The sequence below is a fragment of the Mytilus galloprovincialis genome, chromosome 11 (genome assembly GCF_965363235.1).
Source record: "Mytilus galloprovincialis chromosome 11, xbMytGall1.hap1.1, whole genome shotgun sequence".
NCBI lineage: Eukaryota > Metazoa > Mollusca > Bivalvia > Mytilida > Mytilidae > Mytilus > Mytilus galloprovincialis.
Genome location: NC_134848.1, coordinates 68546671 through 68607618, shown reverse-complemented (window position 1 = coordinate 68607618; position 60948 = coordinate 68546671). Strand labels below are relative to the sequence as shown.

Sequence of the window (60948 nt, the reverse complement as noted above, 5' to 3'; positions counted from 1 at the left end):
TTTGCAATGCTTGAGCAAAAATGACTGTAGTCTATGTATATATTGTACAAGGCTGATTTAAAATTACCTCATACCAGGTTTCACCAGTCCAATGGCAATAGACCTGACCAGGTCAAGAAAGGTACGATTAAAGGAATCAGCTAGGAATTAAACGATCATCATTGGTATAGGTGAGTTTTTTAATAGTTGTTGCATGGCAGCACTCCTTTTGCGCCAATTACTGTTTTTCAGGGGTATCATTTGCGCCAAAACAAAAATTTCAAATGTATCAATTGCGCCAGTTTTCGGAACTCATTTGCGCCAATTTACCTGAACACATATTGATCGTACATATTAAAGATTAATATATATTTAGTATGATTTTTGTGTTATAAATTATTAGTTTTTGGACAATATAGTAAAATTTCACGCTACAACTTACATTAATTTGAGAAGTACAAATGCATCAGCATTTAGAACTAGGCATGTGTCAGAAAAGGAAAGTTTCGCCGTTGAAAAGTATGAGAAATATGCAGAAGGAGAACTTAGCCGCATAGACTTTGTATGTGTAATAAGTTATAAATTCTAGCCTTTAACTTCTTAAACAGATAGAATGAAATTCAAAACAGTGTGGCTGTGGCCATTGATTGACACATTAAATTCATCCATTGACTGGGGACAATTTAGGTGAATGTTTTTATGTAACGACCACTGCTCACTATGTACTTTTGAAAGACACTTATTTTTTCGAATTATTTTATAATTAAAGGCGTTAAGAAACCTTTGGTGACCCTACAGTTTAAATGTCTATCGTAGGTACGTCGTGAACAGTGGTCGTTACAGATAAACGTTCACGTAAATTGTCCCCAGTCAATGGATGAATTTAATTTATTATACTTCATGTAAAAATGCCAGATTTTGATTGGCTTAAACGAGTGTGTCATTTTACTCTATCACATAGCTGAGCGGGTGACAATTTTTTTGAATGTTACCCTCTCGTGCAGAGCCTCAACTGGTTTCTTCAATTGGTTACCAGATTGTATAACTGTCACATGTACGCTTGAAAGTAACGAAGATAAGCAAAGACATGTAAGATCCTAAATGACACCGATTTTAATCAAAAACAACAGGCGACATGTTTGCTGAAGTTTCAGAGGATGATATAACCGATTTACTTGAATTAAAAGACTCAAAGTCAACAAAAAGATGCATTACACATAGTCTTAAGAGTTTCCGTGGTTTCCTAGGAGAAGACAATGAATTTGAAACGTTTGATAAACCAAAATTGAATGAAAAACTGAGACTGTTTTTTGCTTCGTTACGAAAAACTGACGGGAATCACTTAAAAAAGTCTACCCTCACTAATTATAGGTATGGCTTAACAAAATATTTGAAAGAACATTGTTCCATAGACATTACAAAGGATGCTCAATTCGCAGGTTCAAAGGATGTATTCAAGGCTGTCGTTGTAAACTTAAAGAAAAAAGGGTATGCCTCTACTGAACACAAACCCCCTATTTCTAAAGAGGACTTACAAAAGCTTTATAACACTAATAGTATTGCAATCAATACGACAACACCTTATGGATTACAAAAGAAGGTATGGTTTGACATAATGTTCTATTTGTGCAGGAGAGGCCAAGAAAACTTGAGATCCATGACAAAAAACACATAATTTGCTATTAATGATAATGGAGAGTTATGAGGAAAGAATTACATCACTCGAAAAAACAGTTGAAAATAAATGCGATGAGGACAAAGTCAAGCAGATTGTTTGTGAGGAAATTAAGAGCTGCAATGAAGAGATGGTAAAAATAATGGTAAAAGAGGAAGTGAGCAAAATAGAGGCACCAATCACAGAAGAAGGTTGTGACGAGGATAAAGTGAAAGCCATAATAACAGAAGAAATAAGTAAGATACAAAAGCCAGATAATAAAGGAGATAGTGACTCCACTAACAACGAGATAGATAAAGCAGCAAAAAATATAACAAGGAAGGAGACTGTTACAAATGTCCTCGAAGAAATTAATGAGAGAAAGTCCAGAGAAAATAACTTGATCATCTTTGGGATTCCGGAAATAGATGAAGAGAGCAAAGAAGTAAGAGAAAACACTGACAAAGAAAGACTAAACGAGCTATTTAAAGACTGCAAAATACAATTGGATAAGGAAAACTTGAAGACAATTAAAAGACTTGGGAAATTTAACAGAGAAAAACTAAATAGACCAATCCTAGTAAAATTACCAAGTGCAGAGCCTAAGATCACCTTATTCAGAAATATACACTACATAAAAACAAATCCCAAATATGCAAAAGTGGGAGTTAGTAACGACCTAACCCAAGCAGAAAGAGAGCAAGAAAAAAGACTATGGGACCAAGCCAAAAAACAAACGGAGGATGAGATTTCGGGGGACTACCACTTCAGAGTAAGGGGCCCACCTTGGGCAAGGAAGGTTGTCAGATTAAAGAAGCTAGACTCCTAAAAGGAAAAAGAGGAAAAGAGGATGTAAATAATTTTAATGGTAAAAAGGTTTTTAAAAATGCAGAAACAGATAATTTTACAGTTTTACCCAAATTGAGCTGTATATACACAAATGCAGACCAGTTATTTAACAAGCTGCCTGAACTAACAGTACGAACACGAGATGACAAACCAAAAATAATTGGTATCACAGAGGTTAAACCAAAAAATAATCGTTATAAACCAGGAATCTCAGAATATTCTTTAGCCGAGGTATCTGACTACAACATGTTTGGTAAAAACCTAGACGTCGACACAGGCAGAGGTCTTTTATTGTACATAGATAAACAACTGGACGCATCACAGGTCCATATGAATACAGAATTCCAAGAAAACTTATTTATTAAGATTAATTTAAATCAGTCAGACCAGCTATTATTAGGCTTGATATACAGGTCACCATCAAATAGATCACAAGAGTACACTAAACAATTAAATTTACTTACTACTGAAGCGTGTAATAAAGGCTACTCACATATCTTAATAATGGGAGATTATAATTATCCAGAAATAAACTGGGATAGTTGGAATTCACCAGGTGATAGTACAGAAAGTAATGAATACAGATTTTTAGAAAATCTACAAGAAAATTTCTTATTCCAACACGTTACAAGACCAACAAGATGGAGAGGCACCAATACACCGCATACCCTGGACCTGATTTTAACCAATGAGGAGAATATGGTCTCAAATTTAGAATACCAAAGTCCACTAGGGAAAAGTGATCACTGTACCATGAAATTTGACTTCAATTGCTACACAAATATTAAAAGCAAACCTAAATTAATTAAATTATTCAGTAAAGGAAACTACATAAAAATTAAAGAAGAATTAAATAAAATTAAATGGCCAGAATTACTACAGAAAGAAAATGATATAAATGAAAACTGGAAATCAGTTTTAAGTATAATTCAAGATATGGACAAAAAGTATATACCAACAAAAGAAAGAAAACAAATCGGTAGAGGGAAAAATAATTTCCCAATGGACAAAAACACCATAGATAAAATTAAAAGAAAAAACATCCTGTCAAAAAAGATTACCCATAATAACGACCCAGAAGTGAGGAAGGAATACAATAAGATAAGGAATCAAGTAAAAAGTAGGGTAAATAAGTTGAAGAGGGAATATGAGAAAAATCTATCAGAAAAAGCTAAAGAAAACCCTAAAGCTATCTGGAGCTATATCAAGTCAAAAACAAAAACCAAAGAAGGAATTGGGGACTTACATTTGGATCCAGAAGACACAAAATCAGATAAAACGGAAGATAACAGCAAAAAGGCCAAATTACTAGTAGAATACTTTTCCAGTGTCTTTACAAAGGAACCTGACGGCAAGGTACCATCACCAACGCCTGTATTAGTAACTAATGATATGCCATATCAAAAAATTAAGGAAGAAGTAGTGCTGAGACATTTAAATGCATTAAAAATAGACAAATCTCCAGGGATGGATAAACTACACCCCAGACTGTTAAAAGAGATCGCTGAATCATTGGCAAAACCTTTATGTATCATTTATAATCAATCACTTGAAAGTAAGACTGTACCTAACGATTGGAAGAATGCTATGATAAGTGCAATATTTAAAAAGGGTAATAAGTCACTAGCCAAAAACTATAGACCAGTCAGTTTGACATCAGTAGTATGTAAAATAATGGAGAAAATATTACGTGAATTTATAATAGAGCATATGAAAAAGAACAACCTATTCTCTAAAAAGCAATATGGATTTATTGCAGGAAGGTCAACTGGTCTCCAATTATTAGAAGTGATTGATAAATGGACAGAGGCACTAGATCAAGGATTAGACATAGACTGCATTTATACAGACTTTATGAAGGCCTTTGATAAGGTACCACATAAAAGATTAATAGCCAAAATCAAAAATCTAGGTGTCCACGAGGATATAGTAGGGTGGATAACGAGCTTTTTAGAAGATAGGAAACAAAAGGTCGTAGTGAATGGTGAAGAGTCAGACTGGGCTAACGTTACATCTGGGATACCCCAAGGATCAGTATTAGGACCACTACTATTTGTTTTATATATAAATGATCTCCCAGACCAAGTAGATTCTGATGCATACCTATTTGCAGATGACACTAAGATCTTCAGAATAATTAAAACACAAAATGACAGACAAATTTTACAAGAAGATCTTAATAAGATGGAATCCTGGAGTGACAAATGGCTACTAAAATTTCACCCAGAAAAGTGTAAATATATGAAAATAAGTAAGAAATCTAATAGCACTGACCCTCCACCAATCTATAACCTATTAAATCATCCTATAGCACAAGTTAAAGAGGAAAAAGATATTGGAGTCCTCATTGATGCAGAACTCACATTCGAAAACCACATTAGTGAAAAAGTGAACAAAGCAAACTCCATATTCGCAGTTCTTAGAAGAACATTTAAATACCTGGGAATAGAAACATTCATGCCACTATACAAAACCATGGTTAGAACACACCTAGATTATGCCAGCTCAGTCTGGTCCCCATATAAAAAGAAAGATATAGACAAAATAGAAGGTGTTCAAAGAAGGGTAACAAAACAACTACCACGGCTAATAGACATGAGCTACCCAGAGAGACTAAAAAAACTAGGCTTACCTACATTATCCTATAGGAGAATAAGAGGAGACATGATCGAAACCTTCAAAACAATGAATGGATACTACGACAAAGAAGTTAGCTCATTTTTAAGAAAAGCAGAAGATTCTCAACAAAGATGTAGTAGTAGGACCAACAGCAATAAAGTAGTTCATCAAAGATTCCAATCTAATATCCGTAAACACTCTTTCTCTGTTAGAATTGCTAAAACCTGGAACAAACTACCAGATAAAATAACAAAGTCACCATCGATAAATTCATTCAAAAATCGACTAGACAAATATTGGTCAGACGAAGAATTATACTATAATGACTATAGAGCAGAAATATCCGGAAGTCACGGTCAAAATAGTATAAGAAATACATTAAATTACGAGTCTGGTGAAGAGGAACCTTGAGGGATCCTGTACTGGAAATCAACTATAAGTAACTATAAGTAAGTAAGTATTAAAACAGATTCAAGTGGAAGAGAGTATGTGCATCAACAAATAGATGAATACGATAAAAATCATCGTGATGAAGCTTCCCCTGATGATACCGTCGGTGAAGCAAGGATGTACGCAAGAGAAGGTGATCCTCTGTGTCCAGTATTATCATTTAAATTGTATCTGGAAAAACTTCACCCAGCTCTCAATGATTTTTGGCAGCGCACAAAGGATTCCTTTGATATAACTGACACAACATGGTATTGTAAAGCTCCCATGGGGAAAAACAGTTTATCAGTAATGATGCCAGAAATTTCTGAAAAGGCTAAACTTTCTAGAAGGTACACGAACCACTCTATACGCGCAACTTCCATTACTGCAATGGATGAATCCGGCATAGAAGCTAGGCACATAATGCGAGCCAGTGGACATCGAAGTGAAGCCTCTATCCGTAGCTATTCTAAGAGACTAAGCGAAAACAAGCAACGTGAGATGTCTGACAGTTTAAATAGTATTCTTCAAACTAATCAAAGTGACAATATTAATCATGAACTTCAGTCTGAAAATGCTAAAGGTGATCACAATATAACTGTAACTACACCTGAAGCACAGCCATTACTTGGGCTCAGTGCAGCTGAAATTGAAGCGTTATTTTCATATGAAACCACATTGGAAGAGATCCCTGTCACGCCTATGGATATTACGGTTGCGCCGCAAAATGTTTGTGTATCTGATAACCAAAACAAAGAAAACTCACCACATCCAGCTGTTTCTTCAAATGTTCAACTGTCGATGAACAATGTGCAGCCATGGTGGAACACACACACAATGAATTTATGTCCTAATATTACTAACAGTGTGGTCAATTTCAACATTTACAAATGATTTTCCAAATTTAATTGTTTCACCAACAAAACAGTCATTTTCAGTAACTGTTAAATTTGATCCGACAGACAGTTAAATTTATTTATTGTTGAATTGTTTCATATATAGTTATATACAAAATGTTTATAACATTTGTTTTTTTCTCTTGTTAAAGAATTGATGAAAATATTTCTGTTTTCTTGTTTTATTTTCTCCATTATGTGACATAAAAAAAAAATGGGGTAGATGCGCACATGAGACAATATCTTTATTTCTATTATCTTATACACAAATGCCAATACAACATGATTTAAAGTTGCAATATTTTTTCAGATAAAAATAACAGAACATTCAGTATAATAAATTAAATAACACATAGCTGAGAGGGTGATAGACAGATTGTAACCCCTTGAAAAACATTGTCAACCTCGGCTTCGCCTCAGTTGACAATGTTTTCTCGGGGTTACAATCTGCTCTATCACCCTCTCAGCTATGTGTTATTTATATAGTGTCAATCAATGGCCACAGCCACACTGTTTTGAATTTCATTCTATATTATTATGATGTCCGACTGTACATAGTTTTATAATTAAAAAAGTTAATCATTAAATGACTTAAAATTACTTTAACTCTGCCAGTGAAAACTGCAAGTCCCAAGCCTGGATAAAGGAGGAGAGAATGTAATTTTTCTTTAAATTGGCGCAATCGTATATTTTATTTTTGGCGCAAATGATACCATGTAATTTTGAAACAGGTGGCGCAAACGTAGCATCGGAGAAAAAAAGTTGTGGCGCAAAAGGACGCATTTTTGGCGCAAACGGATCTCTCCCTGTTGCATTGGGATAAATGCATGTTTTGGATTAATTCATAATCAGGAATAGCTGGGAAGGAAAGAAACGTGTTGCTACGTGAACCCGGAAAGGCCGGGACGAATTTAAAAAAAAAATCTAGAGACGATCGTTCTGAGTGTGCCACCTACACATTCAAACGTGTACACAAGCACAGTATTCTCTATCTATGTTATGTGTTTTCATAATTATGTGATATAGAGCAAAAAAAGGTAGCAGCTTTTTGTGTCGTGTTGTTAAGCATTTCCAGGGGAGATAATGTTATTTTTCACAGTGTGTTTGATAGGTTTGTTACATTGTAACATTATATAATACACACTCATAAAGTGGATTAAAAAATAGCCTCTCACACTCAATTAACTGAATTTCAATTATTCTATTTACCGTAGTGCTATTATATAAGACTTCGGAGGTTCATATCACTAATATTCAACGTTTTTATATCGGATTTTTTTTTACTCTTGTTATTGAACGGTTCATAGTAAAAATTTAAAAAAAAAATCCGATAAAAACAGAATGAGAGAGATATTCCGTATTGTAAAACTAATTTTTCTCACATGTTTGTTAGATATGTTGAAATACAGACAAATGTTTAGTACGTATACCCATCCCCTCTTTTTCAATTCATTAGTTCAAGATACAGCTCTGAAGAATATGCAATAACCTAACATTGATAATTTAGCTAACAATAAATTCAGTACATTTTTCTAACAAGTGAAGACCAATGAAAACATTGATATGATTTGAAAACATGTAGACCAATTAAGTAGGATCTTGTGGTTTCGTAGACAAAAATGATAATTCAACATTTTCGATTCATATTCTAGTATATTTAATAACATGTTTATATTTTGTGACGCATCTGATGTATAAATCCAGTGCCAGATCCGGGAAAGAGCTCTTAGTTCCGATCCGTTTGTTTGGGGAACATGTGGTTGCAACCCCCTCTTTAACTGCCTGTTCGATTTTTTGTTTGCAGTGTCGAAAAGGGAGAAAGACAGTTTTATCAAGAAGTTATGTGAAAGTTCTGCTATACATCCAACAGTCAGGAATTATTCTGAAGTACACATGTCGACCAGAGGCATGGAACTGAGAGGAGAGGGTACCAGATGCTTATCTGAGATTCCAATTTGAACTAAAGAAATCAATATATAAAGATATGTTGGAGAAATAATCTATATGAATAAAGTTATGCCACAAAAGGAACTTCTTTTTTTTATATACAGAATTTGTCAAACGTATCCATAACAGAAGAGATGTGAATGCATCCTTCATAGCCTTGTAATACTGATGGTAATAAGTTATATAATTTCTGAGATGATATAGCAGTGCCATTGGTTTCCCATTTCTCCTTCTTCAAAGAACTTGATCATTTGAACTCTTTTTTTTAATTGGAACCCTGTTCAAGAACAGTTAAAAGAGCATATGCTTAATTTTCGTTATTTTTTAGAATCATCATTTTTTTTAAATGAAACAGGTTGTACATTCCACATAAAATATGCCAGTCAACCGTAAATGTTAACACCCCAAAAAGGTATTTAGTATATTCATTTGTCAACTTACAGAATATGTCAAAGGTTTAAGCATCCCAACCATTACCATGTGACTTGAGTTTTTGATTTGTCAATATCAAGCAAACTCGATATTTTCCATAACATCATAATAGCCCCTGCTCTGTAAGCACGTCTTAGGAACGGCTTGGTTGATTGTAAGTGTTTGGTGCATAGACTGAAGACTTGAGACCATAGCATGGAGGTAAGTATGTATAAGAACAACGTTTTCAAGAATATAGGCGGATTCGAGCGGGGGGAGGGGGAGCTTTAGTCGGAAAAATTTGTTTGATTAAACATAGGGAATCACTGAAGCATGACTGGAGCGAGCTCTCCTAAGCTCAGTAAGTGCCCCCCACCCCCACCCGAAAGTAAAATTTTGGATCCGCCACTGAATATTGGTTTGAACAGTGAGATGGAAGTCTTCAAATGTATATAAAAAAATGATGAAAGTCTTTGTGCTGGTATGAGAAAAATAGAGTGAGCTACCGTATATACGGTAAAAATTAATATAGGGGGACTTTGATATCCTTGAATCTGTTTCTGAGTTGTGAAGAACTAACAAAACTGAAAAGAACTAACAGTGGGATGGTTATTTAAGTAAACTACTATAATACAATCGAGTCTTTATGTGATAAACTATAATAAAATTGAGTCTAATGTAAAACTAAGACTCTTAATGTCTTGCAAATTTTTGACTGAAGGTAAACTATTAAGAAAAGAAAAATATATAAATAGTAAATTCAAATCGCATGAATCGTATGAATAATATTGGCGAACAAAAAAAGTATCACATTATGTCGTCTGACAATTGTAAGATGATATAAGATGATAGACTAAATATGTATCGAAAATATCGCACAAAAGAAATCATGAAATAACTCAGTGCAATCCCAATTTAAGATGCAAACACATGAAAAGAAAAACAAAATCACACCATATAAATGTATCCACATGACACAAAACAAAAACCAAACTGCATTATTAATTCAACAAGACGCAAAGAGTCACAAGAAATTAAAAAAAATCCATTCGCGGGCAACTACCGACTTATTATACTGTTTGATCGAACACAAACATAGCCAAAATATGACACTCAAGAAATAAGACCCAAACTAAATTACAAGTAATTGCAAGATCAATAAATGATGTATAAAAAATAATTCCGAACCACAATTGGTTAACACAAACAAAAGGAATACAACGATATAAATCTATGCTACCCCAAAAACTCAACTTCACAATGGTCCACAAATCCGGGTTACTGTATAACTAAGGTGTAACAAAAAGTGTAACAAAACTTTTTGAAATAATACAGAAATTATGACTGTCGGTGTAATTGTAATTGTTTAAGGAAAAAACATGTCAAACATGCAAATATTATTTAAAAAAAATAGTTTTAATCACTAAAAAGTCATGTGATGTTACATATATACATGTAGGACGGTTGTGTTCGATGCGTAAATTAATTAACAAAACCCCGTCATATAACATCCAACTTTGAAGTTGCGTCTTAATGTCAAATTTAGGTGTGCCACTTTGGGAATGGTCTTAAACGATTGACAATTCATTTCTCATTTTTTGTAATTTTCCCCGGATTTTTTCTATGTCGAGCAAAAAAAAGTAGCAGTTTATAAGGAGACCCCCTAAATGACGTAACAGCTTGACTTATGGTCGTTTTAAAAACGATTGTTTGCAAGTTGCATTGTGAACAATTGTACAATATGAAAATTAATCAACGTGAATGCAAATATCTTAATTGACTTTACGGAAAGTAACTTTTGTGACATCTTGACAACCGTATACAAAGTTCATTACACTTTTCTACCTTCTAAACACAAGAGGTCGAATTATTTTGTTCTATTTAAACCGCATATCGGACTGTTAATGTTTTGCATGATTCCTGATTTTCTGAATACCGTAAATAGTGCTTATTTAAACAAAAAACATTTGGGTGATGGCGTTGAAAAGAAATAGTTAATATACTCAAAAAAGAACATACCACCCCCTTTATGAAGCAAAATATTCGGTCAATAAATGTTTTCTTCAATAAATGGACATGAATAGTATAATGGACAATGCTGAAAGTAAAGAAATGATGACACTGACGTTTATATTTCATTCAACTTATGTCATCAATTTTTGGCGGTAGGCTGCGATTGGATCATAATGTAACACGTGTTTAATCCCGATCAACACTTGCAGATCTAGAGACGAGCACGAATTTAAAAAATTAAAGTATATGCCTGAGTTTATAAATTATAGCATATTAAGACAAAATCCATTTTTTCATAAACATTTCATTCACTAATGAAGTAGGAAATTCATTCTTTTGATACATTTATATTGTTCTCGAATTTATATCAAGGTCCATATCCAGGACAAAACAGGGTGGACAACTTTATGTCCCCATTTAAATGCATTGATCATAAAAAAAAAAGGGTTGTTCCAACCACCGGGACCCATCACCACTGAATATTATATTCATGTATTTGGCAACAAACGCGCGATTTTTACGATTTTTTTAAGGGGGGTGGGGGATGGAATGGCACATCCTGCATTTTTTTCTTCAAAAATAAAGATCACAGCCTGTTTATTTTAAAATGAATTAGCCCTTCCCGCTTTCCGATTCATCCATAAAAATCAAACGTTATCCTACTTACCACTAAAATATTTCTTTAATATATTACTTTTTTACGAAGCTGCATTCTAAAAAGTCTTAAATTAAATGTGTTCAACATTCATCTTTTACTTGAAATAGTTCTTTTTTTTTTTTATCAAATTATAAGATTCCCAATTGTTTTTCTTGAAAAAAATTCTCGGTTGAAGGAAAATGAAAAAAAAAATGTATTTATACTATAACTTACATTTACTGCTTTATGGCTATCTAAGTTTCTCAAATGTTTAGTCTTGCAAAATGTATTATTACTTTCTTGAAACGTCGTACACAGGGGCGGATCCAGGATTTTGTAAAGGGGGGGCGAAGATTATAAATGTCGCCGAGCGAAGCGAGGCGAAAAATTTTTGGGACCTTTTTTCGGCTAAAAACATAAAATAAGTGTAATATGCACAATTTAAACGGTTCCTGGCTTGGGGCATGTATATTTTATAGTTGCTGTATTAAAAGTGTAAGGGTTGGACATTTTTTTATGGACATGGACATTCGATGAAATTTACAATACGACCAACACGAGTTAAAAAAGACAAACAAGCGAAAAATTTTTGGGACCTTTTTTCGGCTAAAAACATAAAATAAGTGTAATATGCACAATTTAAACGGTTCCTGGCTTGGGCATGTATATTTTATAGTTGCTGTATTAAAAGTGTAAGGGTTGGACATTTTTTTATGGACATGGACATTCGATGAAATTTACAATACGACCAACACGAGTTAAAAAAGACAAACAAGCGAAAAATTTTTGGGACCTTTTTTCGGCTAAAAACATAAAATAAGTGTAATATGCACAATTTAAACGGTTCCTGGCTTGGGCATGTATATTTTATAGTTGCTGTATTAAAAGTGTAAGGGTTGGACATTTTTTTATGGACATGGACATTCGATGAAATTTACAATACGACCAACACGAGTTAAAAAAGACAAACAAGCAGTTTTTATCAAAATGTTTGATTGATATATGTTTCACCCAACATAACTTAGAGAACGGAAGTGAGGGGTTCCAAATCCCCCAAAGATTACGAAAGTGTCTGAAATGACAACGAATTTAGACTGATGGTCGACAAATGGAGACATAAAGGTCACACCCAGTAGGCAGGTTACAAAGTATTCAATATATATAAGTCCGGCGAAACAGACATTCAAGTCAGACACGCAAACCCCGGCCCCAAAAAAACTACGCCCGTTTTTTTCATCATGTTCATTTCATGCTAAATAATTTTGTTGGAAATTTTCGTTTTTAATAGCAAAAAACTGGACAAGACTATTGTTTTTAATCCAGATACGGTTCAGAATTTTTGTTTAAGGCAAGAATCAGAGTCAATTTTTCTCTCTCAAATATCTAAGACTGTCTCCTCAAATCAAATGGTTCGTACCTGAGACTTGAAATTCTTATAGAGCTTATACTAAAATTGAGAATGGAAATGGGGAATGTGTCAAAGAGACAACAACCCGACCACAAAAAAACAACAGCAGAAGGTCACGAACAGGTGTTCAATGTAGCGAGAAATTTCCGCACCTGGAGGCGTCCTTCAGCTGGTCCCTTTATAACAAATATAGTTCAGTGATAATGAACGCCATACTAATTTCCAAATTGTACACAAGAAACTAAAAATAAAATAATACAAGACTTACAAAGTCTAGAGGCTCCTGACTTGGAACAAGCGCAAAAATGAGGCGGGGTGACAGGGGTTCTTTATTCAATTTGTTATTTATAAAATAAGCTGGTGCATTTGGGGTTAAACATGTTTTCGTAGGTAAATAATATTGTGGAATTTCTTTTTCTTGAGGGTGCAATAGTCTATATAGTATTTACTATTACTTTCTGTTTGGTGGAATAGTGAAATAGAAGTCAATACGTTCTTGCTCAATCCTGTGTTGCTTTGAAGGTTTCCTGATTGTCATGACATCCTCAGCCTAAGCAATGTTTATTACTGTAATTTTAATTTCAAAATGACCGTCGTGTGCCGTTTTTTCAACGCACTGGTCAACTCCACCATAGCAAATCACATGACTTTGACAATCAGTAAATACCACCGAAAAATATCTTTATATTAAGTAAAGAATTGTCGTATAAAAATTAAATACTCGGGAAATGGCAAAGTTCACGAAGTCTAGTCTGATAAAATAATTTTACAAAAAAAAAAAAAAAGTCCGAGCAAAGGGGGGGCGTACGCCCTCTACGCCCCCCCCCCCCTGAATCCGCCACTGGTACAAGTCAGATAAAAAAACCCAAAAGTAACAAAAGAAACACGCCGGTAACAACCAGCCGAATAGTTTTTTTGCACTTGTAGTTAGGTCAAGGTCAGAGGCTATCGCCTCTGACCTTGACCTGACTACTCGTGCAGAAAAACTATCCGGCAACGGTTGTTACCGGCCTGTTTCTTTGTTACCTTTGTATTTTATCTAATACTTAATCTGTTTTGTAATTTTTAACATTTTGTAAAGTTATGAAGTCCACGGGCACAATTAAAGTACCAAGATTTAATTAGATTATACAACTTTGACACTCGCCCGATATGAGTAATCACCAATCAATGTAATTAACATGTCAAAAGTTCACACCTGAGACATCAAATTCATTTAATTGAATTACTTTATTTAATCAGGTAGCATTAAACATAAAATGTTGATTGCAGTCATCCTGTTCTAATTATTGTCTAGTAATTTCAAGACTACAATTTTTATAATAAATAAAATTAAAGATTTAAATGTGAGCTTATGATCACCATCATTATAGTTGAAAATTAAAATTATTGTCTTATAGGTTCTTGCGCCTGTCCCAAGTCAGGAGCCTCTGGCCTTTGTTAGTCTTGTATTATTTTAATTTTAGTTTCTTGTGTACAATTTGGAAATTAGTATGGCGTTCATTATCACTGAACTAGTATATTTTTGTTTAGGGGCCAGTTGAAGGACGCCTCCGGGTGCGAGAATTTCTCGCTACATTGAAGACCTGTTGGTGACCTTCTTCTGTTGTTTTTTTCTATGGTCGGGTTGTTGTCTCTTTGGCACATTCCCCATTTCCATTCTCAATTTTATTATTAATTTAACAGAAAAAATAGTTATTGATAGTGTGATTCGCGCCAGTAAAATCCGTCAGGTCATTTTTTTTGTGTAGAAAACTAAAGGTTATATATAAAATATTCATTAATCTCACAGATTCATTAATTCAATGAAATCTTAAAAAAAAAAAAATGAAGCGATATCAGCACTTTCTGTCGATCAGATCAATATTGTTCGTAGCGTAATATTCGCTGGTAAAATCCGTCAGATCAACTTTTTTGTAGAAAAACTGTTTTATTTATATATAGTCTTTATTAAAAAAAATAAAAATAAACTCAGATTCTTAATATCATGAAAATATATTTTAAAAATTGTAATCGCTCAGAGCAATATATCAGGGACTTTATTCAATATGCAAAGCGTATATTATTCAGTGTCTGAAAACGATGCGTTTTTTTGTTGCTCAAAACTATTTTTTAAATATTTATTTGAGATTTAAATATTAGAATGCATTAGTGAGGGGGGATAGGACCTTTATCGGGACTCCGGGATTTCGTGTTTTTAAGCCCGGGATTTCGGGACCAGGACCCCTCATACCCCCCTCATTAGTTAAGTGTCTCAAAGGACTTCAAATGTAAATAAAATATGCCAAATAACAAAAAAAAGATATGATAATTTTTATCTCATCCAGTCAATCGTCATGTCATTGGTGTAACCCGAATTAAAGAAATAATATAATTCTGTATCATTAGATTTGCATTTTATAAAGTAATTTTAATCAAGGACGTATATTAGACGTATGTTAGTTATACGTCCTCGTTTTAATGTTCTGTTGTATATTTCAGTAGTTTTTATTGTAATACTTTTTAGTACGTAGCAGTCCTAACTATTATAAAGTTAGGGAGAGGTACGTAGGCAGACCTAAATATCAAGGGACGTTACTCAAAGATGGCATTGACAATTTTCAAGTACGTTTTGTGTTATTACGAAAATTTTGGTGCTAACGGTGCTGCAAACGATCGTAAAAAAACTTCACAGTGAATGCAACTACATTGGTTATAAATTGTAACAATATTTGTGTATGGAACAACAATTCTAACGAAACAATATCAAATGAAATATTATGCAATAGTGAAACCACAGGGGCTTGTTACAATAATTGCCGGGTTTACTATCCATACGAACCCCTAAAATACACAAGGGAGGAAGCTCATTTGCAACAATGCTTCAAATTATTGCTGTAAAATTTTTCTAAGACTTTCACTTACTTTGTGACCTGGATAAATCTGTTCCCACTTGAATTATCTCTTCAATGACATATATTTATTACCTTAAGTAACCTCTATAACTATTGTAATCCTTAAAACAAACTAGACATTTCTGAAATAGAACGAATCGAGACCCTTGATTTGAAAATGAAAGTACTAAAGCGACACCTATTGGAAAATATATGTAAACCAAGTTACTTAAGGTGGAACCAAACACCTTGACTAAAATTAATTTGGCTTATTTATTTTCATAAAATTTTGACAAAATATTAAATTTTACTCAAACTCGACATTTCTGAAATAGAACGAATCGAGGCCCTAGATTTGAAAATGAAAGTACTAAAGTGACACCTATCGGAAAATATATTTTTGGCTCTCTCGGGAGTTTACCACAATATGAAGATGAAAGACAGTGTGTACCTCATAATTCCCGCCAATTTTTACATTATTGAAATCTAAAATACAGTAGACTTCCGAAAAACATAACATTTATGGTACCACCCGAGAGTGCCGAAAATTTATTTTCCGGTAGGTGTCGCTTTAGTACTTTCATTTTCAAATCTAGGGCCTCGATTTGTTCTATTTCAGAAATGTCGAGTTTGTTTTAAGGATTACAATAGTTATAGAGGTTACTTAAGGTAATAAATATATGTCATTGAAGAGATAATTCAAGTGGGAACAGATTTATCCAGGTCACAAAGTAAGTGAAAGTCTTAGAAAAATTTTACAGCAATAATTTGAAGCATTGTTGCAAATGAGCTTCCTCCCTTGTGTATTTTAGGGGTTCGTATGGATAGTAAACCCGGCAATTGTAACAAGCCCCTGTGAGTGAAACCGGGTCCGTTCGCCCACAGGCAAAGTCACGTCACTCCCATTATCGTTTGGCCAGTTTTACGTTCTCACCCCACAAGTCATTATCCTGGCTCAACTGTAATATATGGTAGAAGTAGTTCCTTACCCAATTAAATATTCTGACAGCAGCAACGATATGCATACTGTATCAAGTATAATGTATGCCTGTTAATGTATAATTTGCCAATGACATACACATTGAGGTGACTCGGTGGCCGAGTGGTCTAAGTAGTTAGTACTGTTATCACAAGCCAGTCAAGACTGAGGTGGTGAGGTTAAACCCTGCTCAAGCGGTTGCACTGGACTCCAATCTTAATTGACAAGGTTTGGCAGTTTTTCTATAGTAGGTCAGTGGTTTTCTCTGGGCACTCAGGCTTCCTCCACCAATAAAAACTGGCCGCCACAAAATGCCTAAATGCAGTGATTAAAAGTGGCATTTACAAAAGTTAAGATATTGTTTCTAGATTAAAGAAAAACAAATTAATTCAAGAACAAGAACATGAAGAAGACCTTTTTTCGTTTATGAATTATTATGATGAAATGGATACATGCGGTCTCACTAATTAGTGTCAAGAAGAATTTTAGCGACAAGAAGCGTCAAGAAGCGACTAGAAAAGTAATTCTAGCAACAAGAAGCGTCAACATTGTCAAGAAACAATTTAGCGACCAGAAAACATTTTTTATAAAATATAAAGAAATATGCATTTACATGTAACATGTTTAATATTTTTTTAATTTATGAGGAGAAATAAATTGATATTATCGCTTCTTGTTGCTTCTTGATGCTTCTTGATGCTTCTTGTCGCTAATTAGTGAGACCTGATACATGTATATAAATATTTTCATGATGATCAAAGACTGACTCATTCATCTGTATGTCTTGTTAAAAGATAAGAAAATTCCAAACACCTAAATGTATCACTGTCAAACATGATCACTATCCTTTATTTTTTCATCAAAAATCTTTATTGTTTTTACTCCTACTAACTTAGAAGCTAATTACCAACTTGTGTTTTACTTTACATTAAACATATGTTATGATACCAGTGATTTATGGACTAAAAATTTAAAAATAATGTGATTTATAACATATGTTTGTTACATCATGATAATTGTACATGTTTCAAATTGGTAATATTCATTCTTGTTTTTTTAAAATTTATATACAAGCTCTGTTGATATTATTGTTGCCTTTAGGGACGACATCAAAAGATCGATGTAGGATAAAAAACTTAAATCAAATAGTTTTGGGGGTGGGGGGGGGGGGGGTTAAAATTCTGCAAGTTTTGTATATCTTAAATCGATTTTTACATATATCCCTATTGGTAAATCAATTTTTCCCAAATTAAGTTAAAAGGGGAATAGGGGGGGGGGGGGGGGGGGGGGGAGGGGGGGGTCATTGAAAAAAACTAAAGTTTTTTATCCTACATTGAACTTTTGATGTCTCCCTTATGTAAACCAAGTTACTTCAGGTGGAACCAAACACCTTGACTAAAATTAATTTGGCTTATTTATTTTCATAAAATTTTGACAAAATATTAAATTTTACTCAATTTGACCCTTTGACCCTTTGACCATGTTGACTGTTTGATAAAGATATAAAAATTTCAAAAAACTTAAACCACACACTTTCTCAGAAAATTTAATTGGATATACTGTATACATGGTATAGCAGTTTGTCTAACACAATTTTTTGATCAACATGATCAAAGAGAAGCTTAATATTCCCACAATACAACATGATTAAAACGTTTAGTTGATTTTACAGAGTTAACTCCCTATTGTTTAAGGTACCACCTTAATTATAAAAAATAATGTACACCCCAAGCCCTTAAATCATGGCAAACACACGGTCCTGTAATTTCAGAGCGTGATCCCAGCATGATCAGTCCCCACACCGTTTACTTTGGATTCATTTATTTTCATAGTACCAATTTTCATGGATTATAGAAGTCTTACATATTCGTGGATCTTTAATTTCATGAAACATTTAATTTGGTGGTTCAACTGTACCCACTGAAATCCACGAAAATTGTTATCCGACAAATAATAATATAAATCCACAGGACCATTTATATTTTTTTTTTTGGCCTGAACACCATTACTTTGATTTGTGTTGATGATATATGTGAAGAATATAAGAACATGCTAATTGAATTTATATAAAATAACTTGCTTTTTTTTTACAGAGGAGTAACAAAGCTTGCCATTGGTGGGGCTGCTGTCTATGTAACGGTGGACCAGGGAGTGTGGAAAGACTCTCAACAGGCCAGCAAGGCTGCAGAAAAAGTCAGAAATAATGTGTTATCTGCAACAAATGAATACAGCAAACAGGTAAATGTTAATGAATTAATTTGTCAAAAGACCTTGAAACATATTGCCATCACTTGGTGTCAATAATCCATCTTTTACACTTTTAGATATATCTATGCATCATTCATTATACAAAGGGACACAACTCTCATGACTTTACTATAAAAGTTTTATAGTACAGTCATGAGAGTTGTGTCCCTTTTATTTAAACACATATATATTGTATGACCATCATGACCAGACCATACATATTATATATAACCATGCAATAACCATTTGATAACAGAATCATATTTCATAATTTGATAATTGTATTGGTTTTAAAGAAAAAAAAGTATCAGAATTTCTCCTTTAAATAAAATAGAAGTATACCTTCACAAATTTGAAATGATATATATTGATCAATCAATATTTTTACATCTGCACACACAACAATGGATGTTATTATGACATATTGTTGACGAGTAGTGAAAGATATATTCCTTGAATTTTCTACTTTATTGCCATTAAAAAGTCTATGATAAAAATAATCAGAAGAATAACTAATAATAGAATTCAAATATTGAAAAATATTCAACAAGCATCAAATTATTAAAAAAATTTTGGTCTTGCAAATCACTTTTTTTTAGAAATAGAACTTTAATATTATATTAGTTTCAAAAACACTAAATCAGAAATTGTGTAAGTCCTAAAATGACCTCCTTTATCATGCTTATCAAATATTTTTCTTAAACTGAACAATTTCCTGATTCCGAATTAAACATGTTAAATGGTCTTTATTTCATTTGAAAAGTTAAAAATCAAATTGAATTGAAATAGGGTGAACAAAGTTTCTTCATGATCTTGTTTTGAACTGCAAATAACATGAATAAAGAATAAACCAGACAAATGATTAATCATGCTGACATTTTCATCAGTTATAGCAGTACCTCCATTTAATTTATCCCAACAATAACCCCATTTAAGTTTATTTTAATCACATTATCAGGTCATAGTCAGTTTTATAAGTGAAACATTTTTGTGCCTTGCCTATGATGGTAGTGGAACATTCATAAATGATATTGTTTTCTTGTCTGTGGTGCACTGTGTACCTTATAGGTATGTCAGTCCTCAATTAATTTTCGTCTCCCAAATTAAAGAAGTTTACATGTACTATGAAGTTGTAGTCTGACACATCAGCTAGAAATTTTCTTCACTTTATCAGTTGAACATTTTAAAAATGTATGCCAATTTTACAATTTGCATCCTATTTACACACTTCAATAAAGGTCCAAAGAATATGTGATGTTTGGAAATTATTGTAAACTCAGAAATTATTGTGATGTTTTTATTATTGCAAAAAATGCAACATGCTTATATTCGCAATAATTTAAACCCGCATTTTTCTCAATATTGCAAAAATTTCAATTGCACATATTAATTGGTTAAAGTTGTTAGCTCTGGTGTTATTATTTTGGATGTTAATTATAATGTGAACTTTGTATATATTATCCAAATTAAAATTTTGACCATGATTTTACAGTTCAATAAACATGGTGATAAACCACTTGTTTCAACTAGTAAAAGTTAGATTTAGTTTATTGATTCTTCAGAATTTTGTTCTTCAGTATCACAGCCTCTAAGAATTTATCTTGTTGTAATTAATGAGAATTTTCTGCATAACAAGGGTATTTTTAACCATGATTTTATTTCTTTTACAGATTGTGACAACTGTCAAGAAAGGCATAAACGAAGATATACCAAAGTCATGGAATTCAGGTATAACATCAACATGATGACAATTATCCCTATTTTCGAAATTTTCCTATGAACTTACTTACTGATAATTTTCTTTCTCAGCAATTGTCAGCAGAATCAAGTGATATCAAAAATTATCTTTAGAAACTAAGGAAGCATGTGCATTGTCAATGAAATTATAAAACTCATAGGTAAAATAGTATTAAACAGACTATCATTGTTCATCCAAACTTGATTGCTTTTCTCACTTTCGCTGTACCGGATCAAGCGAGAGAAAAAATCTAGTCAAGATGACTAATGATAATCTATAAATAGAAAGTTGAAACTTTTAAGTACTGTAAATTAAGAAAATGGTGCGTGCATTTATTATTGCGATTTTGTTGTTTTAAACTTGATTGTAATTTTAATTTTTACGATTTTGAGAAAAATCTTGTTTAATTCATATATAAAATATTTCATAAAGCGAGTCTTGAAAATAGTCTCTAAAATATATGGTGGCCACGCCATGTAGTTGATTGATTTATTATTGGTGTTTTAATTTTATGCTATTTTCAGCACTCTTAGATATTTCATGACAGCCAGTAAGACAGTTTTATTTGGTTAAGAAAAAACAAAGCCAGGGTCCCAAGAGAGAACCAACACTCTTTCTCAGTCAATAAAGAGTATAAATTGACTTGGCCACAAGCAATATTGAAACTCACAGCCTCAGTGCTGGGTGGCCATCTAGAGATCAGAGCAGATCAAATCTAACAAACTTACACCAATGTTTATACACAAATTTCATCTCTGAAACTTTTGTGTTCAACGTTATCAAACTTTAGTTGAATTTTCGATGGGGCATCTAGTTTAAACATTTCATCAAGGGATTTGATCCATTAACAAATGTGAACACTACTGCTAAAAATAGAACAGAGGGCAGGCATGAAAAAATAAGGTTGAAGTGTGAGGTTACGGTTGTTTTCCTTGTAGTAAGATTCATGTGAACTTGAAACTAAGTACATATGTATGCTCTTTATGGTGTGAATGTTTACAAATATTTGTCAATTCACAGTTTTAACAAAGTTTGATGATTCATAGAACATGGCGATGTGATTATGCAAGAGGGAAGTTAAAATACCATATAAACTCATAAATTGAGGAAAGTTGGATACCAGTAGGATATTCAAACTCATAAATTGAAAATAAACAGCATGACTAAAAAAGAAAAAAAACAAACAATAATACATAAAACACATAATAGAAAAACTAAAGACTAAGCAACACGAACCCCACCAAAAACTGGGGGTAATCCCAGGTGATCCAGAAGAAAAGGCAGATCCTGCTCCATATGTGGCACCTATCATGTTGCTCATGTTAGAGCAACCTATAGATATATCAATAATATAATTTTATGAAAGCACAAAAATTAAAAAATCTTATTCAGTTGTTCATCATGTTCATGATACATGCATATTTATTTTATTCCATTTTTTTTCAGGTGTACAGCTTACATTCAGCACTCTTGCAGAAACTCCAGAATATAGCAAAAAAGCTTTGGTATCAACAAAAGATTTAGTGAAAAAACAGTTGGGACCATAACAGAATTTTAGTGTATGAAGATGATTAATGTTGACTATTTAGCTACACTGTGAAAATCTTATTTGATAGATAACATTTTTAGCAAGATATGCTGTCAGTGTTTCAATAAATCTATTTTGTTTGTCCTAGTTTTGTACTGCATGCATGATATCAGGGTATATCAGATGTTTTACCAATAGCAGTAATATCTTTAATAGGCCAAATCGTACAGTGCTATGATTCCTGCCTCACAAGAATTTTAAGAGCTCTATGATTAAAAAATGAAATAGAAAAACAATTCAAAGGAAAACTCAAAATGGTAAACACATCAAAATGGCTTAAAATCCATAGCTCAATTAGAGATCAACTTTGTTTTGGAATATTGAATTGCAGTTTTAAAACAAATACATTTACTTTGCTACAAACATGTGCAATTTAATTCAACTCATTATTAAAGTACATAAGACATCGAAATTGAAACCTCCTCTTTCTGGTGGTACAGTCTGGTTTAGTATAAATCATGATTGATACAGAAGTATGCTGCAGTTGGCTTACAAAAAGATTTGGTATGACTGCCAATCAGACAACTCTCCACAATAGATTAAAATGACACAGAAATTAACAACTATAAGGCACTGTAAGGCCTTCAACAATGAGCAAAGTCCATACCACATAGTCAGCTATATAAGGAAAAATAACAAAGTAAAACAATTCAAACGAGAAAAACTAACGGCCTTATTTATGTACAAAAAATGAACGGAAAAACAAATATAAAACACAAATATAATCAACAACAACTGAATTACAGTCTCCTGACTTGGGACAGGCACATTCATACAGAATGTGGCAGGGTTACACATGTAAGCGAGATCCCAACCCTCCCTCTAACCCAGGACAGTGGTATAACAGTACAACATAAGCATGATAAGGTCAAACTATTAAAATCAGTTGAAAAGGTGCAACTCATTATTATTTATCTATATTTATTAAACAATCAAAACCTATCATGTGTCAAAAATTTAATTACATCTTACAACATCTGCAAATGCGATTGCCTCTAGAAATGTTGTTATAGTGACAGGTGTCTAAATATAATTTCTTCAAGCTTCCACTACGTTGTTTTGAAGTTGTGCTTTAAAATAGTGACATATTGTCAACTCATATTGCAAAGAACAACAAAACAATTGAGTCAAATATATGTTAATATTTAAAAATACTAAAAGTATAATTGGCTAGTTCATTCAAAGGCAGTATTTATTAGCAAATATACAAATACTTATATGAAAAGCTAAGTAATGATATCTTGAACTGTGTCATTTTGGACCCTAAAAACATCAATCGACGAGAATAAGTTTGCGGTAACTTTCACAATTTTCTAAAATTTCTGTAACCAGATGTGGATTCCTACCAGATCTTTCTAAAGCTTCGAGTAGTTCTCTGATTGTTGATTCATCGTCTCTGTTTCTCCAGCAATATAGCATTTGCCTACTGATTTCACGGAGTACTTTTGACTTGTCGTATTCAATCTGTTCCAGACGTTCGATTTCAAGACCCAGTTCTAAGCCAAGAACCATCCACTCCTTACCAATACGAAGACACAATTTGTCAAGCATCTCATCACTTGGCCAGAGATTCAGAATCTTATCAGTCAAATCTAAAACAAATATTTACTTTAGATTTTCATACAGTATAAGCTAGTACATGTTATAGCAATTTGGTCAAACTATGTTTAGGAATTCCGTTAGATAATATGTGTGTGTACATTTTAGAATGAAGTATCGACACCCTTAAAGATGGAGGTCTTTTTTTATGATTTTACTTTATTCTTCAAACATCAAAACACGTTGGTTTTTTTTTTAAATAAAAACAAATATTTTTAATAAATTACATTAGCAAGCGTCAGTATCATACTTTGAACTTACAATGTTTTTTTCAACATTCTGTCATTAGAGTTAATTTATTTGTTTCAACTTACCCCAGCAAAACATAGGTAATTCGCATCTATGATGCGATCAATTTTTAAATTCCTTGACACTTTGCCGGTTATATCACATCCTATATATAATTGATATGCCTGTTTCTTTTCCTTTTTTTGGCATTCGTTTGCTGACTTACAATATAAGCTTGTGGAACAAAACATATTTTTTTCATTGTTAGAAAATTCCTTATCCGGTAGCAAATCAAGACAATACAACACAATTTTTAGAAATATTTTGAAACGGATTTTTTCACTTAAATATATAATATATATTATTCAATCAAATCATATAGCTTTATGTTAATATTTCATATCCTCCTATAAAATAATGTTAATGTAACTTGATTTTCGAAATTTTATGTCTTGCAAACTTTTTTGTTAGGCGGCAGAAAATGGTCTTTATAATAAGCTACATGCAAGGATATATTGTCGACGTGGTTAAACAAATGCATATATTGGTGAACCTATACAGTCTACCGTATGTATAATGACTTGGTGCAATCATGGTAAAATTTGTTTTTGGCATTCAAATACAAACAGTAGTAAAAGAGCCGTGGTGTAGTGGTTAGTGCATCGGACTACTAACACAAAGGTTCCTGGTTCGATTCCCGTCTGGGATAAAAATTTCAGGAACTGAATTTTCGACTCTCCCTTGGCACCATTTGCGAGTATGGTCTCGAGGAAACGATGATAGTCCGTCGGAAGGAAACGATAAATGGCCGACCCGTGTTAAGAGAGAGCCATATCTCTTGCACTTTAAAGACACCATTGTAGATTTCGAAAAAGAGCAGGCTAATGCCGCTACAAGGCAGCACTCGCACCCGCAAAGTGGAAAGGGATTAATATAAGTTGCTGAACTTGTTTCCCAATCCACTATAAATAAATATGGTTAAACTAAATACAAACACGTTACAAATAAATAGAATGTAGCACCTTGAACCTATTGTGAATTTTACTTTATGTCAGAGTGTTTGCTATCATAAATATATATTATAACAAATCATATCAGTAGTCACTTCTTCTTGTCGTAGAATCTACAATTAAACAAATATTTAAGTTGTCTGAACTTAGGCCTTTGTAGTAAACTAAGTAAACATTTTAACCTCATTTTATCCTCGATTTCTGATTGGTTCGTAAGTTTTTTCATGAATACTTTTGTTAGTGTTGTTTGTATTATTGCGTTTTCTTGACGATTACTGATATTGGTTATTTGTTTCCACTTTTTTCTCTTTATTTGTAAACACCAACAACATTATTTAAATAAAAATAGAAATGGAAAACGAAAGCCGTCCTTGCATATTTCTGATTTCATCTAGAAAGTGTATTGTTCCTGTTTTTCATTTTATAAAAGATATTTTGAAACAAGAAATAAAGATTATGAAAAAAATTTAATTAGGATGAAGAATACCTAGTAGGAAACACCAACGCATTCAGGGTAAATGAAAAAGGTTACATCATAGTGAATAACACAACATTCAACCACTTAACGGATATTGAGTTGTATGTAAGTATTATAATAAGTCAAAGAATACAAATGTTAATAGATGCAGGTAAAGCAAGGTTAAAGTTGACATATTCATATACAAGTATTTGATAATTGTAATATTCACAAATTTATGTAGTTTGATACATATATGGGTACATCGACTTTACCACAAATTTAACCCATTTACCAGAGTAAAGATTCTCTCAGACAAGGTAAACGTTAGATGCATACATGGGTACATCGACTTTACCACAAATTTAACCCATTTACCAGAGTAAAGATTCTCTCAGACAAGGTAAACGTTAGATGCATATATGGGTACATCGACTTAACCACAAATTTAACCCATTTACCAGAGTAAAGATTCTCTCAGACAAGGTAAACGTTAGATGCATACATGGGTACATCGACTTTACCACAAATTTAACCCATTTACCAGAGTAAAGATTCTCTCAGACAAGGTAAACGTTAGATGGGTTTGGTTATTATTCTTATAATATAATGCTCTACACGTGTTCCGGAAGTAATGCATCACTGGTTTTCAAACGTTTAGCTTTGAGCGTTTGGCCGTTCTTGATTAAGGTTTCTCAGAAAAGCGCATGGGACGAATATCAGTTAAAAAGTGTTATTTTCATTAAATTAAAAAAGTCATGTGATAACAAATATCTTGTATAATAACCAACGTATTTGCATTTTCTTTCGTTTCGATTTTTAAAATTAACGGTATTCCGTATTGCAACATGTATCAGAAAAGGGCATACAGTACATTTTTATTTGTGTTTTTTTTTATAACTGGTACAAATAATCTTCTCACATAAAAAAAAAATAAAAAAATAAAACAGAGGGGTTCATGTACTCATTTTCCATCTAATGATTAAAATCAGCCAAAATCATCTTTTTCTGAAATCTTATAGTTTAACATTAACGTTGCATGAATAACGTTTTACGTAAGCATTGTAATTACCTCCATAATAACTGCATCATATGCCCTTATAGATTGATCGTACCTGACACATGGTATGTCTGTTGATTTTAACAGCATCCATAGCCTTGACGAAATCTCTACATGATTTGTTCTTCTCTCTGCAGATACGAAGGCTATAACATTTATTCATAGGAATAGAATCAGAACCAATGGCATCAATTTCAGTATTAGAGACCCAAGGTGGAATGCCATTTTACGCACTTCATCCAAGGTCAAGCTGTTACTAATACGAAGCAGCTGTGCGTTGTTGAGTAGCATCGACAGGACGGCATCTAGTATACCTGTATTAATGTATTTAAATGATAAAAAAGCCATAAGGGGATAAACATGTGTAGTACTCTTACTTAATATATCATTACATATCCTCACCGATGCTTCTAACTGTTCTCGATTAACACTAATTGTACACGAAAATTAAAAGGTTACAAATTGTACAGTTTAGTGTGTTTCTTTTTGTAAAATACTGTCTGAAGTTGTATATATAGTTTATAGTGCATTTGCAGTTATTCAATTTAAAATATGTTCTGTACATGAATTACGCCGTTAGTTCTTACATTGTCATTTCGACTGACTCTGCGGTATGGACTTTGCTTTGCTCATTGTTGAAGGAAGTACGGTGACTTATAGTTGTTTACTTCTGTGTCTTTTGGTCGCATGTGGGGGTTGTCTCATTGACAATCATATAACATCTTCTTTTTTTATATTTGTATCTTTCTTAACTTCTGGACACACAGAAAATATATAAATATATTGTAAGATATATTATCATAACGTTACGACTTGGTCAATCTTACTATAAGTTATATGATTCGCTACTGACCCCATACGGATCCATATAGGGTTAGTAAAATCCATTAGGGGTGAGGCCGGAAGCCGAGTCTCCTATGAATTTTATTCACCCTCTATGGATCCGTAGGGGGTCAGTAGTTAACCGTATAACGAAGTTATCGGACGCTGGACTTTTTCTGCGGCGTTTTGTTGAAAAATAAACGATGAAACACAACAACATTAATAGATGACGTCGCCATTAACGCGTCATGAACCCCATATGAAACTTACTAACCCCATACGGTCTCATAGGGGGTCATCACGTGACGGCATTTAATCAATCACAACGTGATAATTCATCTGTGGTCTGATAAAAGTGTTTCTTAATTCTTAAAATGTGTGTCTGTTACTATAGTATGTAATTTTACATGTTTTATCATGACATATACAAAAAAGTTACAAAAATACAAAATAAGAAAATACAAAAGAAGGACTCTTTGATCTTGACTCAAATTGTGTTTACCTTGGCAGGAATCTGCACACTGTAAGATAGTCTGAAAGATTACAAAACATACAGGTGTGTTAAAAAATACAAATTGCCAAACAACAATTAAAAGAAAAAATGGTGGGTTGAACCTGGTTTTTGGCATGCCAAACCTCGCACTTTAGTAGCAATGTTAAATATAACATTAAAATGACAACATAATATTACAGGACTACAATACAAATAAATAGGAGAACATATTAGACAAAGAAACACATGAATAATAGCTAACAAAAGGCGTCAGGTTTAAAATTCAATACGCCAGAAACGCGCCTCGTGCACACAAGACAGACACAGCATACACATCACGGATATTAAGAAAGCCTGAAGGAATAACATAACAATAATAAAGAACTGGGAGCATGGACAATATACGCGTCTCAATTGTGCATCTCCTACCATTGACGGATATTTTCTGCAAAAGCATGTTATAAAATCTACAAAGGTTACGTTCTGGTTTACGGGCACAAAAAGATGTTTGACCCCGCCTCATTATGTTTGTGGCTGTCCCAAAAATTTACTTTGAGTGCTCCTGATGAGGATTAAATCAGAAAATAGTTCAAGTCGCATGCAATGACAAAGTTTTCTTTTTAGAAGTTTTTTTAGTTTATACGATTAACTGAATAGCATACTAGAAATGATCGAGATAACAACGAGAAGAAGGAGAGACAATCAAACCTTGACGTTCGCCACATTGTCACGTGCATATTCAAAATGAGGAATCTCGTCAATATTTAATTAATTAGCAAATCAAATATTTATTCACAGCTGTAAAACCTATATTCTTTTGTGAATATTAAGCTCGTTTCTTGTTTTTTAATAAAATTTTCGATAATAGAACACTCAACTAGGATTGAGTAATAATATCGATAACAAAGTTGTGGTTTTAAATCCTATTTCTGCATGCAATCACTGAAGAAAACTGTTTTCTGTAATTTACTTATAAAAACTTACCCTGTCAGTGTACCAAATTTCTAGTTCAGATTTAGGAGTCATATATCCATGGTTATCACACACCAAGCTGGTTTCGATGCTGTTTACATTCTTTGCATCTAGCAAGCAATTTGGTGACAGACATCCAGATTTCAACTTTACATCAAATGGAACGTACCTCTGTGTAATGTTATCACTTGTGAAGGAAAGGGAGTAGACTACCGCAATTCTAGCAAGGTTTTGTTCTAAACATTCGCGGACACAAGTCGCAAGATCTCTAGTTACCAACTCTTTTCTATCCTTGTGAACTATGTACACTGCAATAGTATTGTGTTCAGTTTTCACTACTAAATCATGTTTCCTGTCCAAGACAACAGCAACAAATCCATAGCAGAGCAGGTCTACATTTTCGTAACTTTTGACATTCCAGATACTTAAAATGCTTGCTATGAGTCTGTATTGTATTGCATCGGGAACATCTGAAGCGCTGAATTCAAATACAAAGCCAACACATTTGTCAGATGTTAAATGTTTTTCAACAAAAGTTGTCGTATTTTGAGTCGTGATCATACAAGGTACAATATAACAATCCACATATATCTTCTTTCCATTTTCTCTATCGTATCGTCTCATTTCTGTAGAATATCATAGTGAACTAAAAGTTGCCGGAAATATTCTTTATGTTTCAGAAAGTTGGAGAATTTGTTTGAACTCCAGATATTTGACAAATCAGATTTAGTAAGTCGTCCCTGACGTAAACTTGCTATAATTGGGACAGATGTGACGATAGACTTCAGGACATCAATTAAACAAGTTGGATCAATCACTATGTAGTTTTGGAGCTTTGGATCATCGATATATGTTATCTTGCCGCAAATATTCTGAACGCCTAGGAATAATTTCAACTCTGTAGTAGAGAGTGGTTTTACACCGATTTGTGTATTCATTTTTTGACATCTTCAAAACTGATTATATTTTTTCCCTCCTCAACTAATGCTGCAAACAGCATCTCAAGGATGAGAAACTGTTTTGGTACCCTCTGTCCCCACTGTGGATTTTCAGTTATAGTCTTTGATATGCATGCTCTTAATTCTTCCATTTCAGGGTCGTTCTCATTTAAGGCATTAACAAAGAAAAGTTTTTGTAGCATAAGATGGCTCTTGACATTCACATCAGTAAAACAAGCTGATAAAGTATTTAACAGTTGTGATCGCCTATTTGGTATGTCTTTCTAAAAGTGTAATGTATAATATTATATAACTTGTCTTTGAAAATATGTTGAAATGGGTTTCCACCAATGGATAAAAAACGACTTATGTAGATATTTGAGTAGGATTCAAAATACGTTGCATCCATACGCGGTAAACATTTAAAAAGTTAGTTCAAAGATTTAACTTTTCCCTAATATAAAGATATCTGTATAACATGAGTAATGTTAATAAAAACAAAACCGAATATAATGTGAGCATATTATTACCTGACAGACAAGGTCTTTGTGGGTTGCTACCAATATCAATCTTGGATAATCTTTATTACCAGGATGGCTATACAGCAAAATTGATGAAACCCATAGTCGGATATTTTCTGCAAAATCATGTAACAAATCCTAAAATTATTTCGCTTGGAAAAAGGCTTTCAATAAAAAAAAATTAAAAATTTTGAAGATTATTAATAAGAAAATACGATAATTGATATTAGACCGTTGGTTTTCCTGTTTCAATGGTTCCACACTAGTAATTTTGGGGCCCTTGATAGCTTGTTGTTCGGTGTGAGCCAAGGCTCCGTGTTGAAGGCCGTACATTGACCTATAATGGTTTACTGTTATAAATTGTTATTTGGATGCAGAGTTGGCTCATTGGCACTCATACCACATCTTCCTATATCTATTAGTATTAATAAAAACAAAAGCAAGTCTAGCAAATTAAGTGGAAAGTAACAACTATAGAATAACTAATCGAAGAACTCAAATAGAAAAAAATATTCAACAAGTAACCGAACAACACATTAAATCTCGAATGCGCGTATGTTGTTTGGTCACGAGTTGAATATTAGTTTTTCTTCTTATTACATTGGGAATTTTTTTTTCTCATGAAATTTAAGTAGAAAATGTAAAGATCTTTTTTCTACACATACACAATTATCGACAACGTCATGACAACGTATAGTGTTGTATAACGTCAGAGATACGAAATAACCACGTTTATTTCGCAGGTGAACTTATCGATTTTTATTTCACTTTTCATCTTATTGGTTTTTTTCCACATGTGAACTTATAGGTTTTTATTTCACTGCAATTCATTGTAACCAATGTAATAACACATTTTAAGAAGCGCTCGAAATAATAATTATAATTTAAATACTACATTAAATGAAATGCATATGCTTCAAAAAATGTCCTTTACTTGTTTGTTGCAAATTAATTTTTAAATTTAGCACAACCATGAAAATCACATGTCGATTAACAATTGTTAAAGCTACAATAAAATCAAAATTGAAATTGTATTGCTGCTGTGCAAACATAATTTAGAAGAATGAAATAAAGATTCTTTAAATGATTTGTTTATCATTATTCATTCAAATCTAGAAAATGTTTTGCACCACACATGTACAGTAGAACAGATATAAGTAATGGCATATAGAGATCAGTGGTTCTATTCGGCAGCTTTGATTTTTAAAACCAACTAGAAGAATCAATATATCAATCAAAGTACAGCTTACATAGTGTTGAAGAAATCTAGAGATTGACACATTATGCAGATACGGGTAAACTGTTACACTATTTTGCTCATGAGTGGTCGTTTCTTTTTTTAATTTGTAATGCTTGTATTAGAACTGTATGTGCTGTCTTAGTGACGTATGCCAGATTTCTGTATAGGTATTATATAACCTAAAACAAAAAATAAAACTTCTCTCTGATTAAATCACACTGACACTGATTTCATGTTCTAGACATACCAAGTATTGGTATCCTTCTTTCATCTTCTTTGTCACTTTTAAGCGTCATCCAACTCTCTTCTGCCATTAAATGTGATAAGATAAATTCCATGTGAAGTGATAAATGTCTGATGGGTTGCATGGTAAACTATTTGTACAGCGAAATCTAAGACAAGAATTGGTATAACGTCTTGATCACTAGAATGGTCTGTAACACTGTCATCTTCAAACTCATCTATCTTTTTAGAAAGCTTTTGTAATATATCATCATTTGGAATATCGGGTTGCGTTTTCCCTGGTAATGAACCCTACTGTTGTATAACATTTCTACTCTTATTGTGATTTAAGATATGATAAAATCTTTTGGTATATTGCTTTAGGAAAAATGTGAACACCTTAGGAAAAAAATGAACTAAGCAGTGACAAATGTCAAGGACAGTCATACCATAATGTTACAAGTAAGTTCTTTTATTAATTAGTATAAACATAATAATAGTTAAAAACAATAAGAAAATATTCCAAGATGTTGTTTGAATGCGATCTTCTTTATATGGTTTGATTTAGAAATATCTAAAACATTGAAGGATTATAAACATAAACTGCCAGTACCTCAGGGCGAGAAACATTACTATTAAATATTGTGTACATGTATGAAATTTGCTTTGGTCTTATCAAAAAATGTACGTAGCAGGGTATATCCATTAGCATATATTTTATTTACGGTATTGACTACCGCTTTTTAATGTCACTTGAATGATTTTTTTAAACGAAATCATTAGATGGGAGCAAGTGCTTGATTTTATATGTGTTAATTGACAATATATATTTCAAAGGAGTAGGGGCATTAAGGCCTAGTTTTGGCCCAAGAAAATAAAATGTTTGATAACCATTTCAAATTGGCACATAATGTTAAGAGATGCATCGGGTCAAGAAATATAAATGAAAAACATAAAGATTTGTATCTGGTGACGTCACAATTACGTCATAATATGTACTGGTTTCACAAAAACGATGAAAAACACAGAATTTATGCAGTTTTCTATTTTTATTTCCGTTGTGGAAACATCCTGCGCAGCCAAGAAACAACAAAATAATTTAACAGAAGCTTTATTATAACTATTGGGATAAGCTCATCAAATATAAAGTTGTTTCTTAAGTACGCACATACTTTTTCAATCTAGAATATACTTAAAATTTGATGAAAAAACAAGGAAAATCACGAAATTTAACATAATATTTAAATTAAGTCATGATTTGTTGCCATGGTAACTTGTTCGATGTCAAATTTGTTTTGTTTTTCTTAGTACCTTATGCCTTAGTCAAGTTTTCAGTTTTTTAAGAATATGTATGATAACTTTTAAATTTGCAGTAATTTTTAGGCCAAATAAAAGTTTAATATTCTTTATTGTAACACCCATTTGTTTTGTAAAAGTATGTTATAACATTTTTTATTATATTTGTCTTGATTTTTATACAAATGATTTCATTCAACGGATGACAAAATCAGAACCTGAAAATCTAAAATGTATATCTGATAGTCTAACGAATACCAAGTCCTATAGCACTGTCTCCATGTTGATACTTTGCATCAACTCAAATGATTATTACTGCACGATAACATGTTAATTTTAGATCAGTAACATAATTACTATTTACCCATCGTCTTTTTCAGAAGTTTCTGTGTCTTCAGATCAAATAATAATTTTCCGAAGTACACGTCTATCCCATCAGTACTCTGTCTCTCTATTGGAATGACTTTACCGATTAAATTCGACACAAGAGTCGTTTTTCCAGCTTCATAGGCTCCAACTACTAGAATTCTGCTGTCAAACGATGGTACTAAATCCCCAGATAAAAGTTGTAGAAGATCTTTTTTGTTATCTAAAATTAAATATTAACGACAAATAATAAAATGTTACCTGCAAAAAAAATAATTACACCAGCCTCCGCAGAGGAAGCACTAGAGTGGCTGTCGCTGGTTATTGGCTACTAGAAATTTGTCTGGTAAACTTTTTTTTTCATTTGAATTTGTTCATTATTTCAATTCATTTGAGTAAAAACCCGGGATTTTGTTACTTGTTAAATGTTGCAGGAACAGTGTAAATCTTATTTTATATCTATATATTTATTTCTCAAAAAACAATTAACAGTGGATTATACAGTGAACATTAAACTAGTAACAAAACAACTTATATGATAGAGATATGAAACAATGCGGATCAACGTCTGTAAAATATAAGAGGGAAGGTTTTAATTCGTAAACATTTAAACTCACGTCTTGAGATTTTCCTTAATATTTTCCCTGGAAAACAAAAACAAATCAGTAGTATTGTGCATCGTATTATTTAATTGTTAAAAACAGAACGTATTTCTACAGTTAAAAATATAAAGTATAAAGTGACATGAATAACAATAATTCGCTAAGTACATTGATAATTATTAACACATCAGAATAATTATAAAAGGGTTCATTGTGTTGAATGAAATGGACCAAAATAAGTCTTGCTGATCATTTCGGCTGGGCTAAGTGGTTGTATATCTGTACTTATTTTAAAGTGTTTGTCTAGAGTTAGAAAAAAGGTAAGAAAAATATCTGTTAACTATTTGCGTCATTTCGAATGATTTATACAATTTAGTTTGCTGATATTTGTTTTCCCTCTATCTACTATACTTTCTGCAAATAATGCAAACATGGGGAAATATTCATTTTAACAAGAAATCAGTTGAAATTGTAATCCTTGATTAGTTGTAGATCTTATTTTGCTAAAAGGTTTGGCTGCTTACTTTCTACTATTTTTCTTTTTCTATCAAAGTCTAAAATGAATCTTATTTTAGTTTAGACCAGGCAAGTATTTGTAAATTTTTTAAACAATGTACTTTATGATACAATAATATCTCCAAAAAAAACTTTATTGTAAATTCTGTGTTTTATAAAAGTAAAAATCGCTTCGAATTGATTTCTGTGATAGAAAATTAATTAGCAGTATGCATTGAGCCTATACAATATTCTGTGTTGTTGTTTTATTTTACACGTTGCAGTTTTTTCCAGTTTTTGATAAATCAGCAAGCTTCTTTTCTTCAGACCTTTCTTCTTTCCTTTCTATGTTGACTATTCATCTGCCGTCTGATGACTGAAACAATCTGATCTTAATGCGGTATCGATGGAACCTGGCCAAATATTTGTAGCGTTTCATGAAAGTCGTGTTTGCCCAATGATGTCTGCCAATGTTCAATTGATCATGTGTCCTCGAAGCTCATACAGTGTCCTCTTACTATCATTAAGCTCTGCAGATCTTTCAATTTGCCTCAAATTGTGAAGTCAACTTATAACTAAAGCCTCCAATTACAAGCGACAGCTATAGTAATTAAATAATGTTAAACTGTGTCCGTTCAGCATCATATTTTAATTCGCTTAGATGTTAACTGATATTTTTGCCCGGTTTTCTGGTTAAAGTCCGAATTACTTTCTTCTTTTCTTACATGTTTTATATTTAAAAAGATGTGTGTTCTCTTTTCAGTTATTTTGAACTGTTTGTTTTTGTTTTTGTTTTTTCGGTAGTTTCTGTACATTGTCACTCTTGTCTGTAAATTATTGGACCGATCTTATGTTCTCATTTTCAGACAATATTTTTGTTTGGTAATCTCAAATCTAACGCACTTTTAGAAAATTTCTCATTTAAAAAAAAACAGTTATGACTAAAACCATTCAGATAATTTTTAGATCAGTTGAAAACATAACAACGATGCAAATATCGTTTGTCTTTGATGAAGTGTTAAAGCAACATTTTGCATTGTTTCCTGTTAAGTTTTTGTGTGAAATGTATTAAAAATATTAAAACAAAAATTAAATTGTAAGTCAATAAACCATCAAATACTCACGCAGTTTTGCCCAACTCTCATCTAAAATGGGAAACTAAAATGTAACATAATGTAATACTGTTTTTCCAATGATATTCGATAACATTTGGTGTGGTTTCAACTATAATTCATTGAAACTAAAGCCTACGAATACAAAAACTTACTTGAACATTAAATAAATGACATGTTTTGCTTGTGATCAGGATATGATGTTTCGAATGTAACTTATAAACGCCAATATGAGCACTTCACACATTAGGGAACTATGCATCGAATTGTTTTGGAGGTTTTAATTCAAATAGTGAACCAACTATTGGTAACAATAATAGTCTTATGCAATTATGCAACAATAACGTTTACTTCAATCTTTATTTTGTCAGCTTTAGAATAAGTTAAAAAGAGAAACTCAGTTCATTATATTACCAACCGGTAAAAGTCTGAAATGGCCTATATCTGTACTCGACTGTACTGATTTTTACTCGACCAGTCTGAATTGGTCTGACTTTTACTTGACATTACTCGACCACAGTCTGGACCATACTCGACTGTACTGAATCGTACTTGACCATTATCTTTGCCATTGAAAATAGTCTGAACTATTACTCGACCAGTCTGAAACAGTCTTTACCCATCCTCGATCTGTACTCGACCTATTTTCCCAGTCTAAACCATACTTAACCAAAGGTCTGAACAACACTCAACCAGTCTGAACCATACTGGACCAAATAACCTCTACTTTTTTAACTGTGAAAATAAATTAAATATATAAATAAAATAATATATAACAACAGCCAACAAAATCAATGAATTTTCTAAACTGATATTAGCAATAAATCTATTATTATAATTTGGAATAAAAAAATAATATATATTACATATAATTAATATCAAAAAGGGATAAAATTAAAGAAATTATTAACATTGTTCTTCTGATTTATAGCGGTGAAGCATAAAGTATTATCTCTGCTTGTGGCAAACTCGTTAATAAGATTACATCTGGTCAGAGGTATTAGATTCTAAATAACATTTATTTAAGATTGCAACATCCTATTTAACTTAAATAACAAGGCCTTTCGAATATACTGAATAAGTAATACACGAGTTTAAGAAAATTGGGCTTTCTTTTTTTACCTGTAAAACATACATGTACTTGTGTAATTAAACCTGATTAAAGTGATTTCTGTATGCCATGTCTTTAATTTAAATTTAGTTAAAAACAAAAATACTGTTACTTTGGAACTCATTTCCTTTTCTCTTTAAAGTTATCAAAGGTTGCTATGGAAATTCTATTATCATGATTAATTAAATATTTGGTTTAACAAAACAAAACAAAGGTCTCATTTTTTAAATTTTATTAAATTGCTTTATATTTTATATATATATATTAATAGAGAAAAAGATTAATTGCATTATTAACGAAACTCAACTGACACCATAAATCTATACTAGGCTTAAGTAAATGGTGAAATAGTCCATTTACTATAAAATACTTCTGAAACATTCAAAGATTTTTTAGATTATTTTATCAGCTTGTTGTTTAAGACCCTCTGCTGTTGTCGAGTGAGACTAGGTCGAGTACGGTTCAGACTAGGTCGAGTACGGTTCAGACTGCTGTTGTTTTTTTTATTTGGTCGGGTTGTTGTCTCTTTGACACATTCCCCATTTCTAGTCTCAATTTTATTGTTTTTTTTTATATTTTAAAGTTAATATGTATTTATAATTATGTAAGTGTTGATGAATATTGTGTTGAAGTTATAATGTGATTGAGTATTGTGAAATTTTAATTTCAATACTAAAATCTTAAATTGGTAAAATTCAGTTGATATAATATGTCTAGGTTGGTTAAGACTTGGTCGAGTATGGTTCAGACTAGGTAGAGTATGGTTCAGACTAGGTCGAGTACGGTTCAGACTAGGTTGAGTACGGTTCAGACTAGGTCGAGTACCTTTAAATCGCATGTGGTTGTTTTTACTCTATTGACAAGTGGTTTATTTGTAGAAAATACCTAACAAAATTCTATTGATAACTCAAAAGACAAAGTTTTGCAACATGACAGTTATGCAATTAATCTCAGATGACATGATATAAAGAGTCTGACTTTTCCCGCTTACAGGCAGACAACAACAGTGCTCGCAGTTTTATATGTGTTGGTTTTCTTTTAGACAGAATTCACGTCACAGGATTGATTCTAATATATTTCTTGTAACAAATATTTTTCTATGTTAAGGGCTGCAATACATTGTAACTTATACAGCGATGGGCATGGCAATTATTATCAATTTGATCTATTATTATACATGTCACCTTTCACGGATGTATAGTGTCTGTGCTATGTAGTTTTGTAGTTTTTAATCAGTGATTTAGATATTATTGCTGATGAAACACGTATGAGATGTTTATGGTTTTTCGTATGCAGTTTTAAACGAATTTGGTTCTGTATGTTAAATAATGGTTCATTTACTTTGGTGTGTATTGGTGAAGGTAATATTATGAACTTTTGTTGGTAATGTCTATGTCATATAGTCTCTGGTTAGGAATAGTGTTACTTCAATCATACCACATCTTCTTATTTTGTATATCAAAAACAAAACGGAGAATGTGATCTCAGACACTTTTATTTCATCACCAATCTTAAATTGTACAATTCATTATTTTTAAAATGAAGACTTCCATCAGTTTTGACCAGAATAGTTTCCAGAAAATCGAGGAATTCTCATTGTAAAGTAATTTATTTATGATGGATATTCAATTCAATATTTCAATTATGTTTTAGTATTGTTCTTCAACTTCACAAATCTAAAAATGCAAATTATTCTAACGTCTGATTCTCTGATATTTGTAATTCATTTTGAAATATATCAATGCAATGTAATGCTATCGCATGCAGTTAAGTAACTATTTTTGATAAAGGATTAATCAATGATTGCTTGATTGTTTTAACAAGTATGTTGAAGATGTTTTGTAGAATAACATGTATTTATCATTACCGGTTGGATATAACATCTTGTACACAACATTTATACAATTGTAGTGGAAATTAAGTTTAGATTTTATAAGCGATAACTGTCTTGTAGTTGCATCAGTTAGTGATTTGATGGTCGCAAATTCAGTTCACTTGCAAAGCGTTAGCGGAGGGATTAATCGGGTATTTGCGACAATCAAATAATTATTTGATACCATCTGAGCTTAACATAAAAAATATTGTTATTTCAATTTTAATGAAACTGATAGATAAGAGAGTCAAACCGAACATTTAAAATCTGGCATATATAACGTCTGCGTTTGCGCTTATGTTTTCATATCATCAATTGTGAATTTTATTCATGATATTGGTGACGTTTTATAATCAAAACTAACCTTAAAAACAATGTTGCATTATAATTATTGCATACAACTGATAAAAGCAAAACGAATCATGTTCTTCGCTCAAAGTTATTCTCACTTCTAAACGTTGAAGTGCTCAAACTGTCAACGGTTACTACAGTACTAATATGTTCGTTTTTAATACACATTTTAGGTGGTTATGGTATGTGCTAAATAGTTCATACTCCACAATTTATTTAAAAGTAACCATGACATGTTTTCATTTAAAGTCAAAATATGTGTTTTGTTATTTCAAATCATGCGGACTCACAGATATTTCTTGATTTTGAAAATTACATTTAAGAGTGCAAACATACGGATTATTGATTAGATAACTGTACCACACGACAAAAACGTAAAATTTGTCGTCTTCGCTGAAGTGTTTACACGCATGTTTTGCATCTTTTTCGTTCAATCGTTATCTCAAGATAACAATAATATTTAAAAAAAATGATATCAAATTGTTAGTCAGTAATTAATAAAGTACTTACCGTATTCCATCTTAAGCGTTTCTGAATAACAATTGGAAAATTTTGATTTATTTCATACTGATTATTATAAGACATTTGACATTTGACATTTGGGGTGATTACTTTAAGTTTCGTTAAAATTAGTTGAGAGTAAAGTTTCAGAATGTGAACTTAAATGACACTTATACATTTTGTGCATTTGAGAAAAGAGTTGTAAATGACCAAATAAATAATAGCTCAGCTATAGATCAGATTGAGTGAGTTACACAAGTACGCAGCAACGTAAAAAAACATTATTTGAAGTTTATTTTAAGTATTAGTTGAATTTACAATTGCAAGTTTCAAATGATCGTTTTATTTCATTTCATAAATTAGAAACTTAAAAATATTGAATTGAGAAAACCTAAAATAGGTGTCTATATGCTAAAATTCGTCCTGTAAGCAGAATCAAAGAATGAGAAGCGGTCGTTTGAAGTTTGACGGCACATATTGTAAAAGTGTAAAGTATTTGGAACTGAATTTTAGAATGCGTACATAAAATATGGAAAGTCAACAGATAGGTACAGATATTTGTTTTACACATTTAATGATATTGAGTACGAAGATGGACAAACAATTGTTTTAATTTGCATAAGGACAGTCTATTTGAAGTTGTATGTGATCAGGATGATTTTCGTTATAATTATAATTGATTTCTTATCACCTATCAGTGTCATCAACAGAATTTACTAAATAATTATTGGACACTGCATTTATGAGTTTATCCCAAAGCATCTATTTATAGATGGACTGGTTTATGATACACGAACCGGTTATATCCCGCTCAGTCAAGTGAAAAAAAATTAAACTAATACATATATGTCCATTTTCTGGATCATAATTTATTCAATTTAAAATAATGTCGTCAATATAAACATGTAGCTGATTCTTGAAGGTTACTTGTATGTGTTTAGGTTAAATAAAACGAAACCCTTGTTAACTCATAAAGAGAAAACCTTAAACAATATAATTATCTTTTTGTTTTGAATTAAAGAATGGGACAAAGAAGAAGAAAAGAAAAAAAACCACCAAGTGTGATATTAGCGTCAAACCAACAATGTTGTCAGAATATTTATCTCTTTATTTGTTTTGTGTCAGTTTGATTTTGTTTCTCAGCTGCAGTTAAGGTTTGATGTTGCAAGTCCGAATTGGAAGTTAGTTATGAAATGTCTGCCTTTCCTGGTCGACATCGGAAGTTATAACAGGGTTCACCTATTTGCTATATATAGATGTTACAATTCTATTTCAACATTTAAATACCTTTTAAAAAGCAACATAACAATCAACAAAAAATAAACTGAATGGGTGTTGTTTTTACACATAATACATCAAAACATAACTTAAGCTGATGAAATAAAATCATTATACTGTACATAAAACACCTCATATAACATGGGCGAAACATATGTTTTGATCTTCAGTATGGAATCTTTGAACATCAGCATAATCAGTTTGGGAGAGAGTTCTTTTATTGAAAATCGTACTTCATTGCCATTTTGGTAATCTTTCTTATTTGCTGTTATCAGGTTTAATAATTATATGATTGCTTGTGATGAACGCCACTTATATATATTGTGGCGACAATTGCTTTATTAGTAGAGTTATCTGGATTGCCGTTAGAGAAAATGCGACGATCTTTGAAAGGAAAACTGGCAATCCTAGGCGTGTGTGTTGACAAGGAAATACGAAAATACTTGGAACAAAACCACAGGAATATGAGCACAAATAAAAACATATACAAATAATATTAAAAGCGTAAAATTTTCAATAAAAAATAATTTTCGTAAAATTGTCATTGAATTCTATATTTTAAATTTTACTGGATACGATCTTCATAAATTTTAATAAGATTGATTTTTCTATGCCTTATAGTGTTTTACCAATTGAACCATGTTCTTCAATAATTGTCACTTGATGTCATTTGAAACCAATGATGTAATAAATAAGAAGACCAATGAATCATTCCAATATAACTTACATTTAGGTTACAATAAAGAAAAGTACCATGTTTGAGTATTACGTGAATTATATTGATACTGCGATTTATTATAATCAAATTTACTTAAATTATCATCTTCATAAAACACGTAGTTTACATAAGTAAATGCGTACATGTAAATATAAAATACCATACGTAGTACAAACATAACAGTCAGGTCAACTCATCCTCCGCTTCCTTAAACATTTCCTACCTCGTGATATATACAGATACAAAGTCTTATCTGTGTAGTTTAAACCCCAAAGAATCTAGTGAAAGCGAATGGTAGAAAACATATAAATAACTCTGTCCGAGCTCTGTCCGAAATCTTTATCTTTATTGTGTCGAGGATTATCTGAATTGTGGGGGAAAACATAATTGGTAAGTTGTATTCTACTATTTCAAATCTCTTTGGCGTGTCTTTTAATCAGTGAAACATTAGTTATATCGTAATAAAATGTTTAATTTTCGTCTGAATTTTCTTTCATTTCATTAGTAAACTTCACGTATTAATGGAATGCATTGATATATCAATATGTATTTAACTTACTTGAGCAACTGTTATATTAAGATAAGGACCATTGAACTAAACTATATACAATAAACTGTATAACATACGAACTATATCATTATTTCAGACTGTAATATCTGTGATAGCGATGGATAGGAATGTATTGAATTTCTGTCGTCTTTCTGTCATCATCCTGTTGGCATCACAGTGTCTTTGTTGTAAGTTGCATTATTTAACGTTTGACATTGATACATTGTAATATTAATTTTACAAGTATTTTTTCTAACATTATCAACTCTACATTGTTATACCAAACATGATAAGACTCATCAGTGACGCTCGAATAAAAATATTCTAAAGTTTGTAAACAGTTTCTTTATAATTATGACCATTTCAATGATAATTCATGTAAACACAGAAGTGCTGACTAATCCATTTTTCAATTATTTCAGAGAAAGTTTATCTCACTTCTAACATCATATCTCAGTTAAATATATCAGTGACAGTAAAATGATAGCGATAAAGATTTAAGTAATATATAAAGAGATGGACAGAGAGAATAAACTAAATTTTGTAATAGAGGTAAACGAATATTGTTTCATTTACCTGGGGTTGCCATGTTCATAGAAACGGATGAATACAAATATAATGTGTTTGTTACAAAGGAATTTAACGGGTGGCCGTGCTTGGACTATAATCAGATCGATGTAACTTCACAATTTAAGCTATTTCATCGAACGATATGCATCACGGGCACGCTACTCTTTGAAATGAAAATAACACTTTATATAAATTATATAAGTTCGATCAAATCCCTTTTCGATAAATTTCTAATTTCCGGCATGTATCGAAAAAATAGATTATATCGTGTTTAATTATAAGGGATAATATACTAATAAAGGAGACATTTTTACAACTTTTAATACTATATGAAAAGCCGAGTGTATAATAACAGTTCTCAAGCATGCATTTGTACTTGTAGACAAATATGACATGTAACATACTTTTCTTCCTTCGTTGCAAACCCACATGTAATGGGCGAATGATATTTTTTAACAGCTAAACATGGATTCTATTTTGACAAAAAAAGTCGACATAAAATAATAACGTTTAACACATGTTTAATAACACTTAATCTTGAAATGCATTTAGATATCTCTGCTCTGATATAGGACCAAAGCATTTTAAATACCAAGTTATAGAAATGATGAATCAAAATGTCATATAAACTACAAAATGTACCAATATTACCAATGTTATTTCAACAGATCGGGCGAACCTTATGTTTTAATTTGCATAGTGTGGGGTTCACACATTGCCGATTATTGTTCCCGTTTGAGAGCAGACAGCGATACGACACGAAAAGTGAAAAAGTCGCATTACTCAATTATCTGGAATGTCCTATCATTGTCTGCACGCAGTCGTATAAGTTCGTAACAGATTCCTACGGGTCGGGATGGGTCCGAATAGTTCGGCGAAGCACCCCGACAGTTAGGTGCGTCCCGTAACATTCGGGGAAACTCAGCCGATTTTGTCTAGTCGGATTACAATCGTGCCTATGTCGTGACAGATTCTGCTGTATTGGATCAAAATCCTAACAATGTTCTGTGTAATCTGGACGATGTCCTGTGGAACGGGAATGATCTGGAGAAATTTTTCATTGCTGTTTTTCTGCCGGTTGAGTCCAGATTCCATCCAGATCTTGTCGATCTCGAACCGTTTTTGCCGAAACCGTTCCGGAACAGTCCCGTTATTAATACAAAATTCGTCAATGATACCCACGTTAGAGTCCCGACAATTACAGTATACAATAGGACTGAGACCAGACAAAGCCGTTTACAATGCGACAGAGCGGACCGTGATAGGATTATGTTTCGACAGTACTTGATCATCCCGAGTAAACCGACAGTTTTCGAACGGATAACTTCCGTCAGCGTCGGTTCACTGTCAGGTCGTTGTCTGATCTCTGTCGGATTTACGTTGCGCACGATGTTCCTATAACACGACGTTACACCACCACGACGTCAAAGAAAGTTTTGTGAAACTTTTCACGTACATTTATTCAATTTGTAAGTTACGTTTGCTTTTTTTTTATGTACTTGGTTGATTCTAAATCTGTCTTTATTAATTTTGTGATGTCTATTTACCATGAATCTATTTACCTCAAGTTGTGGAAATTGATTAAATAATTTTTACCCTTAATTCACCTTAAAATGTTGTATTGTCGTAAGTAATGAACTTGAAAGAAGGAAAAATGGGACAGAAGTATACGGTTTTCAATAAATGAATTATAACAAAACTTTAATCGCAGGCTGCTAAAATGGCATGGTGCATATCATCTGTCATTGTACATTTTTCATATCTTGATTCAACCCTAATACAAATATATCATACACTCTGCAAGTAAATAAAAAACATATTTACCCCTGATTAATTTGAATTGAATTGTATTAAAAATTTGCTTGACACATAACTTGTCGAAATACAACCATTAAATAAAATTACTATAACCCGATATTGAAAATTATTTTCCCAGTCATTTGAAGTTGCTTGCTTTTAAAATGTACTAATCTTCTCCTGAATCGTCCGTATAATACGGGGTTGCATTAATTCAATGAAACTGTTTTTGTCGCTGTTTCCACAAAGTCTTTTAGTTACCTCCGTTTCATGCACAACATGCACCGTGGTTATTTTTTTCGACAACCAGCAATTTTTTTTAATTTCACCACGCGATTCGTTTTAAGTAACAGGAATATACAATGGAACAAATTTTGCACATGTAACGTCGAAAAAAAAGCGTTTGTTTGGGTTTTTCGACGTTTTTCGACGTTTGGACAAAATGGCTACCGTTTTGTAATGTTTCGTAGCATTTTATTCCTATAAGACCCAAACATGCAGTTAATAAAAAAAGAATCTAGACTGTATGTACTTTTCGTGTATCTAACTTTTGTTTTGGTAAATTATAAATTACTTATTGAAATATCAGGTAATTAATTGCTTGGACAAATGAAATATCAACTTGGACAAAATGGCTACCGCTTGAAAAACGACTGTGTAGAGATGGTTTTAAAGAATCTACAATTTTTGAAATCACGAACAATGAGGCAAATGTTTGTTCTTTCGGTAGATGTTATAATTATCTCACATTTTGTAGACATTTTTAGCTATGTCTACTTATAAAACTACCTTTCAGCCGTTACGTCAACGAAAAACGTCATTGGACAGTTTTCCTAATCCAGCTTAATATGCAGCCACCGAGTCAAACGAAACACGACAAAAGAACGGCTTTAATTTAACCGAGAACTAACACACTTCGTTGCTTCTGCCAAGTTTCGGGAAGATCAGAGAATAAAAAATAGGATCACTATACATAAGAGATAAAACAGTTGTTCAAAAATGTAACGTTGGACATCCGTTTTTTTCACATAGCTTTGTTGTATTAATCCTCAAATATACTAGATATTACTAAACATATGACCAAGAGCTATAAAAACATAAAGGAAAACATATACTGAATTAGTTTTTATAGTGGTTAATGTTTGTTAACATTTAATTTGTTTTGCGGAGGAAATTTCGAAGATTCTTTTGTTAAATTATAGGGGTTGTAGGAACAGCGTGCGTGACGTTTTTACATTCGGTAGAATCGGGACGCAGTCGTGACAGACTCGGTCGAATTTTACCAGGCGAAAGATACAAATTGGATTAGAAGCGGATTGAGAACGGGATTATCGGGATAAATTCGCTTGGAAACGGTTGAATATTGACGGTTCCTGAACAATATCTGATTGTTGTCGTGATTAAATTATTTGTTTTACAAATTTTAATTAAAGTTTGAATTTCCATCCACGATTCACAGGATCTTGATCAGACTTTTGACAAATTTTAATCGGGAATGGTCCTGTCAATGACGGCAGTAAAAATCACGAATGTGTGACCCCAGCTTAAGGACAGTCTATTTGAAGATGTGTGTGATAAGAATGATTGTCGTTTTAGTTATTTTTGAATTCTAATCACCTATCAGTGTCACCAAAAGCATATACAGAAGACATGAGTGTATGATATGGTACGAGTTACTGAACAGTTCATTGATGAGTTTATCCAAAACTTCTGTCTATAGATGGACTGATCTTAACTAAGCGAACTTCTTAAACCCCGCCCACTCAAATGAAATAAATCTAGTAATACCATATACATAAAATTTTAAAATGTCTTTTCAGACCACAACTTCCAAAAACCTGAATATGCATTTGATTTAGACAATGCAGGAAATGCAATTAAAGGCTTTGTTGATTCTGGAGTAAAAGAAGGATCTAAAGTTCATGTTAACCCTGTTCAAGGTTACCAGTTCTTAGAAGACGGAGAAGTTGTGAAATACCTACAAGTAAAAGTCCGATCAGGAAACGTTACTGGGGTAGGTTTTGTTTTGAATGTTAAGTAATAGAAGATTAATATCAGTGAAAATATTGATATAACACTTGGTTATGAATCTGGGGCAATTCACCTATAGAATGGTACAGTACCACTAAAACTAACCTTTAAACCAACATTATAGAGTTGATGCACAGAGCCAAATCAACACTGACAAAAACTACCTAAAAAATGACTACTTAAAACCCAAATTATTAAAAAAAGAAACGTTGAAAGCTGTTAATGGTAAATAGAAAGACAAACCTCTAGAAAAAGAACTGTTGAAATTGACAACTTGGTGGTTTCAAATAATTAAACAAGACATTTACCAAACAGAAAATAAGATAATTGATTTCTTAAGAAAACAAAAAACAACAGCAGATTTATACTAAATTTAAATAGATTCCTTAAAAATATACTTGAAGGATGAAGAATACGTTGTAGAAAACACCAACGCATTTAGAGTAAATGAAAAGGGCTACATCATAGTGAATAACACCGAAACATTCAACCACTTTAAGGTTTTTGAATTTTATGTAAGTATTGTATATTGTAAATATGACAAAGAGACAAACAGGAAAGGCAAGGTTAAGGGTGACATACTCAATGATATGTATATACAATGAAAAAAAGATGCTATAAGACAGCTGTGCGCAATACAAAATAAATTCAAACCAGTTTAAACATTAGTAGTTTACGTGCTGTGGTACTAAATGATAACAAATAGTTAGAAAAAAATGACATTACGTTTTCAGTTGTGAACGTCCAGAAAACATGTTAATAGTCGATATTTATCTATCTATAGTAAAAAAAAAAGGAGATGCGGTATGATTACCAATGAGACAACGTATAATTCACAAAATGAAAACAATTACAACGAAAAAACAAAAAGACTAAAATATTTACAAACAAACAAACGAAAACAAATGATATATATATGTTCCAGACCGTATGAGTATTTGGACCGTACGCGTACGGTCTGGACCGTATGCGTACTTTTTAAAAATACTCATACGGTCGGACTAATATTAAGAAGTTGGTGAAGTTTATTAAATACAATGCATATAACAGATCAATATAACGTAACTCTCAAATTGATATAAAAAAGTGCAATTGTAATTGAAATAAAAACTTTATATTTTAACTATTTAACAAATTCACGCTAATTAAATTTGTTAATCTCTAGTATAAAGCATGTCGATCAGTAATAGTTAACATTAATTGAATAAGATCACTGAAATTGAAGATATCGGAAGTAAATATAATGTGAGAGAACAACTGTTTTCGAATATTTATCAACTTTACAAAGAAATGCAAATGCAAAAGAAGATGCATAAACTGCAAACATTTAAATGTAAAAAATATTACTTTACTTGTGGAAGCAAGCGTCACCTTGGACGAGAGTCCCAAAATTTAAAGGATTCAGATATATACAATTAAAAAACTATTTAATTTCAATTGTTCGTTTGTTCAATTAACACATCTAATTGTAATATAATAATAACAATTTATAAAACTAAAAAAAAAATTGTTATATAAATGTTTGTTTAAATTTAACCCATATGATGACATGTATGGCTAGCTCGTACTTGACCATACGCGTATACTCATACGGTCCGACCGTACGCGTATGGTCGGACCGTTCGAGTATACGTATACGGTCCGGACCGTACGCGTACGGTCCAAATACTCATATGGTCTGGAACATATATATGTTCCGGCCCATATGAGTATTTGGACCATACGCGTATGGTCATGACCATATGCGTATACTCATATGGTCCGACCATATGAGTATATACTCGTTTGGTTATTAACGGGCCGGACCATATGAGTATTTGGACCATATAGGTATTTTTTTTAGATACATTACAAATGTTTCAAAAATACAACAACCTTTATCTAAAAAAAACTATGAAAATTACATGGAAATGTAATAATTTTATAATTCAAATGCTAAATAAAAATTTGATATTGATGCCAAAGTTAGTTTTCACCGCTAATTGCATTCCTACATTTCGGCTTAAGATGACACTTACTTCCACATGGTACTATATTTTATGTTGTTGCATTTGCGCGTGTTTGTTGTGTACAATCGTTTTCAGTTAAACCTCTTGCTTGCGAGTGAACAGTTAGATTGACAACATATTTGTTACGTTCGGAGGACGTGTTTTTCATCAGACTGTCGGTATTCCAATGGGAACAAACTGTGCCCCTCTACTTGCCGACTTGTTTCTTCATTATTATGAGGCTGACTTCTTGCAGGAACTTCTTAGGAAGAAAGATAAGAAGTTAGCAATATCCTTTAACTCTACTTTTCGCTACATAGATGATGTTCTTTCACTAAATAATTCAAAATTTGATGACTATGTGGAACGCATCTATCCAATCGAACTAGAGATAAAGGATACTACAGATACAGTTAAGTCGGCCTCATATCTTGACGTACATCTAAAAATTGACAATGAGGGTCGGTTGAAAACAAAACTTTACGACAAAAGAGATGATTTCAGCTTTCCAATTGTGAACTTTCCATTTCTAAGTAGCAACATTCCAGCAGCACCTGCATACGGGGTATATATCTCCCAACTGATACGATATTCCCGTGCTTGCATTTCCTATCATGATTTTCTTGATAGAGGGTTGCTGCTCACAAGGAAGCTATTAAACCAAGAGTTCCAAATGGTGAAGTTGAAATCGTCCCTTCGTAAATTTTACGGACGCCATCACGAGTTTGTTGACCGTTATGGAATAACCGTTTCAGAAATGATATCGGATATGTTCCTTACGTCGTAACTACAATCCCCTTCCCTTTCATGAATGTGACCTACCGAATTAGACTATTTACCGGATTTGTTATCACATAATCAACACGACGGGTGCCACATGTGGAGCAGGATCTGCTTACACTTCCGGAGCACCTGAGATCAGCCCTAGTTTTTTAGTGGGGTACGTGTTGTTTATTCTTTAGTTTTCTATGTTGTGTCGTGTGTGCTGTTGTTTGTTTGTCATTTTCATTTTTAGCCATGGCGTTGTCAGTTTGTTTTAGATTTATGAGTTTGACTGTCCCTTTGGTATCTTTCGTCCCTCTTTTAGACTCATAAGCAGGTGCAGTGATACCGAGGCCATCCCAATGTGTCTACGGTGTTTTTAAGAAGCTCTGGATCTTAAATATCGTAACATGACTGCAGTTAACCGTAATCACAAATGAAGAACATAAACTATGGTCCTTGACAGTCACTGCTTGTATAACATACAAAAAAGAAGATGTGGTATGATTGCCAATGAGACAGTTTATTATAGAATTTTTTTGAAGTTATCTCCCCAAGTCGGCATATTGCCATTCACTCGTTATTACAAATCGGTTATTACCATCGGTATAAAATGTGCTTATTATAATTTTGATTAGTGAGTAAAATTAACTAGAATGTGAAACTGCTTATTAAATATTTTTGATCGGTATAAAATCATTTGTCTAATGCTTAGTCCGTATCTGTGTGTTACATTTTAATGTTGTGTCGTTGTTCTCCTCTTATATTTAATGCATTTCCCTTAGTTTTAGTTTGTTACCCCGATTTTGTTTTTTTGTGCATGGATTTATGAGTTTTGAACAGCGGTATACTACTGTTGCCTTTATTTGACATTATAAAATTATAATAGAATAACCTCTATATACGATACTGTCTTTTTAATGATGAGACAACTAAAACAGTCAAACCATGTGAAGAGTTTTAAAGTCTTAAAAGTAAATGTGTAACATAATGTTAATTACACCGACCATACGCGTACGGTCGACGGACCATACGCGTATGGTCGGACCATATGGGTATGGCCATGACCATACACGTATGGTCCAAATACTCATATGGTCCGGAACATATATATAGCAACGATCGACAACTATTGCGCTGTAGGCTCTTAGAATGACAGATATATACATAGGGAGGCGGAATAAACCAATCCTCAATTGACCTGTAGTATTTTGTTTTTGTATCTTTATTTTTTTTAATACATGTAAATTATATATATATAGCCGTATTCCCTATCAATGATTCAAAGAAAAAAAGGTAACTCCTTCAAGAGAAAACAATGTAATAATTTAACTTTGTATTTTATACAGGTTCTAATGTTCAGACTTGCTGATGTAGTTTCGGATCCAGTACCGTTTATTGTTGAGGTCATTTAAACATTTAAACCATTTCTTTTATCTTAAATCAAAATACGTGTTTTGTAATGTAATACACTTTGACCTAAACATTGGTTTGTTTCCAATATACGGTCATTGTATTTATTCATCTTAGTCCTGAATGCGGTTCGATAAAATTGCTCCCCTTGTTTATTTCGCTCTCCTGTCAAATCATGTAATTTCGCTACCTCCAATGGTAACCGCTACAACGATGGGTGTCGTCAAGAAAGACACGTTTAAAGGAATCAGCTAGGAATTAGACGATCACCATTGGTATAGGTCAGTTGTTTAATAGTTGTTGCATTGGGATAAATGCATGTTTTGGATTAATTCATAATCAGGAATAGCTGGGAAGGAAAGAAACGTGTTGCTACGTGAACCCGGAAAGGCAGGGACGAATTTCAAAAAACAAATCTAGAGACGATCATTCTGAGTGTGCCACCTACACATTCAAACATGTAGACAAGCACAGTATTCCCTATCTATGTAATGTGTTTTCATAATTATGTGATATAGGGCAAAAAAAGGTAGCAGTTTTTTGTGTCGTGTTGTTAAGCATTTCCAGGGGAGATAATGTTATTTTTCACGGTGTGTTTGATAGGTTTGTTACATTGTAACAATATATAATACACACTGATAAAGTGGATTAAAATAGCCTCTCACACTCAATTAACTGAATTTCAATTATTCTATTTACCGTAGTGCTATTATATAAGACTTCGGAGGTTCATATCACTAATATTAAACGTTTTTATATTGGATTTTTTTTTACTATTGTTATTGAACGGTTCATAGTAAAAAAAAAATCCGATAAAACCGTTGAATGTAAATATGAACCTCAGAAGTCTTATATATTGTCCTTTAATATAAGACCTGAGGTTCATATCATTTACATTCAACATTTTTTATCGATTTTTGTTTACGTTCAATGTTGAACGATTCTACGGTTCAACATTAGTAGTAAAACTGTTTTAAAAAATCCGATAAAAATTAATAATTCAACATTGATAGTAAAAAAAATCCGATAAACATGTTGAATGTAAATGATATGAAACTCTGAAGCCTTACATTATTGGACTATCGTTTATTAGTTCTTTATTTTTAACTAAATGTTTTTTGTGGTGTATAATTATTACAAAAAAGAGGGTCTTTTAAAAACACCAAAATACCTTTAAAACAATCCTACACTATCTGTTTACAGAATGAGATAAGTATTTCGTATTCTAAACCTAGTTTTTCTCACATGTTTGTTAGATATGTTGTAAATACATACAAATGTTTAGTACGTATACCCATCCCCTCTATTTCAATTCATTAGTTCAAGATACAGCTCTGTCAGAAGAATATGCAATAACCTAACATTGATAATTTAGCTAACAATAAGTTCAGTTCATCTTTCTAACAAGCGAAGACCAATGAAAATATTTGATATGATTTGAAAACATGGTCAATTAAGTAGGATCTTGTGGTTTCGTAGACATAAATGATAATTCAACATTTTCGATTTATATTTTTTTTTATTTCATATTCTAGTATATTTAATAACATGTTTATATTTTGTGACGCATCTGATGTATAAATCCAGTGCCAGATCCTGGAAAGAGCTCTTAGTTCCGATCCGTTTGTACGGGGAACATGTGGTTGCAACCCGGCCCCTCTTTAATTGCCTGTTCGATTTTTTGTTTGCAGTGTCGAAAAGGGAGAAAGACAGTAGTTTTATCAAGAAGTTATGTGAAAGTTCTGCTATACATCTGACAGTCAGGAATAATTCTGAAGTACACATGTCGACTAGAGGCATGGAACTGAGAGGAGAGGGTACCAGATGCTTATCTGAGATTCCAATTTGAACTAAAGAAAGCAATATATAAAGATATGTTTGAGAAATAATCTATAGGAATAAAGTTATGCCACAAAAGGAACTTCTTTTTTTATATACAGAATTTGTCAAACGTATCCATAACATCTAAGAGATGTAAATGCATCCTTTATAGCCTTGTAATACTGATGGTAATAATTTAGATAATTTCTGAGATAATATAGCAGTACCATTGGTTTCCCCTTTCTCCTTCAAAGAACTTGATCATCTGAACTCTGAAATTGGAGTCCTGTTCAAGAACAGTTAAAAGAGCATATGCTTAATTTTCGTTATTTTTTAGAATCATTATTTTTTTTTAAATGAAACAGGTTGTACATTCTACATTAAATATGACAGTCAACCGTAAATGTTAACACCCCAAAAAGGTCTTTAGTATATTCATTTTTCAACTTACAGAATATGTCAAAGGTTTAAGTATCCCAAACATTACCGTTTGACTTGAGTTTTTGATTTGTCAATATCAAGCAAACTCGATATTTTCCCTAACATCATAATAGTTCCGTTTTATTATTATTAAAAAAACAAAGGACTAACTCTTGTACAAAACTGTAACAGATTATCAAAGACTGTCTAGTTAGTACAATTTTAACCTAAGCTCCTGCTCTTTAAGCACCGTCTTAGCAACGGCTTGGTTGATTGTAAGTGTTTTCAAGAATATAGGCGGATTCGGAGCGGGGGGGGGGGGGGTGATTAAACATAGCCCCCCCCCCCCCCAATGTAAAATTTCTGGATCCGCCACTGAATATTGGTTTGAACAGTGCGATGGAAGTCTTCAAATGTATATAAAGAATATAATAATGAAAGTCTTTGTGAAGGTTATTTACATACGAGAACGAAAATTTAACATTCAAATTGCGAAAAAGAGTGAGGAGTAATTTAAGACACAAAACAAAAACCAACTGCAATCAACAAAAAAGACGCAAAGAGTCACAAGAAATTAAAAAAAAAGCATTCGCGGGCAACTACCGACTTATTATACTGTTAATATGACACTCGAGAATTAGACGCAAACTAAATTACAAGAAATTACAAGATCAATAAATGATGTATAAAAAATAATTCCGAACAACAATTGGTTAACACAAACAAAAGGAATACAACGATATAAATCTATGCTACCCCAAAAACTCAACTTCACAATGGTCAACCAATCCGGGTTACTGTATAACTAAGTGTAACAAAATGTGTAACAAAACTTTTTTAAATACTACAGAAATTATGACTGTCGGTGTAATTGTAATTGTTTAAGAAAAAAAACATGTCAAGCATGTAAATATTATTTTTAAAAAATAGTTTTAATCACTTAAAAGTCATGTGATGTTACATATATAGGACGGGTGTGTTCGATGCGTAAATTAATTAACAAAACCATGTCATATAACATCCAACTTTGAAGTTGCGTCTAAATGTCAAATTTAGGTGTGCCACTTTGGGAATGGTCTTAAACGATTGACAATTCATTTCTCGATTTTTGTAATTTTCCCCAGATTTTTTATATGTCGGGCAAAAAAAAGTAGCAGTTTATAAGGAGACCTCCTAAATGACGCAACAGCTTGACTTATGATCGTTTCAAAAACGATTGTTTGCACGTTGCATTGTGAACAATTGTACAATGTGAAAATAAAACAACCTGAATGCAAATATTTTTAATGACTTTAGGGAAAGTAACTTTTGTGACATCTTGACAACCGTATACAAAGTTCATTACACTTTTCTACCTTCTAAACACAAGAGGTCGAATTCTTTTGTTCTATTTAAACCGCATATCGGACTGATCTCTTTCAGTCTACAAACACACAAGGAATTCATATTTATTTTACAGGTACAGGTACTAGTAATACTAAAGCCTGTTTAACAGCAATGTTCTTATAAAAAAGAAGATGTGGTATGATTGTCCATGAGATAACTCTCCATAAGACACTAAAATGACACTAAAATGAACAGCTTTAGGTCACTATACGACCCTCAACCATGAGCAAAGCATGTACCGCAAAGTCGGCTATAATATTAAAAGGCCCCGAAATGACAAATGTAAGACAGAGTTTTGTTTTTAATTTTATGTCGGTGTTTTTCCACTTTTCCTGTTTTTGTTGGGCGGTGGACAAAAATTCTTTGCAAACAAAGGATGCCTTTAAGACGACGTTGTCATACAAATGTACATATGAATGAACTTGTATTGTCTAACTATGTGTTTCGTCTTGACAAGCGACGTTGTTAACTTACTCCTTCAATCCCGTCTTAACGATTAATAGACGCATTATTGATGGTTGTTTTGTTCTTATCTATGCTGTGCTTGGATGAGCATTAGTTAAACAAACATGACAAAAGAAAAAATAAGGAAAATGGTCAATGGAACTAACAACTTCTTGTGAAATAGAAGTATTGTCATGATGGAATTCTTCCGAATTGCAGTAACATTCATACCAAAGTGGATCCGTTTTGGTAGTCGGACGTTCAATTATATTTTTTAGGGGAAAAGGTAGCTACGATATATGCACGTTGAATAGCATATCAGCAACTCTTTAAGCTAACTAAGGCGGACTTGATTGTTGCGGGGCTACACTTAGCACTTCCAGTCCTTTGGTTTTCATCTCATACTTATGTATGTATGACATTGTATGTCTACATATGTTGATATTTTCATTTACAAACTTTACGACAAAAGAGATGATTTCAGCTTTCCAATTGTGAACTTTCCATTTCTAAATAGCAACATTCCAGCAGCACCTGTATACGGGGTATATATCTCCCAATTGATACGATATTCCCGTGCTTGTATCCCCTATCATGATTTTCTTGATAGAGGGTTGCTGCTCACAAGGAAGCTATTAAACCAAGAGTTCCAAATGGTAAAGTTGAAATCATCCCATCGCAAGTTTTACGGATGCCATCACGAGTTGTTGACAGATATGAAATAACCGTTTCACAGATAATACGGGTATGTTCTTTACGTCTTAACTACACTCCCCTTCCCTTTCGTAAATGTGACCTACCGAATTAGGCTATTCACCGATTTGTTATAACATGATCAACACGATGGGTGCCACATGTGGAGCAGGATCTGCTTACCGTTCCAGAACACCTGAGATCACCCCTAGTTTTTGGTGGTGTTCGTGTTGCTTATTCTTCAGTTTTTATGTTATTTCATGTGTACAATTGCTTGTCTGTTTGTCTTTTTCATTTTCAGCCATGGCGTTGTCAGTTTTTTTTTTCGATTTATGAGTTTGACTGTCCCTCTGGTATCTTTCGTCCCTCTTTAAGGTCAAGTAACAGTAAATGAACGCCGCCTAGCGGATCCGCGAAATATTGCGACGTTTTGTACGAATTACGTCCCTTTGACCAGATTTTGCAATGTTAGAATTTCAACCGGCGACTTTTCAATGGGACAACGGTAAATCTGACGGAAAGTATGTATCTTCTAGGAGAATGAACTTGTTTGCTAAAATTGAAGAAATGCTACAGGATTTTGAAAATGAATATGAAAACAGTCATGAAGACGATCTTCAAAACGAAAATCAGGTGTTTGAGTTTGGATATTTGCCGACCAGTTAAAACAAGTGTGAAAACTTGATCACTGTTGCTCACCACTATTTCTACATAATTGTGATGAGGGAAAACAGTGCGGTCTCGACAGTATATTGAACTCTGACACAAAATAGTACTTTTGATGTCATTGTTTACTTAAACTAACCAACAAATATGCAGAAATGAAACTTCTGGTGAAAGGGAAATATATTTAGACCATTTTGAGTCAAAATTAACTTGTCTATGAGTTTGCGTTAAAAATTCAGGATTAATGCGCTACACAGTACACTAAATTAAGATTTCCAGAAAACAGGGAGTTATTTTGGTAGTACCTGTGTTTTCAAGATCAGAAATTTCATATAAGGCTTTAAACATTGGTTGAAAATTGGCATGTAGAAAGGTGATACATGTACAATTCAGGATATACCTGAGTTCCTTGAAGGTGAACTTAAGGTAAAATATTTAGATAGCTGTGGAAATTGCAAGATTCGGTTGAACAGATAGGGATTTGCAATTGGTGGTCTGACACCTTTATTTTCGTTTTCCTCCCAAAATAACCCAAACTGAATAATCATAAGAAAAGATGACAAATGCGACTATACCTATATATAGTCCGAGATTACTCTGACGTCCAACGGCTGTTTTGCCAGACAAGCTGGGGCCGTGGGACGTCAGAGCTCGTCCCATATCAAAAGTGGATATTTGCCCACCTAAAATAGATGCGCTGCTTCGTGGCATCTGGTGCCGACTGACGGCCTTGGAATTATATAAATCGGGCATCAATCTGTTCATTTTTCATTTATCTCTTCATTTATGTAAGTTTCACCTACCTGCCAACCTTTATTTTCTCATCATTGGACAGTTTTCACAGTGACCCATCGATTTCGGCATTTTGCCTTTCATTTTCAAAGATTATCACGTGACCACGAGAAAACAGTGATGATTTATGCAAATGACCATAATGTAACACCTCGTTCATTTACGATGAAGTTATCTAAATGTCCGAGAGCTTCCGATTGTAACGTGGTCGGAACTAAATGCTTCATACCTATCTCCTGTAAAGGAGGTGAAAAATCATGGTTGGCTACTAAATGTTAATCATCGATTTCCTATAAAGGAGGTGAAAAAATATAAATATTTGCATATTTTGAGTCTCGAGACCACGAACTCTCTCGTAACTTGACGTCCATTTGAAAGTGAAAGTCAAAATGCCGAAATCGATGGGTCACTGTGAAAACTGTCTAATAATGAGAAAATAAAGGTTGGCAGGTAAGTGAAACTTACATAAATGAAGAGATAAATGAAAATGAACAGATTGATGCCCGATTTATATAATTCCAAGGCCGTCAGTCGGCACCAGAAGCGACGAAGCAGCGCATCTATTTTGGGTGGGCAAATATCCACTTTTTGATATGGGACGAGCTCTGACGTCCCACGGCCCCAGCTTGTCTGGCAAAACAGCCGTTGGACGTCAGAGTAATCTCGGACTAACCTATATAGAACACAGAGGCATGATGATTAATTCATTGTAGAAGGAAGAGAAGCGACACACAAAATTAGGTCTTCTCGTTCATTAGTATAGATACTCTAACTTTTCTTTTACAGTACTTTGTATATCCCCATCCCTTTTTCACTTGAATTATTGTCAGCTTATTCGAATATTTGCATGTTTTCTGGCACGTTTGAAATAAATGCAATTCATCTTATGTTTGAATGTAAATTTACACAATCATGTAATTATAAACATTTAGCATGTTTTAAAAACAGGAACAAATGTTTATAAGTGCAACACACGGTATTTTAGGACAAGAAATCAATTTTTCTAACACTTTTAAAATTCAAATGAAGTAAAACAAGAAATCAATCTGGTTGACGCAACAATGACAATCTGTGACACAGAATAAAAGTGGTGCATTTCTTTCCAGTGGTCTCAATCAACACTGATTTACAGAAATCTTGGTAAGAATTTAGTCTTAGATGCTTGATTTTTTTATTAGTTGTTATTGGCTTTGAACAAGCTGTCAGTAACTGCGTGTAGTGGCGGATCCAGAGGGGGCATGAGGGCGTACGCCCCCCTTTTTGCTTGCACTTTTTTTTTTTTTTTTTTTTATAATGAATTTTCTTTATTGTAACAAATAGACCAGCACAACATGTATGAACAAAGGTGTACAGAATGGCATTTTAACACAAAATAAGTATTATATAATAAAACAACAATTGAATATATATGGTGGTGCAATAGTAGCTTGAAAATAAATAAAAATCTTATAACATTGAAGTCTTACTTGTTCTTGCGATATGCATAAGTGGTGTTTCAATCAAATTTTAACATTTATTATTTATTCTATGATAGGGGCCCAGGGACTCCAGTATTTGTTATATTCCTCTACAGAGAGGTTTTTAAATGAAATGTATTTTTCTAAATTCAAGTGTTCCTTTAAATAGTTTTTTAAAGCATTTAAATTTGGCAAAACTTCTCGTAGTTTTGTTCGGTAGATGTAGTATTTTGAAAAAAGAATAATCTTATTTTTAACAAAATTCAATTTAACATTTTCTAAGATACCAAATAAAATAATCATAATATTCAAAGGCAGTTCAATATTTGTCATTTCAAAAATCCAAATGTTTAGTGCATGCCAGAGACTGGCGACCATCGGACAGCTCCAAAATAAATGTTCTATGGTCTCTGGTCCTTCTTTACAAAATGTACACATGTTGTTACTATTTATTTTCATCTTGTAAAGTAGTGAATTAGTTCCCAAAATTCTATGGATAATTCTATATTGGAACCAGCTAAGCTTAGTGCTTTTACTATATTTTGTACACGAAGTGTGTATTTTTTTCCAGTTAATACCAGTCATATTAAGATGGTTCTCCCATTTTTCCTTTGCAGCAAATGTAATATATTTTTCATTCAATATGTTGTACATGTCTTTTGAACCTTTTTTTGATTCATAAAAGATACTTATGTTAAAAGGTATTATTGCATGAATTTTTCTCTCGTTTACTTCAATATTTATCGTGTTTAACCACTCATTAAGCGAGTGTGCTATTCCATAATAATGTAAAATATTTGGCCTAAATTGATATAATAGTTGGAAATTTTGAAATGACATAACTTTGCCCTGGTCATCTAACAAATCTTGCACTGTCCAGATTCCCGCATTTGCCCAGTTTTTATAGTAGACTCTTGAACCACCAATTTTAAAGTTTTCTACCTCCCATAAAGAATAAGATAGAATTTCATCAATACATCTTGGTTTTCTAATTTGATTAAGGGTTTTCCAAGCATCAAAAACTTCTTGCCAAAATTTATTTGATGACCTTTTAATAGGCCCAATATAACTTATTTCAATATAATTTATTTGCTCCACAATAGAGACTAATCTCACCCACTTTGAATTCGAATTATACAAACGTCTCACCCATGTAAGTTTTAGTCCCTGTATAAATGCTTTTAAATTTAGCATTTTTAAACCACCCTTATAATAATCTTGACATAAAAGATCTCGCTTGACCTTATCTGGTTTATTATCCCAGATAAAAGCATACATTTTATTTGTTAAATTAAGTAACATATTCTCATCTGGACTAGGGATAGATAGAAACAGATGATTTAATTTAGCTATGACCAAAGTTTTTAAAATGGTAATCTTTCCAAAGGGGGTGAGATACTGTTTTGACCATTTTTTCAAAGTGTTGTCTATATTATATAAAACTGGCCTATAATTTAAATTAATCATTCTATCTAGGTCGACTGAAAAAGTAATTCCAAGTAGTTTAAATGTACTGGAGCCCCATTTCAATCCCCACTTTACACAAATTTGATCCTGACTATGTTTTTTGCTACCTATCCAAATAACACTTGTTTTTTCTATATTTATCTTAAGTCCCGAGATTTCAGCATACAATTGGAGAACACGAAGAGATGCATCGAGCGATTCTGGCGAGCCATCTAATATCAAGGATGTATCATCTGCATATTGAGAAAGTACAAACTCTGTATCATCTATAGTAATACCCTTTATCTCCTTACTATTTCTTACCAAAATGCCTAATATTTCTGCACATAGCAAGAAAATATAAGGGGATAAAGGATCTCCCTGTCTACAGCCTCTCTCTATAGTGAAGAATTCTGACAGACAGCAGTTTTGTGTCACCGCAGCTGTTATATTGTTATAGAAGGTTTTAACCCAGGATATAACAGATTCACCAAAATTAAAATATCTTAATGTATCATAAAGAAATGACCAAGATATGGAATCAAATGCCTTCTCAAAATCAATCAGCAGGAGAATTCCTGGAATATTATTTTCTTCAGTAAAATGTAGAATATCATATATCAATCGACAATTTTCGCCTATATATCTACCTGGAACAAAACCAGTTTGATCCGAGCTTATTAATTTTGACAAAACAGATTTTATTCTCTCTGCTATACAGCTTGATGCCAATTTATATGTAGAATTAAGTAAAGTAATAGGTCTCCAATTTTTAAGAAATTGTTTTGGTTTACCATCTTTTGGAATACATGTAATCACTCCCTGCCTCTGGGTGACAGACATTTGGCCCTTCCCATACCCAAAATTTATAGATCTAAGGACAAATTTACCAATATCAATCCAAAAAAATTAAAAAAATTCTGCAGTGTAACCATCAGATCCAGGACTTTTGTTATTTTTCATCCTCTTTAATGCTGCAGTTAATTCAGAAAAATTAATATTTCCCTCCAATAATTGCTTTTCATCCTCACTAAGCTTTGGTATCTCGTCATAACAACATTCCCGTGTTAAATCAACCTTTTTTAAACAATCTTGTTTTCTATAAAGTTTTTCATAAAACACCTTTGTCTGATTTAAGATTTCTTTTTGTTCCTCCACTATAACACCATTTTCTAAAGTA

At 32.6% G+C, this 60948-nt stretch overlaps 4 protein-coding genes and 2 long non-coding RNA genes across 6 annotated transcripts; 4 read left to right on the top strand and 2 right to left on the bottom strand.

Annotated features, from left to right (window-relative positions):
- Positions 1-888: 888 nt before the first annotated feature.
- On the top strand, positions 889-1654 carry LOC143052001 (uncharacterized). The gene has a single exon (XM_076224973.1). It carries the CDS (start codon positions 1115-1117, stop codon positions 1652-1654), a length of 540 nt encoding a protein of 179 aa, XP_076081088.1. The 5' UTR covers positions 889-1114.
- A 16-nt stretch (positions 1655-1670) lies between these two features.
- LOC143052000 (uncharacterized) lies at positions 1671-6592 on the top strand. Its single transcript, XM_076224972.1, has 4 exons — positions 1671-1890; positions 2544-2735; positions 4395-4733; positions 5556-6592. Exons 1-4 carry the CDS (start codon positions 1671-1673, stop codon positions 6422-6424), a joined length of 1620 nt encoding a protein of 539 aa, XP_076081087.1. The 3' UTR covers positions 6425-6592.
- An 8749-nt stretch (positions 6593-15341) lies between these two features.
- On the top strand, positions 15342-22349 carry LOC143052687 (uncharacterized). The gene is made up of 4 exons (XM_076225754.1): positions 15342-15446; positions 18788-18932; positions 20612-20669; positions 22126-22349. The coding sequence occupies exons 1-4, from the start codon at positions 15427-15429 to the stop codon at positions 22224-22226; spliced, it is 324 nt and encodes a 107-aa protein (XP_076081869.1). The 5' UTR covers positions 15342-15426; the 3' UTR covers positions 22227-22349.
- Positions 22350-23717: 1368 nt separating this feature from the next.
- Positions 23718-30484, bottom strand: LOC143052689 (uncharacterized). The gene is made up of 5 exons (XR_012971208.1): positions 30377-30484; positions 28921-30130; positions 27946-27976; positions 26677-26935; positions 23718-25217 (listed from the first exon to the last, which is right to left on the bottom strand). It is a non-coding gene; the product is annotated as an uncharacterized LOC143052689 (long non-coding RNA).
- A 1376-nt stretch (positions 30485-31860) lies between these two features.
- Positions 31861-35734, bottom strand: LOC143051328 (uncharacterized). The gene is made up of 3 exons (XR_012970708.1): positions 34109-35734; positions 33490-33714; positions 31861-32228 (listed from the first exon to the last, which is right to left on the bottom strand). It is a non-coding gene; the product is annotated as an uncharacterized LOC143051328 (long non-coding RNA).
- A 6018-nt stretch (positions 35735-41752) lies between these two features.
- On the top strand, positions 41753-50750 carry LOC143052686 (uncharacterized). Its single transcript, XM_076225752.1, has 5 exons — positions 41753-41922; positions 42180-42270; positions 46270-46463; positions 46885-46995; positions 50580-50750. The coding sequence occupies exons 2-5, from the start codon at positions 42201-42203 to the stop codon at positions 50643-50645; spliced, it is 441 nt and encodes a 146-aa protein (XP_076081867.1). The 5' UTR covers positions 41753-41922; positions 42180-42200; the 3' UTR covers positions 50646-50750.
- Positions 50751-60948: the final 10198 nt, after the last annotated feature.

Coding starts and splice junctions, on each gene's coding strand:
- LOC143052001 (XM_076224973.1), top strand. CDS start 1,115: ATGTTTGCTGAAGTTTCAGAGGATGATATAACCGATTTACTTGAATTA.
- LOC143052000 (XM_076224972.1), top strand. CDS start 1,671: ATGGAGAGTTATGAGGAAAGAATTACATCACTCGAAAAAACAGTTGAA. Junction 1,891..2,543: donor CATAATAACAGAAGAAATAA/GTAAGATACAAA, acceptor ATAATTTTACAG/TTTTACCCAAATTGAGCTGT. Junction 2,736..4,394: donor ATCTGACTACAACATGTTTG/GTAAAAACCTAG, acceptor TCAAAAATCTAG/GTGTCCACGAGGATATAGTA.
- LOC143052687 (XM_076225754.1), top strand. CDS start 15,427: ATGGCATTGACAATTTTCAA. Junction 15,447..18,787: donor ATGGCATTGACAATTTTCAA/GTACGTTTTGTG, acceptor TTTTTTTTACAG/AGGAGTAACAAAGCTTGCCA. Junction 20,670..22,125: donor ACCAAAGTCATGGAATTCAG/GTATAACATCAA, acceptor ATTTTTTTTCAG/GTGTACAGCTTACATTCAGC.
- LOC143052686 (XM_076225752.1), top strand. CDS start 42,201: ATGGATAGGAATGTATTGAATTTCTGTCGTCTTTCTGTCATCATCCTG. Junction 46,464..46,884: donor GATCAGGAAACGTTACTGGG/GTAGGTTTTGTT, acceptor ATATACTTGAAG/GATGAAGAATACGTTGTAGA. Junction 46,996..50,579: donor TTAAGGTTTTTGAATTTTAT/GTAAGTATTGTA, acceptor TATTTTATACAG/GTTCTAATGTTCAGACTTGC.